General features: G+C 48.4%; 2 protein-coding genes and 1 long non-coding RNA gene across 3 annotated transcripts; all 3 read left to right on the top strand.

Annotated features, from left to right (window-relative positions):
• The first annotated feature begins 4,278 nt into the window (after positions 1-4,278).
• LOC141201528 (uncharacterized) lies at positions 4,279-10,985 on the top strand. Its single transcript, XM_073663530.1, has 3 exons — positions 4,279-4,380; positions 4,503-4,620; positions 9,301-10,985. The coding sequence occupies exons 1-3, from the start codon at positions 4,291-4,293 to the stop codon at positions 10,842-10,844; spliced, it is 1,752 nt and encodes a 583-aa protein (XP_073519631.1). The 5' UTR covers positions 4,279-4,290; the 3' UTR covers positions 10,845-10,985.
• A 13,346-nt stretch (positions 10,986-24,331) lies between these two features.
• Positions 24,332-27,824, top strand: LOC141201494 (gastrula zinc finger protein XlCGF66.1-like). Its single transcript, XM_073663502.1, has 4 exons — positions 24,332-24,414; positions 26,160-26,299; positions 26,619-26,798; positions 27,693-27,824. The coding sequence occupies exons 2-4, from the start codon at positions 26,228-26,230 to the stop codon at positions 27,822-27,824; spliced, it is 384 nt and encodes a 127-aa protein (XP_073519603.1). The 5' UTR covers positions 24,332-24,414; positions 26,160-26,227.
• A 6,145-nt stretch (positions 27,825-33,969) lies between these two features.
• On the top strand, positions 33,970-56,734 carry LOC141201491 (uncharacterized). The gene is made up of 3 exons (XR_012272944.1): positions 33,970-34,058; positions 34,232-34,684; positions 56,599-56,734. It is a non-coding gene; the product is annotated as an uncharacterized lncRNA (long non-coding RNA).
• Positions 56,735-72,089: the final 15,355 nt, after the last annotated feature.

Here is a 72,089-nt window from a genome sequence, read left to right as displayed (position 1 = left end):
CCACCTTTTGCTTTGATGACTGCTTTGCACACTCTTGGCATTCTCTTAATGAGCTTCAAGAGGTAGTCACCGGAAATGGTTTTTACTTCACAGGTGTGCTCTGTCAGGGATAATAAGTGGGATTTCTTTCCTTATAAATGGGGTTGGGACCATCAGTTGTGTTGTGCAGAAGTCTGGTGGATACAAAGCTGATAGTCGTACTGAATAAACTGTTAGCTGCTTTTTTCTTGCCATAATACAATTTCTAAGTAAAGAAAAACGAGTGGCCATCATTACTTTAAGAAATGAAGGTCAGTCAGTCCGAAAAATTGGGCTAACTTTGAAATTGTCCCCAAGTGCAGTTGCAAAAACCATCAAGCGCTACAAAGAAACTGGCTCACATGAGGACCGCCCCAGGAAAGGAAGACCAAGAGTCACCTCTGCTTCTGAGGATAAGTTTATCTGAGTCACCAGCCTCAGAAATCACAGGTTAACAGCAGCTCAGATTAGAGACCAGGTCAATGCCACACAGAGTTCTAGCAGCAGACACATCTCTTCAACAACTGTTAAGAGGAGACTTTGTGCAGCAGGCCTTCATGGTAAAATTGCTTCTAGGAAACCACTGCTGAGGACAGGCAACAAGCAGAAGAGACTTGTTTGGACTAAAGAACACAAGGAATGGACATTAGACCAGTGGAAATCTGTGCTTTGGTCTGATGAGTCCAAATTTGAGATCTTTGGTTCCAACCACCGTGTCTTTGTGCGATGCAGAAAAGGTGAACGGATGGACTCTACATGCCTGGTTCCCACCGTGAAGCATGGAGGAGGAGGTGTGATGGTGTGGGGGTGCTTTGCTGCTGACACTGTTGGGGATTTATTCAAAATTGAAGGCATACTGAACCAGCATGGCTACCACAGCATCTTGCAGCGGCATGCTATTCCATCCGATTTGCGTTTAGTTGGACCTTCATTTATTTTTCAACAGGACAATGACCCCAAACACACCTCCAGGCTGTGTAAGGGCTATTTGACCAAGAAGGAGAGTGATGGGGTGCTACGCCAGATGACCTGGCCTCCACAGTCACCAGACCTGAACCCAATCGAGATGGTTTGGGGTGAGCTGGACCGCAGAGTGAAGGCAAAAGGGCCAACAAGTGCTAAGCATCTCTGGGAATTCCTTCAAGATTGTTGGAAGACCATTTCCGGTGACTACCTCTTGAAGCTCATCAAGAGAATGCCAAGAGTGTGCAGAGCAGTCATCAAAGCAAAAGGTGGCTACTGTGAAGAACCTAGAATATAAGACATATTTTCCGTTGTTTCACACTTTTTTGTTAAGTATATAATGCCACATGTGTTAATTCATAGTTTTGATGCCTTCAGTGTGAATGTACAATTTTCATAGTCATGAAAATACAGAAAAAAATTAAAATGAGAAGGTGTGTCCAAACTTTTGGTCTGTACTGTATGTGTGTGTGTGTATATATATATATATATATATATATATATATATATATATATTTAATATAATTTTTTTATTTATTTTTTTATACAAAAACATTTGTTCTCATTTTGGGAGACAAAGCAAAAATAATGGGGACTTCAATCTGAGATCCTGGTCTGGTGGTAATAAGTGTAAGTCTCCCTTACAGGGATGTTTGTTCAGAAGAATATGTATTATGGAGCTTTTCTGTGGAGTCTGACCAGACAATCTCTCCTTGGCTCCCCGTGTTCATCAGTAAGCGCCCATGACCCCGGTGCCGGCTCTCTAGTTGTCCTTTCTACACATTGATGGGTACTAACCGCTGCGTACCGGGTGCTCCCCACAACACCGTCCTTCCGGGCGCTGTGACTTCATCCGTCAGTCGTACATGTGCCCTTTTTTCCTCCTTCAGAGACAAACGCAGAACTTGCTGCCTATTTTAGTGTTTATACCGAGGCGGATGTGGAGATTTATCTCTATTTAAAGAAGAAGAAAAACACGGTAACTCGTCTTTTAATAGATCAGGTTCTCTCCTCTTAGTGATCCCAGAGGATCCTGTCCAGGAGGGAGGCCGTGTCCTCATGGTGACATCATGAGCTATCAAAAAAACAATCACTGGTAAATGGTCACCGTCCTTCCCCCAATCTCCATACAGCGAATTAGGAGAGGAAACCAATGGATAGAAATGTGGAGCTTTCTCCAGCTCCTCTGTGGTTCCATCCCTGGAGACGAAACTTGGAGAAGTTGTGTTTTTAGTACGGTTCCTTCATCTGACTGACGAGGGTCTTCTCTGTCCCTCTCCTCAGGGTCCTCATCCTCCGAGTGCAGAGCATTAGGCTTTGGCCTCGCTGATTATCACTTCATACTTGAGGCCACAATGTGCTGGGTCCTTGGTACCGGTGGTGAGGACCACAACAATGTAATTTATTCCCTGATACATAAACATAGAATTACTGGTTCTGAGAGACGAGTCTCATATATAGACAGATACACGGCAGGTCATGTATTCACTCTCTGTGTCTCCACAGATGAATCCAGGAGGAGAAATCCACCAGAGAGATGTCCCCGTCCTCTGTATCCCCAGGACTGTCCAGAGGAGAATCACAACATCCCGGAGGATCATCAGGTAGATGACACTGAAGTCCCCACAACATCTGACCATGAAGTGATGGACCTGAGCTCATCTTACATTGTTCTTTTTAGGGTGAAGATCTGATTGATATTAAGGTTGAGGTTATACATGGAGTAAAAGAGGCGACCGCAATATGGGCCGATCAGCAGGGTGAGGAGGGGAGACTGTCATGTCGGTTCTGTGGTCATCTACTACTACTCCCATCATTGCATGACACAATCTACAGTGGCATGTAAAAGTTTGGGCACCCCTGGTCAAAATTACTGTTATTGTGACCAGTTAAGCAAGTTGAAGATGAAATGATCTCTAAAAGACCTAAAGTTAAAGACGACACATTTCCTTTGTATTACCCTTGGACATTTGTGTGCTCAGATAACTTTGACCAATGATTCAGACCTTACTTAGCCTGTTAGGGTAAGGGTTCGTTCACAATCATCGTTAGGAAAGGCCAGCGTTATAAAAACCCAGCCTACTCTAACAATGTGCCAAATAAACAGCAGCCATGGCTTCTTCTAATCCGCTGTCTAGCACTCTGAAAATGGTGGAGGCCCACAAAGCAGGAGAAGGCTATGAGCAAAGCGTTTTCAAGTTGCCCTTTCCTCGGTTTAAAATGTAATAAAGAAATGTTAGTTAATAGAAACAGTGGAGGTCAAGATAAGGTCTGGAAGACCAAGCAAATTTTCGGTAGGATTGCTAGAGAGGCAAATCAGAACCCCCGCCTGACTGCAAAAGACCTTCAGAAAGATTTAGCAGACTCTGGAGTTGTGGTACACTGTTGTACTCTTCAGAGACAACTGCACAAATATGGCCTTCATGGAAACCTCTCCTGCGACCTCACCATAAAATTCAGCGTCAGAAGTATGCAAAAGTACATCTAAGAAGGTCTGATGCATTTTGGAAACAAGTCTTGTGGACCGATGAGGTTAAAATAGAGCAATGATCAAAGTTGTGTGGAGAAAAAAAGGCACAGAATTTTAGGAAAAGAACATCTCGCCAACCATTAAGCATGGTGGTGGATCAATCATGCTTTGGGGTTGTGTTGCAGCCAATGGCACAGGGAACGGGTAGAGGGAAGAATGGATTCCATGAAATTTCAGCAAATCCTTGATGCAAACATAACACCATCTGCAAAAAATCTGGAGGTGAAAAGAGGATGGCAAATGATAATGATACTAAACACACGTCAAAAGGCGCAAGCTGAAGGTTTTACAATGGCCCTCATAGTCCCCTGATTTGAACATCATTGAAAATCTGTGGCTAGACCTCAAAATAGCAGACGATGTAAGACAACCCAAGAATCTCACAGAACTGGAAGAATTCTCCAAAGAAGAATGAATGAAAATCCCTCAAACAAGAATTGAAAGACTATTGTCCGGCTACAAAAAGCATTTACACGCTGTGATACTTTCAGAAGGGGGGCGCTACTAGGTACTAACCTTACCGGGTGCCAAAACTTTTGCATTTGCCCATTTTCCCTTATTGAAATTTTTTTTTAAATGTAAAAGATGAAAATATATATAATTTATTATTTATTGTTTTGCCTAAAATACAAAGGAAATGTCATCTGTAACTTTAGGCCGTTTAGAGATTATTTCATCTTCAACTCAACTGTTCACAATAACAGTAATTTTGACCATTGGTGCCCAAACTTTTACATGTCACTGTATTCTGTCACTATGTGTTTCCTACAGATGGACTCATGGAAAGAAATCCACCAGAGAGATGTCCCCGTCCTCTGTATCCCCAGGACTGTCCAGAGGAGAATCACAACATCCCGGAGAGTCATCAGGTAGACGGTGCTGAGCCCTGTACCGGATCTGTATATGGGGGGACATTTCTGATCGAGGTCATAGATGTCACAGATTTTGGTGGTTTCCTGTATTGTGCTGATTGTTACATCTGATATATCAGGAGGAAGATCCGACTAAGAATAAAGTGAAGAACGAGACAGAAGAAGAAGCGATGACGAGGGGGGATCAGCCGTGTGTGAGTGACGGGAAGGAGGAGATTCCTGTAGATGTTTCCACAGGTGTGTAATAATGACCGGCGTGTGATGATGATGATGATGACCGGCGTGTGATGATGATGATTGGCGTATGACGATGATGATTGGCATGTGACTATGAATAGCGGCGTGTGATGATGATGACTGGCGTATGACGATGATGATTGGCATGTGACTATGATTAGCGGCGTGTGATGATGATGACTGGCGTATGACGATGATGATTGGCATGTGACTATGATTAGCGGCGTGTGATGATGATGATTGGCATGTGACTATGATTAGCGGCGTGTGACGATGATGATTGGCATGTGACTATGATTAGTGACGTGTGATGATGATGATTGGCATGTGACTATGATTAGCGGCGTGTGATGATGATGATTGGCATGTGACTATGATTAGCGGCGTGTGATGATGATGATTGGCATGTGACTATGATTAGTGACGTGTGATGATGATGATGATGACCGGCGTGTGATGATGATGACTGGCGTATGACGATGATGATTGGCATGTAACTATGATTAGTGGCGTGTGATGATGATGACTGGCGTATGACGATGATTGGCATGTGACTATGATTAGCGGCGCCTGACGATGATGACTGGCGTATGGCGATGATGATTGGCATGTGACTATGATTAGCGGCGTGTGATGATGATGACTGGCGTATGACGATGATGATTGGCATGTGACTATGATTAGCGGCGTGTGATGATGATGACTGGCGTATGACGATGATGATTGGCATGTGACTATGATTAGCTGCGTGTGATGATGATGACTGGCGTATGACGATGATGATTGGCATGTGACTATGATTAGCTGCGTGTGATGATGATGACTGGCGTATGACGATGATGATTGGCATGTGACTATGATTAGCGGCGTGTGATGATGATGACTGGCGTATGACGATGATGATTGGCATGTGACTATGATTAGCTGCGTGTGATGATGATGACTGGCGTATGACGATGATGATTGGCATGTGACTATGATTAGCTGCGTGTGATGGTGATGACTGGCGTATGATGATGATGATTGGCATGTGACTATGATTAGTGGCGCCTGACGATGACCGGTGTGTGATATCGTGTGGAGTCTCCGGTGCAGTGAAGCTTTATCCGCCGTCCACATCACAGCAGAAGCGTCCGGTGATGGCTCGGCTGCTCTTGTACAGAGTCCGGTTGCGCACCGATGAATAACTGGGCCGCATTCACACCTCTTCTTAATGATTTATTAAGCACATTTTTAATTTTCCTAATTGTGTTTTTTAATATTACTTCCATCTTTTACTTCCATATTATTCTTACACAAGTCTCATGCTGCCATATAAATGACTGAGCTTGCGATTCGGACAGAACCCCGGGGGAAGATTCCGTATAATGAGGCGCTGTGGACGCCGTCTGGCCTATGATCCAGTGATGTCCATCTTTTTCAGCGTGCATAAAAGCGCAGTCGACCAGAGGCTAGACAGAGTCCGGTGTAACTCTGCTGCCTCATTATTCTGAATGGATCCCTCGGGGGTGTCATCTGAATCATGTATTTTGTAGATTTAGATGGAAACCCCGATGTACAGTGGGTGCGGAAAGTATTCAGACCCCTTTAATTTTTTCACTCTTTGTTTCATTGCAGCTATTCGGTAAGTTCTAAAAAGTTCATTTTTTTTCTCATTATAGTACACTCTGCACCCCATCTTGACTGAAAAAAAAAACAGAAATGTAGAAATTTTTGCAAATTTATTAAAAAAGAAAAATTGAAATATCACATGGTCATAATTATTCAGACCCTTTGCTCAGTGTTGAGTAGAAGCCCCTTTTGAGCTAGTACAGCCATGAGTCTTCTTGGGAATGATGCAACAAGTTTTTCACACCTGGATTTGGGGGTCCTCTGCCATTCTTCCTTGCAGATCCTCTCCAGTTCCATCAGGTTGGATGGTGAACGTTGGTGGACAGACATTTTCAGGTCTCTCCAGAGATGCTCAATTGGGTTTAGGTCAGGGCTCTGGCTGGGCCAGTCAAGAATGGTCACAGAGTTGTTCTGAAGCCACTCCTTTGTCATTTTAGCTGTGTGCTTAGGGTCACTGTCTTGTTGGAAGATGAACCTTCAGCCAAGTCTGAGGCCCAGAGCACTCTCGAAGAGGTTTTCATCCAGGATTACTCTGTACTTGGCTGCATTCATGTTTCCTTCAATTGTAACCAGCCATCCTGTGCCTGCAGCTGAAAAATACCCCCATAGCATGATGCTGCCTCCACCATGTTTCACTGTAGGGATTGTATTGGGCAGGTCATGAGCGGTGCCAGGTTTTCTCCACACATACCGCTTTGAATTATCACCAAAAAGTTCTATCTTCGTCTCATCAGACCAGAGAATCTTATTTCTCATAGTCTGTGACTCCTTCATGTGTTTTTGAGCAAACTATGCAGGCTTTCATATGTCTTGCACTGAGGAGAGGCTTCCATCTGGCCACTCTGCCATAAAGGCCCGACTGGTGGAGGGATGCAGTGATCATTGACTTTGTGGAGCTTTCTCCCATCTCCCTACTGCATCTCTGGAGCTCATCCACAGTGATCTTGGGGTTTTTCTTTACCTCTCTCACCAAGGCTCTTCTCCCACGATTGCTCAGTTTGGCTGGACGGCCAGGTCTAGGAAGACTTCTGGTGGTCCCAAACTTCTTCCATTTAAGGATTATGAAGGCCACTGTGCTCTTAGGAACCTTGAGTAATGCAGAAATTCTTTTGTAACCTTGCCCAGATCTGTGCCTTGCTACAATTCTGTCTCTGAGCTCCTTGGGCAGTTCCTTTGAGCTCCTGATTCTTATTTGGTCTGAAATCCACTGTGAGCTGTGAGGTCTTATATAGACAGGTGTGTGTCTTTCCAAATCAAGTCCTGTCAGTTTAATTAAACACAGCTGGACTCCAATGAAGGAGTAGAACCATCTCAAGGAGGATCACAAGGAAATGGACAGCATGTGACTTAAATATGAGTGTCTGAGCGAAGGATTTGAATACTTATTACCATGTGATATTTCAGTTTTTCTTTTTTAATAAATTTGCAAAATTGTCTGCATTTCTGCTTTTTTTCAGTCAAGATGGGGTGCAGAGTGGACTTTAATGAGAAAAATAAATGAACTTTTTAGAATTTACCAAATGGCTGCAATGAAACAAAGAGTGAAAAATGTAAAGGGGTCTGAATACTTCCCGTACCCACTGTAAGTGTTCAGCGTACAGCACAGGATAAATATGCTCCAAAATGTTCTGTACCCCAAAATGCCACCATTAAGAGCTTCTACTCAACCCACAAAAAACAAGTCCCCACTCAGGTTCATCATCTGTAAACAGTAATATAGGGGGTGTCCATATCACTGGTAGCACAAAGGCTCTGGAAAAGTGACTTGGCTCCCACTTAAAGAAATCCAGTGACATCTGCGCTCCCAAATCCAAATGCCCCCTCCTCCTGGGCCCCACAGTGTGCAGTTAGCATCCACATGTTTGGCATTACTGTAGCGGGGAGAGCCAATTTATTTCTCCAGAAAGCACTAGCTGGGAATCATGTACTGGGCGCTACAACGTAAGGGCACCACAATGTACCGGACACTACAATGTACTGGCCACTATAAGGGAATATTTGCATTTTCACTTCACAACATCCATTACTGCTCGTTTCTGGAAAGCACCCATGCAGTCAAATTCATCACTACACCTGTAGATACATTTCCATAGGGGTGTAATTTCCAAACTGGTGTCACTTGAGGGGAGATTCTGCTCTTCTGCCACTTAGGGGCTTTGTATATGGAGTCTGCCAACTGTTCTACTAAAGTTTGTTCTCCAAGAGTCAAATAGCGCTCCTTCCCTCCCGAGTCTCGCCATGTGGCTAAGCAGTACTGTACAGCCACATATGGGGTATTGCCCCGTTCAGCAGAAATTGTATAAAATTATGTGGTCATTTTTACCCATTTTCCCTTGTGAAAATGTAAAATCTGGGGATAAAATAACATTATAGTGGTAAAAATATAATTTTTTTTTTCTTCACCGTTCAATTGTATAACATTTTGTGAATCACAATTACCTTGTATTCATTGGGAAAGTGCGCGGTGGATGTTGGGTGTGACGCGCGGGGAAACCCCACCCACAGCCCGGCGTCCACCGCGGGGATCACATCACCGAGTCACGCCTCACTTGACGCGACATCAGGGGAAGCAAGAGCCGGCTGAGGCCGGGGGTCGCGTGATGCCGGTGAGTGACCAGCGATAGCGCCGCTCACAGGCAATAAACACAAAGCAAGGTAATTAAAGGAAATCTTCTCTCAACGGGTTAATTACATTGGGGGCATTTTTAATAGTAGTTGACAACTTCTTTAATTGTGTGGACACTTTTCTATACTAAGGGCAAGATATGAAGCTTGAGAGAGTGAAATGGCACTGGAGGTCCATTAAGGGAACCTGTCATCAGTAATTACCACTTAAAGAACTATTTGCTGTCTAATCTCTGCCACCCCTGACTTGTGCCAATGTCACCAGATTATAAGTGTCATTCACTTTACCTGTCATTGTGTTAATGTTATGGCATGTAGTTGTCCTCCTTATTACCGGTACTTTCACTGACGAGGGTCTTCATTGTGAGATCCAGAAAATACATTCAGAAATCTATTTTGTGTTGAAGAAAAAACTCGCATCTAATCTATCTTTCATCCTAATAGGAAATCCTTGTGAGAATAACGGTTCATCACTAAATTGTAAAAAAGAAGCTATCATGGAGCACTCTAATGGAGAAAACCTCATCACCCTTCCTGCACCTCCTGGACTTCACAGCACTTCACCTTCTTATAATCCTCCTAATCATGAGGAATCATCTCCTGAGCAAACTCACATTATTACCAAAAGTCCAGGGGGCAAAGTGGATTCAAGATTTCAGTGTGACAAGCAATTTACAAAAAGCTCAGATTTTTTAACACACAGAAAACACAAAGGTAAAAAGTCATACTCCTGTTCAGAATGTGGGAAATGCTTTACATATAAATCACAATTTGTTATACATGAGAGAATTCACACAGGAGAGAAGCCATTTTCATGTTTACAATGTAGAAGGTGCTTTCCAGATAAATCACATCTTCTTACACATCAGAGAATTCACACAGGAGAAAAGCCGTATTCATGTTCAGAATGTGGAAAGTCGTTCACGGATAACTGGAGTCTTATTACACATCAGAGAATTCATACAGGAGAGAAGCCATTTTCATGTTCGGAATGTGGGAAATGTTTTAGTAGTAAATCAAACCTTGTTAAACATCTAAGAATTCATACAGGGGAAAAACCTTTTTCATGTTTACAATGTAGAAGATGCTTTACAGATAAATCACAACTTGTTAAACATCAGAGAATTCACACAGGAGAAAAGCCGTATTCATGTTCAGAATGTGGAAAGTCGTTCACAAATAACTTTAGTCTTATTAACCATCAGAAAATTCACACAGGAGAGAAGCCATATTCATGTTCGGAATGTGGGAAATGTTTTGGAAGTAAATCATACCTTGTTAAACATCAAAGAATTCACACAGGAAAAAAGCCATTTTCATGTTCGGAATGTGGGAAATGTTTTGGAAGTAAATCATACCTTGTTAAACATCACAGAATTCACACAGGAGAGAAGCCATTTTCATGTTCGGAATGTGGGAAATGTTTTGGAAGTAAATCAGTCCTTGTTCAACATCAAAGAATTCACACAGGGGAAAAGCCGTATTCATGTCCAGAATGTGGGAAATGTTTTACAGAGAAATCAAAACTTGTGATACATGAGAAAATTCACACAGGAGAGCAGCCGTATTCATGTTCAGAATGTGGGAAATGTTTTATGCGTAAATCAAATCTTTCTGCTCATAAGAGAATTCATACAGGAGAGAAGCCATTTTCTTGTTCAGAATGTGGGAAATGTTTTATATATAAATCAGATCTTGTTAAACATCACAAAATTCACACAGGAGAAAAGCCGTATTCATGTTCAGAATGTGGGAAGTCTTTTATACATAAATATCAACTTGCTGCACATAAGATAATTCATACAGGAGAAAACAAATTTTCATGTTCAGAATGTGGGAAATCTTTTATACATAAATCAAATCTTTCTGCTCATAAGAGAATTCACACAGGAGAGAAGCCGTATTCATGTTCAGAATGTGGGAAATCTTTTATACAAAAATCACACCTTGTAAAACATGAGAGAAGTCATACGGGAAAGAAAGTGTAATTATGTTCACTGTGTTATATAAAGTTTAATAAACATTGTTCAGCATAAATGAGTACACCCCCTTTGATGAGTAAGATTTTATTTAATAGCTCACTGAACACAAGATCTATTTCTACAATTTTGCCAACACTAAGTTTCATAGAACATTTTTTTGTAATCAAAACATGAAAGTAAGGGTAATAATATAACTCTCATTACAAAATCTTCAGTTTTACTCAAATTAGTTGATGCAAAAATGAGTACACCCCACATCAAAAGCTACTACATCTATTATTTTGTATGGCCTCCATAATTTTAAAGGATGGCCCCAAGTTTTCTAGGCCTGGAATGAACAAGTTAGTGACAATACTATATCTATCTTTTATCTCTTTTTTGATAACGAGCTCTTAGAGCCTGGATGCTGGATGGAGCGATGACAACTTGTCTCTTCAGAATTCCCCATAGGTGTTTGGTTGGGTTCAGATCAGGAGACACTTGGCCACTGAATCACTGTCACCCTGTTCTTCAGAAATGTAACAGTGGCCTACCAAGGGAACAGAGTGATGGCAGGATCTTTTCTGTCACTATAGAGCAGAACATCTGTGAATTCATGATGTCATCAATGACCTGTAGCTCCTCATGCAGCCGCACATAAGGACACGGCCACCACCAGGTCTCACTGTAGACCCCATGCATTCTCATTGTATTCCTCACCTCTTCAATGTTATACAGTTTTGAAGCCATCAGTTCCAAAAACATTTACTTTGGTCTCATCACTCCAGAGTATAAAGTCCCAGGAGGCTTCATATGTTTCCGCATGTGTCCTGGCAGATTGTAGGGCGGCTTTTTTGTGTATGGGATTTAGGAGAGGCTTTCTATGTGGACAACACCCATGTCTGCCATTCCTCTATAGAAAACATTGTCTGCTTTCAGCTCATCTCTCAATGCTTGGATGAAAAATCACAGTTGGGAAGGAATGGACGGGACAAAGAAAGTTACTGATAATCCGGCACTTGTTTTCCAGTGTGAATAAAACCAAAAACTTTTATTGAAAAATCCAAATTAAAATCATAGAAACATTAAAAAACAGATAGGAGCAAAACATCTCTGCGTTTCTACCTGGTATTTGTGTTCAGTTCTTCTTCATGACATAATAAATCACCAGTAACCGGCTTCTTCTACACATCATAGTGTCTAATGCACAGCGGAGACCCCCAGCCCCAAATGGACATGTGCAAGTATGTCTACATTACCCCTATGGATGATGATATGTCCACAACAAAAAGCATCCGTGCAATAGAAGAATGAAGCGTCTGCATCTATAATGTGTATATTATGTATAATTACTATAAAAGAGGAAAAAACACAATTCAGTAAATGGATACAAGGTCTGAACGAAGCTTCATATCACTGGGGAATCTGGAGGCCAATTCCAGAATCCACAAGGCTTCTCTGGGGTGTACTTTTTATACCAATCTCCCCCTTAGCTGGTCTGGTGACATATTCAATACCCACAACTGTAAAGTGATTAATCCCTATTGTGTTGTATGAGATGTTGTGATGCAGCAGATGTATTACGTGTTGTGGGGCCAAGAACGTCCCTAACGTGTCCCCCAATGCGGTGACGTAAGGGTCTGACCGTGCCCCCCACATATTGCAGCAGACAAGCTTCACAGTGTATGGTGTCAATGACGTGTGGAGCTACAACTAATGAGATGTCGGATATTATAGGGTTTATTATGGTTAGTAGATGCAGACATTTTTGCTTTGTGCACAGACTTGCACAAACCACACTTATTTCTCCCACATTCAATGAAACCTTTGGTGTTTGTCCTCCACGTGTCAGTTGTCTTTCTTGTTGCTGGATCCTTGTCAGTGTATAACATAGGTAAATGTTTTCTGGTAATATTCACTATATTATAGGAATCTTCTCTGCAGCCAGTATTGAATGTATCTCTAGACTGATGGATGTTTCCTTCTTTGTGGGTTTTCGGTAATGTATGAAATATTGGACATTGTGGGTGATTTTCCTTTAATCATTCTATTTGTTTGGCATTAAGTACAGCCGATACCAAACCCTCCTCCAAAAGACAATGTAAGGGGGTATTGTATGAATTAGTAGGATCTCCATCTAGAGTGCGGCATATATTAGTGTCGTCATCCATGTTCATAACCTCCGGCTCATACAACCCACTATCCAGAGCTGTAATCGAGCCCCCTTTATCTGCAGCTCTAATGACTTTATTAGGGCTGTGCTCAGGGCCGTATCTGGCATTCATGCTGCCCTAGGCACTTTAAGTGGTCACGCCCCCTACTGGTAATTCATACTAAAAGTGCTCATACCCTTTAGGCCCCCTTCACACGTACCGGAGACACACACGTACACCCATTATAATCTATAGGCTGCGCACATGGTCACACGGACCGGACATGTCCGTTTTTTGCCGGCAGCTCGGACGTCAGTACGTCCTGCACACAGATGACATAAAGTGTGACATCCACACACACGTCTGTGTGACACGTGCCGGAAGAGAGTGCAGAATAGAAATGACAGATATTTAGGTGTTAGATGTGCAAAGATCGAGATAGATGATAGATATCCGTGAGATATATAATTACTGCCCTGTGTGTGGAGTTTACTGTACTTGTGTTTAGCTAATAAATTAAAAAGAGATGTGGAGTCCTCCCTATTTTTGATAACCAGTAAAGGTAAAGCAGACAGCTGTGAGCGGATATTATCAGGGTGGGAAGGTCCTCGGTTACTGGGCCTTTCCCAGCCTAAAAATACCAGCCCGCAGCCACCTCAGAAATGGCGCACCAATTCAGGTGCTTTGCACGGCTGTTCACGATTGCCCTGGTGCGGTGGCAATCGGGGTAATGGTGGTTATAGTTGATGACAGCTGTGATTTGTTAAAAAACACAGCTGTCTTCAAGGCCTCAGGTTAGTAATGGAGGGGGAAAGGAAAGAGATCCCGGCACTCACCTGTAGTCAATCATTTATTCCACATCCACAGATCTGCAAAACGTTTCAGCTCCTCCAGAGCTTTTGTCAATTGTGGGCAATCACATAGAAATACAACATTTATATAGAAAAAAAAGAAGGAAATGACATCACAATGAAATAAAAAATGAAGAAAACCACAAACATTCATATAATCATATTAGTCTCATTATATAAAATATACACTGCTCAAAAAAATAAAGAGAACACTTAACAGAATATAACTCCAAGTGAATCAAACTTCTGTGAAATCAAACTGTCAACTTAGGAAGCAACACTGATTGACAATCAATTTCACAGGCTGTTGTGCAAATGGAATAGACAATAGATGGAAATTATTGGCAATTATCAAGACCCCCTCAATAAAGGAGTGGTTCTGCAGGTGGGGACCACAGACCACATCTTAGTACCAATGCTTTCTGGCTGTTTTGGTCACTTTTGAATGTTGGTTGGGCTTTCACACTCACGGTAGCATGAGACGGACTCTACAACCCACAGAAGGTGCTCAGGTAGTGCAGCTCATCCAGGATGGCACATCAATGTGAGCTGTGGCAAGAAGGTTTGCTGTGTCTGTCAGCGTAGTGGCCAGAGGCTGGAGGCGCGACCAGGAGACAGGCCAGTACACCAGGAGATGTGGGGGGCCATAGGAGGGCAACAACCCAGCAGCAGGACCGCTACCTCCGCCTTTGTGCAAGGAGGAACAGGAGGAGCACTGCCAGTGGCCTGAAAAATGACCTTCAGCAGGCCACAAATGTACATGTGTCTGCACAAACGGTTAAAATCTGACTCCATGAGGGTGGTATGAGGGCCCGACGTCCACAGATGGGAGTTGTGCTCACAGCCCAGCACCGTGCAGGACGCTTGGCATTTGCCACAGAACACCAGGATTGGCAAAGTCGACACTGGCGCCCTGTGCTCTTCACAGATGAAAGCAGGTTCACACTGCGCACATGTGACAGACGTGACAGAGTCTGGAGACGCTGTGGAGAGCGATCTGCTGCCTGCAACATCCTTCAGCATGACCGGTTTGGCAGTGGGTCAGTAATGGTGTGGGGTGGCATTTCTTTGGAGGGCCGCACAGCCCTGCATGTGCTCGCCAGAGGTAGCCTGACTGCCATTAGGTACCGAGATGAGATCCTCAGACCCCTTGTGAGACCATATGCTGGTGCGGTTGGCCCTGGGTTCCTCCTAATGCAGGACAATGCAAGACCTCATGTGGCTGGAGTGTGTCAGCAGTTCCTGCAAGATGAAGGCATTGAAGCTATGGACTGGCCCGCCTATTCCCCAGACCTGAATCCGATTGAGCACATCTGGCACATCATGTCTCGCTCCATCCATCAACGTCACGCTGCACCACAGACTGTCCAGGAGTTGGCGGATGGTTTAGTCCAGGTCTGGGAGGAGATCCCACAGGAGACCATCCGCAACCTCATCAGGAGCATGCCCAGGCATTGTAGGGAGGTCATACAGGCACGTGGAGGCCACACACAATACTCAGCCTCATCAGGAGCATGCCCAGGCGTTGTAGGGAGGTCATACAGGCACGTGGAGGCCACACACAATACTCAGCCTCATCAGGAGCATGCCCAGGCGTTGTAGGGAGGTCATACAGGCACGTGGAGGCCACACACAATACTGAACCTCATTTTGACTTGTTTTAAGGACATTACATCAAAGTTGGATCAGCCTGTAGTGTGTTTTTCCACTTTAATTTTGGGGGTGACTCCAAATCCAGGCCTCCATAGGTTAATAAATGTGATTTCCATTGATGATTTTTGTGTGATTTTGTTGTCAGCACATTCAACTTTGAACAGAACAAAGTATTCAATGAGAATATTTCATTCATTCAGATCTAGGATGGGTTATTTCAGTGTTCCCTTTATTTTTTGAGCAGTGTATATACACAAAAATGAAAAAACGTCCATAACAAAGTATATTAACTATCAAATAAAATATTTAATTTTACACCAATACACATTGCCACAAATATATATATAGGCGTATATAGGAAATGCAAAAAACCCCCATATTGTTTTATTTATATAGCGCCAACATATTCCGCAGCACTTTACAATTAAGCGGGGACATGTACAGGTAATAAATTCAATACAAGGTAAGACAGTTTAAACAGTTACATTAGGAGCGAGGGTCCGGCCGCCCGCACGCTTACAATCTACAAGGGAATGGGGGGACACAGTAGGTGTAAAGTGCTTGTTATTTCAGGTCTGACAATTATAATAAATAGGGACTTTCACATAAAGCTGCATGATCCGGTCATCAGCCCGTATGTATAAGTGCAATACTCAAGTATCGAGTGCAGTTATCTTGTGCATGGAGGGTGTGGGGACAGATGAATAGTAGGGAACAGATTCTGAATAATATTTAGAAGGAGGGAACAGGGGAAAGTTAATTTACTGAGTAGTTGAGGTGGTCGGCTTGTTTAAAGAGATGGGTTTTTAAAGCGCGCTTGAAGACATGGGGGCTAGGCATCAGTCAGATCGTCTGGGGTAAAGCATTCCAGAGAACTGGTGCAGCACGAGAGAAGTTTTGGAGACGGAGGTGCGAGGTTTGGATTATGAGGGATGTTAGTCTTAGGTCATTTGTAGAACGGAGGGCACGTGTAGGGCGATAGAGAAGAGAGAGGAGATATAAGGCGGCGCAGAACTGTGGAGAGCTTTGTGGGTGAGTGCGATGAGTTTATATTGGACCCTGAGGCAGACCGGCAACCAGTGTAAAGACTGGCACAAGATGGAGGCATCGGTGAAGCGGCTGGACAGAAATACGACCCTGGCTGCAGCATTCAGGACGGATTGGAGAGGAGAAAGTTTGGTAAGAGGGAGACCGATCAGAAGAGAGTTGCAGTATTCCAGACGAGAGTGAATAAGAGCGACAGTCAGAGTTTTAGCAGTTTCAAAGGTGAGAAAAGGTCGGATTCTGGAGATGTTTTTAAGATGCAGATGACAAGAGCGGGTGAGTGATCGGATATAGGGAGTAAAGGAAAGGTTAGTGTCGAATATGACCCCAAGGCAGCGGCCGTGCTGCTGGGAGTTATGGTTGAACCATCCAAAGTAATTTCGATGTTAGGTAGAGTTGGGTTAGTAGAGGGGAGAAACACAAGAAGTTCAGTTTTGGAGAGATTCAGTTTAAGATACAGGGAGGACATGATGTTAAGGCCCCGTCACACTAAGCGATGCAGCAGCGATCCCGACAACGATACGACCTGTCAGGGATCGTTGCTGCATCGCTAATACATCGCTGATGAGCTGTCAAACAGGCAGGCTCACCAGCTATCAGGGGAGCAGCGATATCGTGGAAAGAATCGTTCCACGATGTCCTGCTCCCGTTACCAGCCTGCTGCTTAAGCAGGAGCAGGCTGGTAACTATGGTAAATATCGGGTTACTAAGTGCGCGTGTGCCCCTAGTAACCCGCTGTTTACCATGGATACCACTCTGCTTCGGTGCGCGGGAGGTTACCGTTCACCTTAGCAGAGTCGTATCCATGATAAACATCGGGTTACTAGGGGCATACGCGCACTTAGTAACCCGATGTTTGTCATGGATACGACTCTGCTAAGGTGAACGGTAGCCTCCGCGCACCGTAGCAGAGTGGTATCCATGGTAAACAGCGGGTTACTAAGTGCGCGCGTGCCCCTAGTAACCCGATGTTTACCATGGTTACCAGCCAGATCGTTGGTCCCGCTGGTCACACACAGCGATATGTGCTGGCCAGCGGGAGGCCAACGACCAAAAAATGGTCCAGGACACTTTGCAGCGATCAGCGACCTCACAGCAGGGGCCTGATTGTTGCAAAGTGTCACACATAGCGACATCGCTGGTGAGGTCGCTGGTGAGTCACCAAAACCGTGACTCAGCAGTGATCTCGCTAGCGATATCGCTATGTGAGACGGGGGCTTTAGAGACAGTGGACAGACAATCCTTGGTATTTTCTATTAGGTTAGGGGTGATGTCAGGTGAAGAGGTGTATAGTTGGGTGTTGTCAGCATAGAGATGATACTGAAACCCAAATCTGCTGATTGTCCAATAGGGGCCGTGTATAGAGAGAAGAGGAGGGGGCCTAGGACTGAGCCCTGCGGAACCCCGATAGTAAGGGACGAGGCGAGGAAGAGGAGCCGGCAAAAGATACAGTGAAGGAGCGGTCAGAGAGGTAGGAGAACCAGGAGAGAACGGTTTCCTTGAACCTGATAGAGCGGAGCATAGTGAGGAGGAGCTGGTGATCCACAGTGTCAAATGCAGCAGAGAGATCCAGGAGAATCAGCAGGGAGCAGTGACCTTTGGATTTAGCTGTTAGTAGATCATTAGAGACTTTAGTGAGGGCAGTTTCAGTGGAGTGTAAGGAGCGGAAACCAGATTGTAGAGGGTCAAGAAGAGAATTATCTGAGAGATAGCGGATTAGACAGGAGTAGACCAGGCGTTCCAGGAATTTAGAGATGAAAGGAAGGTTAGAGACAGGTCTGTTCTGGTCGAGGGATGGCTTTTTAAGTAAAAGGGTTATGATGGCATGTTTAAATGAGGAAGGAGAGGGAGGAGATGAGGGCTAAAGATGTGTGGAGATTGTCCATAAACTGCTGGGTATTAATGGTACCTGTATTCCTATAAGTGAGGTAAGTGGGGGTGTCCCGGGTGAGGAGACAGTTCTTGACAGAGAAGGAAAGAAGGTTGTGGTCCGAGAGCGTGAGAGGGGAGTTAGTAAAGTCATGCAGCGAGCATAGACGGGAGAAAACCAGGTCCAGAGTATTCCCGTCTTCATGCGTAGGAGAATTAGTAACCTGTGAGAGGCCGAATGAGGGGGTTAGAGAAAGTAGATGAGAGGCAGATTGGGAGAGGAGATCATTGATGGGGATGTTAAAGTCTCCCATGATTAGGGTAGGGATGAAAGTGAGGAAGCCAGGTGGCAAAGTGATCCAGGAACTGACTGGAGGAGCCTGGAGGGCAATACACAACCGCCACTCACAGGGAGAAGGGTTTGAAGAGTCTGACAGTGTGGACTTCAAAGGAAGTACACATAAGTGAGGGAACTGGGGGGATGACCTGGAAAGCACAACACCTCCACCTTGTCTGTTCTCAGGTCTGGCGGTATGCAAAAATTTCAGCCCACTAAACGAGAGAGCAGCAGCTGCGGTGGTGTCTGAATGCTGTAATAGCCAGAAAGTTAAGGGAATTAGAGAGGAAAAAATCGTGAATGTAAGATAGTTTGTTACACACAGACCGTGCGTTCCAGAGAGCATAGTGGAAGGCAATAGGAGAGGGCATGCACTGAATGTTAATAAGACTAGCAGGGTTTCTATATGCAGCTGGAGGAGAGTGGGGTATGCTATTGGAGGGAGGCCCAGGGTTGGGGGAGATGTTGCCAGGGACTAGGAGAAGGAGAAAACAGAGCAGGTGGTGCAATGATTTGTATGAACATTTTGAGTGCTGTATGGAGGTAGTGGATGGTTTCGAGTGGGTGAGAAATATCAGTAGAGCCTCAGAGTTATACATGAGAGACGCGTGAAGGGAGGGGTGGATATGGAGAGAGTGCACAGAATGTGTTAAAGGGCAGGCGAGATGTGAGAAAGCAGAAGTTAAAACAAGTAAGATAATAATCATCGTACCATTTAACAGTAATCAGGTCATAGAAGGGTTATGGATTTATAATTGCTTTCATTTGTCATTGGATGACCAAATTATGAGCAATAGAAAATGTAAATAAAAAATTTTAAAATTAAAAAAAGAAAAAAAAAAAAATTAAAAATTCGCCAGACCCTCATCACAAAATGGTGCCGAGAACTCTACACAACAACATGGAGAGGAGGAGATGGCGCGGGAGGATGCTGAGGGTGAGTCGCACCCGGAAGAACCTGAGCATACGTAAAGACAGGTATCTGTACAACTCCGCTCTGCTATACAAGACACAAAAATATCTCTTAGGCCGGGGTCCCACTAGCGTACGGTATGCGATGCGAGAGCACCCGATGCGATATGCTAATGACACTCGGCGGCTGCTCTGCTGTGAGAGGGAGCTGAATGTCAGTGCTCCATGCTCTGATACTCTCACATGTGATGCGTCCCCTGGGCCGTGGGGTACTCGGCAGCCGGGCCTCTGGTTGCTTGGGGGATATCACGGTAGCTGGCCCGGTCCGTGACCCTGGGCGGTCAGTAAAAAGGGGGATAGATTTATAGGGGATTTGGAAAGTTCATGACGCCACCTGTGAAATGCGGCTAAGGGGAGCCGCCGCTGCGGAGCAGTCTTCTGGAGCTGGTGATAGAGCAGCAGGGATGGTGTGGCTCTCCACAGGCAGAGCTAGCTCCAGGGCAGCGTGGGGTGTAATGGATGGTGGTGCAGGGGAGAGACGGCAGGACGGTCCTGGAGGAAAGACGGACACTAACACGGGGGTAAGCTTCAGTACCTTTACTGGTGATGTTGCAGGCACGATCCAGGGTACTCCGGACGAAGGGCGCACTTTTGGACTCTCCCCAGTGAGCGGGTATAGGGCCTCCTGATCCGTGGCTTCACTCTCTAAGCTTCTGGCCTGCCTGGAACTAGGCCTAGCTTGGTTACTTTCTCTCCTTGAACCTGCTGACCTGGTGGTAGGGCCTTCTCTTTGGAGATCACTCTCCCTGGACGCTGGGGCCTCCGTGACTCCTAGCCCTGGTACTGCAATCAGCATTTGGTGAACCTGGGACCTGTAGTCCTCCAGGGGTTCCTACTGGGTATTAAGGGTCCCTGTAGGCGCAGACCAGGTGTACGGTATATATCTCGGGGTGAGCCTGGTATGCTCCTCTGCCCCCTCACTACTTCTTCCTTCTCCTCTCACCTTCGGCCACACTCAGGGCCCTCACTAGGCCTTCACACGTGCTGTAGGCCTTGGCTCGCCTAAGCACAGCAGCCAGTTTGCTGCCTCTTCGCTGCTCTCTGAGCGTCAGCACGCTCTCAGACTCTCTCAGTCTGACTGATCTCTAAACAACTCTGAACTAACTGAGCTGCCTGGCTCCATCCTCCCTATATATATGTCCCTAACGGGCTCCCTCTGCTTGTCTAAGGTGGTAGCGTGGAGGTGTGTGAATGTGTGAGGGCCTCTTGTGGAGAAGTCCATCCATGCACCCTTCTGGGTTCTGTGGCACCAATGCGCAGCAGGGCGCCACATCCCCCCCTAGTAAAACTGAGTACTCCTGGACTGAAGCATTTTTGCAAAAACAGGTTAAACAATAACATTTCTTCCCTTTATGGGAGGCACTTTTCTTGAACATTACAGGTAACATTATAATACAATAATAACATTAATATATTTTCTTATATACAGCACACTCTTCTTAAAGCCTCAGTGAGATCCATTAACTGGTGTCCATCTCACTGGTGAAGATGAGCAGCATGAGGGACCCGCCTGAAAACCTTCAACGTAGGCCCTGGGCGTGGCTACAGGGCATAAGTGATCCAGGGTCAGACTATGTCTTCTGCCATGCCAAACGGGTTTTTGTTCAGTGGTCACTTAAGGGGCACTCCAGGGAGTGCAACTATGTACATGTACAGTTTTTGGGCAGCTCACAGTCATCAGCCGAGTCCTGTGTGTATATATATATATATATATATATATATATATATATATATATATACCCTTACGGGTAACTATTTATACTGCAGGTGTTTTTCTATTTACTCCTTATACCTGACAGGGGGTTGGCCTTTTGTGTTACTCGATGACCTACGTAGTACGGGGATGCATGTAGTGTGGATGCTTGTACTATTTTCCGCTCTATGTGTTGGTGGACTACAAGACTGTCTTAACCTCTCTAGGGGACTGGCAAGTACACTGGTTACTGGGCCTACTGGCTCTGCTTCTGCCTGTGATCCTTCTTCCGGGGATTCTTCCTGAGCAGGCTCTTCTGGGGCACTTACAGGTCTTACTTGCAGTGGAGAGTCTTATGGCTGTTGGTAGAAGTGTAGCACAGTTATTATTACCGCTCCATACAGTTGGGGCCAATCTGCCGGGAAATCTCCTAAGTCAGTATGGAGTACTCCTTCTTTAGGCTCCTCCGATACGGTGAGAGGCACTTCCTCCTGGGGCTTCAGCGGACTTGGACACAACTTCAGATGGTCTCTTGATACTGTTGCAGTTGTTCTTCCTCCATCTTTGCTAATTAGACAGGTTTGCCTATTGTCAAATCTGGAGTTCAACACAGTGTAAGGTTCCCTTTCCCACTTGTCGTCAAGCTTGTCGCTTCTTCTCTTGCGTTTCAGCATAACTTCTCCAGGTGTCAAGGGTTCGGCTGGTGCACTATTGTTGTACTGTGCTTCCTGCTTATCTCTCACCCTATTTAGACTGTCTTTGACACAGGCCTGTACTCTCTTGTACTGCTCCTGTCGGGTCGTATCCCAGTCTTCAGTGGACATATCTGCTTCTGGCTCTAGCACTCCAAGCTCCAGGTCCATGGGCAACTTTCCGGGTCTTGCTCTCATGAGGTACGCTGGAGTACAATTGGTGGAACTCACAGGTATGTGATTGTACAGATCTACCAGGTCTCGTAGTTTGTCTGGCCAATGGTTTCTTTCTTCTAGAGGTAAGGTCTTCAACAGGTCGATGACTATGTTATTCATCTTTTCACATAACCCATTGGTTTGAGAGTGGTACGGTGTAGTCCGGATCTTCTTACATCCATACAGATGGCAAAACTCTTTGAACAGCTCGGCTTCAATGGCAGGGCCTTGATCCGTCAGCACCTTTTCCGGGTATCCATGGGGCCTGCAGAAGTATTCTTGAAACGTCCTTGCTGCAGTTTCTGCCATCAGATCCTTGACGGGGGCAACCACCAGGAACCGGGAGTAGTGATCCACCATGGTCAGGGCATACGAGTAGCCTGACCTGCTAGGTGACAGCTTGACATGGTCCAGAGCAACGATCTCCAGGGGCTGGGTTGTCTTGATGGACGGCAGGGGTGCTTTCTGGCTGCTGTAGTCTTTTCTTCTGAGGCTACAGGGTCCACAATCCCGGCACCACCTCTCTATGGAGCTCCGCATTCCAACCCAGTAAAGCCGACTCTTCAGGAGGGTTTCCAGCTTCTTCCAACCAAAGTGCCCTGCTTGATCGTGGTAGGCCTAAAATACCATCTGGATGTCTGTCCTGGGCACTACGATCTGCCATACCATCTCATGGGTCCTAGGGTTAACATACCTTCGGCACAGCTTCTCTCTATAGATGAACAGCCGGCTTCTCTCATTCCACAGTTGCTTGGCTTGTGGAGAAGCGTCCTTCTCCAGGGAGGAACCTTCCTGGGTTATCAGTTCTTTTATACGGCTGACAACTGGGTCGCTGTCCTGGGTCTCCTTCCAACTGTGATGAGGTAAAGGGTTTAGTGTCTTACCATGATGTGGAAAGCAGGTAGCTCAATCTCCTCCAGGTCATCCACTTCTTCTTCAGTGTCCAACTGGTGAGGCATTCTGGATAGGGCATCGGCGTTGGCGTTCTTGTGGCCTGCCCGGTACTTGATGGTGAACTGATAGTTTGACAGCCGGGCCATCCAACGTTGCTCCATGGCTCCCAACTTGGCTGTCTCTAGATGTGTCAGGGGGTTGTTGTCAGTGTAAGCCGTGAACTTACTGGAGGCTAGGTAGTGCTTGACTCGTTCAGTGATGGCCCAGACCAAGGCCAGGAGCTCCAACTTGAAGGAGCTATAGTTCTCTGGGTTCCTCTCGGTCGGGCGGAGCTTCCTGCTGGCATAGACGATCACCTTCTCCCGGCCATTCTGCTTCTGACTCAACACAGCTCCTAATCCCTCGTTGCTGGCTTCAGTGTACAGAGGAACGGTTGGCTGTAGTCAGGGTAGGCCAGGATCTCTTCACCAGCCAGGATCTCTTCACCAGTCAGGATCTCCTTCTTCACCTCAAAGGATTCAGCTTGCTCCTTACCCCACTGGAACGGGGGGTTCCTGCCTCTGCGATGGTAGATTATATGGGTGCGTGCGATCCGATCGGAGCTGGGAAACAAAACGCCGCTGAGCAGAGAATCCGAGGATTACTGGGTACGGACGCAGTCTGGGGTTTTATCAGACTGAAGTGAGAGCGAGCCCTGACTGGGGAAACAGGTGAACTTACTATAGATGTGGACCTGATGAGACTACTGGACTTACAGAACCTCCGGGAGCAGAGAAATCCTCATCACTGGAGAAAGCGGCCACTATGTGACGTCAGAGGGAGGAGGAGCCGGAGGAGCGACTGCGCCGGGATCATCTGCAGATCTGGGCGGGGCAATGACCCCTGAGGGGGAGGAGCTGCGGTGACGTCATCACTGTCACATGACCGCAGCCTCATCACAGCTCCTTCACCATTATAATAACTTTATAGTTTATAGAATCATTACAGTCTGTGAGGAAACACTGCGGAGCCAATCACCACCCGAAGCCCCGCCCCCTGACCACATGGCGGTGACGTCACCACAGGTCCTTCACCACTTCTCTCCTGAGCCCCGCTCCCTGATCACATGGCGGTGACGTCACCACAGGTCCTCCCGCTCTCAGTGCAGCAGCTCCGTCCTGGTTGTGCGCAGCTCTTGCTCTCTGGTATCAGCCAGCAGCAGGTTTCCGCTTCCCGCCATTCCGGTGAGATTACAGGGAGGGTTTGTGGTGAATCTGTGAGAGGAGAGTGTGGGGTGAGATCAGAGCTGTTCCTGTGGAGGCTCCTGCTCCATGTGACTGCGGCTCCTCAGTGTTGTATGGGGGATGTGCAGCGGCTCCTCCTCACCTCACCGCCCCGGCTGGAGGTGGAGTTACCACGGTGACCGTCCCCCGCTGGAGGTGGAGTTACCACGGTGACCGTCCTCTGCTGGAGGTGGAGTTACCACGGTGACCGTCCCCCGCTGGAGGTGGAGTTACCACGGTGACCGTCCTCCGCTGGAGGTGTAGTTACCACAGTGACCGTCCTCCGCTGGAGGTGGAGTTACCACGGTGACCATTCCCCGCTGGAGGTATAGTTACCACAGTGACCGTCCCCCGCTGGAGGTGGAGTTACCACGGTGACCGTCCTCTGCTGGAGGTGGAGTTACCACGGTGACTGTCCCCCGCTGGAGGTGGAGTTACCATGGTGACCGTCCTCCGCTGGAGGTGTAGTTACCACAGTGACCGTCCTCCGCTGGAGGTGGAGTTACCACGGTGACCGTTCCCCGCTGGAGGTGTAGTTACCACAGTGACCGTCCTCTGCTGGAGGTGGAGTTACCACGGTGACCGTCCTCCGCTGGAGGTGTAGTTACCACAATGACCGTCCTCCGCTGGAGGTGGAGTTACCACGATGATGGTCCTCCGCTGGCGGTGTAGTTACCATGGTGACCGTCCCCCGCTGGCGGTGTAGTTACCACGGTGACCGTCCTCCACTGGCACTGTAGTTACCACGGTGACCGTCCTCCGCTGGAGGTGTAGTTACCACGGTGACCGTCCTCCGCTGGCGGTGTAGTTACCACGGTGACCGTCCCCCGCTGGAGGTGTAGTTACCACAATGATCGTCCTCCGCTGGCGGTGTAGTTATCATGGTGACCGTCCCCCGCTGGCGGTGTAGTTACCACGGTGACCGTCCTCCACTGGCACTGTAGTTACCACGGTGACCGTTCCCCGCTGGAGGTGGAGTTACCACGGTGACCGTCCCCCGCTGGTGGTGGAGTTACCACGGTGACCGTCCTCTGCTGGAGGTGGAGTTACCACGGTGACCGTCCTCCGCTGGAGGTGTAGTTACCACAGTGACCATCCTCCGCTGGAGGTGGAGTTACCACGGTGACCGTCCCCCGCTGGAGGTGTAGTTACCACAGTGACCGTCCTCTGCTGGAGGTGGAGTTACCACGGTGACCGTCCTCCGCTGGAGGTATAGTTACCACAGTGACCGTCCTCCGCTGGAGGTGGAGTTACCACGATGATTGTCCTCCGCTGGCGGTGTAGTTACCACGGTGACCGTCCCCCGCTGGCGGTGTAGTTACCACGATGATCGTCCTCCGCTGGCGGTGTAGTTACCATGGTGACCGTCCCCCGCTGGCGGTGTAGTTACCACGGTGACCGTCCTCCACTGGCACTGTAGTTACCACGGTGACCGTCCTCCGCTAGCGCTGTAGTTGCCACGGTAACCATCCTCTGCTGGCGCTGTAGTTACCACGGCGACCGTCCTCCACTAGAGGTGTAGTTACCACGGTGACCGTCCTCCTACGAGGCTGATAATGAGCGGTCAGGTCGGCGGAGGAGGCCGCGGTGGAGTTTGTGGCTTTTCCTCCAGATTCTTCCTGATAAATGTCGGATATTTGGGGCAGAATTCAGTGATTGTCGTTATATCGTCCCCTGTGATCTCCATCTTCTCCTTTATCATGAAGACGCCGGCAGGACGAGATCCCTCCAGCTGATCCAGTGTTCATCCCTCCTCCTGAATGACCCCCCGAGGATGGACGAGGACGAGACCACCAGAAGATTATTACACTTCACCCTGGAGATCATCTCCCTGCTGAGCGGAGAGGTAACTCCTCTACATTTCTATCAGCTTTATTGTGTTATGTAACAAGTCCGACATCGGGAAGAGGAAATCCTGAAGAGGAAGAGAAGGATTCTTTACTGTAAGAGCAGTGATTGTGTGCAGCTCTCTGCCAGGAGGAGTTGTCATAGGGATTCCCTATAAGAGCTGTAGAGGGGCCTGGATGTCTGTCCTGAGTGTAATAATATTCCAGGTTATGGCCCCAGATTACTGGAGACGGTTATTGATCCCGGGATTTCTACTGATTGTCAGATCTGGAGTCGGGAAGGAATTCTTCTCCCTAAGTGTCTCTCTCCATACACAGGATTACACAATAGTGAGGAAGACACCGGGGGAGGGTGTGACTCCCATCATCCATCTCCAGGAGCCAGGAGGGCGGAGCCCGGACCCCATCACAGAGCCTCCCCCGCACCCCCCGATACATGAGAGGAAGAAGAAGATCCTAGAGCTCAGCAACAAGATGATTGAGCTGCTGAGCGGAGAGGTGACTGCTGGGACATTATACAGGACAGCACTGGAGGATTCTGGGTGATGACCGGAGAGGTGACTGCTGGGACATTATACAGGACAGCACTGGAGGATTCTGGGTGATGACCGGAGAGTTGACTGCTGGGACATTATACAGGACAGCACTGGAGGATTCTGGGTGATGACCCGAGAGGTGACTGCAAGGACATTATACAGGACAGCACTGGAGGATTCTGGGTGATGACTGGAGAGGTGACTGCTGGGACATTATACAGGACGGCACTGGAGGATTCTGGGTGATGACCGGAGAGGTGACTGCTGGGACATTATACAGGATGGCACTGGAGGATTCTTGGTGATGAGCGGAGAGGTGACTGCTGGGACATTATACAGGACGGCACTGGAGGTTTCTGGGTGATGACCGGAGAGGTGACTGCTGGGACATTATACAGGACAGCACTGGAGGATTCTGGGTGATGAGCGGAGAGGTGACTGCTGGGACATTATACAGGACAGCACTGGAGGATTCTGGGTGATGACCGGAGAGGTGACTGCTGGGACATTATACAGGACAGCACTGGAGGATTCTGGGTGATGACCAGAGAGGTGACTGCTGGGACATTATACAGGACAGCACTGGAGGATTCTGGGCGATGACCAGAGAGGTGACTGCTGGGACATTATACAGGACAGCACTGGAGGATTCTGGGTGATGACCAGAGAGGTGACTGCTGGGACATTATACAGGACAGCACTGGAGGATTCTGGGTGATGAGCCTAGAGGTGACTGCTGGGACATTATACAGGACAGCACTGGAGGATTCTGAGTGAGGACGGAGAGGTGACTGCTGGGACATTATACAGGACAGCACTGGAGGATTCTGGGTGATGACGGTGTCGTTGTTGTCAGGTTCCTATAAGGTGTCAGGACGTCGCTGTCTATCTCTCCATGGAGGAGTGGGAGTATCTAGAAGGACACCAGGATCGGTACCAGGAGGTGATGATGGAGGAGCTCCGGCCTCTTACACCAGATTCGCTGTAGATGACGTGTAATGATGAATCTCCCATTTTCGGCTTTTCTCCTCTTTTTTTGCCTTGTACATGTGACTCTTGTGCTGTTGTTCTCGCTCCCTCCCTGTCTCTTCTTCTCCACTCCCCTCCCCCATCGCTCACACAGGAGAGTGATTGTCAGCAGCGGTTGATTTTAGATTCTGTGGATAAATCAGCAGATTTCCGATTGTGTTTGGAGGACAATGAAGCCTCATAAGGCGACAGCAGAAGAAATATTAGGAAGATTCATCGCTTCATGACATAATGGCCGATCAGTAATGAGGGTTATGAAGGGTCGTTCCTCCTGAGCTTTTTGGGGTCTCAGGACTTGTTCTGGTGACTGATGGGGTCCTCTGTCCCCTTATCCGACGTCCCACACTGGGCGGTTACTCTGGTAACGTCCCTCCCCCGGTATCAGTATGGTACAATATAAGGGAGGGCCCTGCTCAGTCTACATATTGGGGGGGAATAGAAGGAGTTTCGTATCGGACACGACCAGAATAAGATGTTACACGTCTCTGAGGTCTCAGATTTGTAGTGATTTACATTTATTGTGCATTGTTCCTTACAGGGAACCTGTCTTGTTGGATATCGCCAGTAACATGCACATATGGGGTTAATCTGCTGGTTAATAGCATTAGGGAGGTGCCCGGCCGCTGTACTGAGTGTGCGGCACCCGGAAGCCGCCGGCTTTCAGTCATGCAGGCGCCAACGCAGCTACTGTCACCGTACGCAGCACTGAGCGGCGTCTGTACCTGCGCCCGGGACTGAGACTGACAGCCGGCTCAGCAGTGCATCAGTACAGAGCGACCGTCACTCAGTGTCGGGGCGCAGTTACAGCTGTCGCTCACAGTGCTGCCAGTGGTGACTGTAGCTACACCTTCTTGATTCCTTGGGATTACATCAGGCCTATGCATTTTTTGTGAGGGTGGTAATAGTGGCGAGGGACTGTTGTGTTCCTACACCCTGGCTCCCTGACAAAGACAAATGTCCCCATTCTCCTGTGCTGTGCGTGTGGTGCAGAACACTCACGTTTTGGTCGCAGATCTCTGCCGTCTTCGGTTTTTCCTCTTCAGTAACCGCCGCACACACGATAGGGGACTTCCACTCCATTTTATAAAAAATAACTTTACTTAACAGTCCAACTTCACCATGAGGGAACACGCAGTATTGGGCGCATCCTTTTCCAGGTGCACAGTTCATTGCACAGCATATGTTAATATTCACCGTCTGTTTCTCCTGAGATGTCCCTTCCATAGTCGACCTCTTTGGCCTCTGAGACCCTCGCAGTTTTTAAAGTCCCCTTCCATTTCCTCTGTACTATTCCCCGTCCGACTTCCCCTTCTGGGAAGATTTTGAGACAAGTTACTCTGCTGACTCCTGTGGACCGTAGGCCCCGAACATTAAGGGAAAGTCGTTTTAGAGTTCCTGACTAACGTTCCTCTGCTGCTGGTCGGACCGGGTTTCTGTGCCCCCTGGACCTCCAGCTACTGCTCTGTCACATCCCTCCCTCAGAACTAACTGACAGGAAAAAACGTTACTCCGCCCTGGCCTAATCTCCTCCCCTTTTGACTGGGCCAATCACCAATCCTCCTTCGGTTGCTGGGCAGACTTCCCCGTTACTCCCCTGCTGCAGTCACTAAACCTCCTGGTAACTACCTCGGCTCCTCCTGCTCTGCAGCTATTGCTGAACACATTAACGGTTTCTATCCTAAACTATTGCGTTCACCACTACACTGTACCCAATTCCTAATAATAATTTTTATTTATATAGCGCCAACATATTCCGCAGCACTTTACAATTAAGCGGGGACATGTACAGATAATAAATTCAATACAAGGTAAGACAGTTTAAACAGTTACATTAGGAGCGAGGGTCCGGCCGCTCACACACTTACATTCTACAAGGGAATGGGGGGACACAATAGGTGAAAAGTGCTTGTTATTTCAGGTCTGACAATTATAATAAATAGGGATTTTCACATAAAGCTGCATGATCCGGTCATCAGCCCGTATGTATAAGTGCAATAATCAAGTATCGCGTGCAGTTATCTTGTGCATGGAGGGTGTGGAGACAGATGAATAGTAGGGAACAGATTCTGAATAATATTTAGAAGGAGGGAACAGGGGAAAGTTGGTTTACTGAGTAGTTGAGGTGGTCGGCTTGTTTAAAGAGATGGGTTTTTAAAGCGCGCTTGAAGACATGGGGGCTAGGCATCAGTCGGATCGTCTGGGGTAGAGCATTCCAGAGAACTGGCGCAGCACGAGAGAAGTCTTGGAGACGGAGGTGCGAGGTTCAGATTATGAGAGATGTTAGTCTTAGGTTATTTGTAGAATGGAGGGCACGTGTAGGGCGATAGGCAGAGATGAGAGAAGAGATGTAAGGCGGTACAGAACTGTGGAGAACTTTGTGGATGAGAGCGATGAGTTTATATTGGACCCTGTAGCGAATAGGCAACCAGTGTAATGACTGGCACAAGATGGAAACATCGGTGAAGCGACTGGACAGAAATACGACCCTGGCTGCCGCATTCAGGACGGATTGGAGAGGAGAAAGTTTGGTAAGAGTGAGACCGATCAGAAGAGAGTTGCAGTAGTCCAGACGAGAGTAAATAAGAGCGACAGTAAGAGTTTTAGCAGTTTCAAAGGTGAGAAAAGGTCGGATTCTGGAGATGTTTTTAAGATGCAGGTGACAAGAGCGGGTGAGTGATCGGATATAGGGAGTAAAGGAAAGGTTAGTGTCGAATATGACCCCCATGCAGCGGCCGTGCTGCTTGGGGGTTATGGTTCAACCATCCAAGGTAATTTCAATGTCAGGTAGAGTTAGGTTAGTAGAGGGGAGAAACACAAGAAGTTCAGTTTTGGAGAGATTCAGTTTAGGATAGAGGGAGGACATGATGTTAGAGACAGCGGACAGACAGTCCTTGGTATTTTGTATTAGGTTAGGGGTGATGTCAGGTGAAGAAGTGTATAGTTGGGTGTCGTCAGCATAGAGATGATACTGGAACCCAAATCTGCTGATTGTTTGTCCAATAGGGGCAGTGTATAGAGAGAAGAGGAGGGGGCTTAGTACTGAGCCCTGCGGGACCCCGATAGCAAGGGGACGAGTAGAGGAAGAGGAGTCGGCAAAAGATACAGTGAAGGAGCGGTCAGAGAGGTAGGAGGAGAACCAGGAGAGAACGGTTTCCTTGAGGCCCATAGAGCGGAGCATAGTGAGGAGGAGCTGGTGATCCACAGTGTCAAATGTGGCAGAGAGATCCAGGAGAATCAGCAGGGAACAGTGACCTTTGGATTTAGCTGTTAGTAGATCATTAGAGACTTTAGAGAGGGCAGTTTCAGTGGAGTGTAAGGAGCGGAAACCTGATTGTAGAGGGTCGAGGAGAGAGTTATCTGAGAGATAGCTGATTAGACGGGAGTAGACCAGGCGTTCCAGGAGTTTAGAGATGAAAGGAAGGTTAGAGACAGGTCTGTAGTTAGCAGTGCAGTTCTGGTCCAGGGATGGCTTTTTAAGTAAAAGGGTTATGATGGCATGTTTAAATGAGGAAGGAGAGGGAGGAGATGAGGGCTAAAGATGTGTGGAGATTGTCCATAAACTGCTGGGTATTAATGGTACGTGTATTCCTATAATTGAGGTAAGTGGGGGTGTCCCGGGTGAGGAGACAGTTCTTGACAGAGAAGGAAAGAAGGTTGTGGTCCGAGAGCGTGAGAGGGGAGTTAGTAAAGTCATGCAGCGAGCATAGACGGGAGAAAACCAGGTCCAGAGTATTCCCGTCTTCATGCGTAGGAGAATTAGTAACCTGTGAGAGGAGAGGGTCGAGTAGAGAGTTATCTGAGAGATAGCGGATTAGACGGGAGTGGACCAAGCGTTCCAGGAGTTTAGGGATGTAAGGAAGGTTAGAGACAGGTCTGTAGTTAGCAGTGCAGTTCTGGTCCAGGGATGGCTTTTTAAGTAAAGGGGTTATGATGGCATGTTTAAATGAGGAGGGAAAGATACCTGAAGAAAGAGAGAGGTTAAATATTTTAGTCAGGTGAGTGGTGACCACCGGTGAGAGAGACTGCAGGAGAGGTGAAGGAATGGGGTCACTGTTGCAGGTTATAGGTCGAGAATAAATGAGAAGCTGAGTAACTTCTTCTTCTGTAACAGGCTCAAAGATGGCTAGTGAGCTTGAAGTGCGTCAGGGAAGGGGATCCAGGCACTGAGGAGATTGGGCTGAGATGTCCTGATGGATGTGGTTGATTTTTTTCTAGGAAATAAGTGGCCAGATCCTCCCCTCTGAGGTTGGTGGTGGGGGCCTGTGCATTAGGTTTCAGGAGGGAGTTTAAGGTTTCAAAAAGTCATTTTGGATTGTTGGACAGTGAAGTGATGAGGGTGGTGAAGTAGGATTGTTTGGCCAGATGAAGGGCAGAGTTATAGGTTTTGAGCATGAATTTATAGTGGATGAAGTCCTCTGCTAAAAGAGATTTTCTCCACTGACGCTCAGCACACCTTGAGCAACGCTGAAGAAAGCGTGTTTGCATTGTGTGCCAGGGCTGCCGTTGTCTGTGTCGGGTCTTTCTGCGTGTAGAAGGTGCTGCTTCATCTAGGGCGCTCTTCAGTGTATTATTGTAGTGTGACAATGCCAAGTCTGGACAGGAGAAGGAGGAGATGGGGGCTAAAGATTTGTGGAGATTGTCCATAAGCTGCTGGGTATTAATGGTACATGTATTCCTATAAGTGTAAGTGGGGGTGTCCCGGGTGAGGAGACAATTCTTAACAGAGAAGGAAAGAAGGTTGTGGTCCGAGAGCGGGAGAGGGGAGTTAGTAAAGTTATGCAGCGAGCAGAGACTGGAGAAAACCAGGTCCAGAGTATTCGCGTCTTCATGTGTAGGAGAGTTAGTAACCTGTGAGAGGCCGAATGAGGAGGTTAGTGAAAGTAGATGAGAGGCAGATTGGGAGAGGGGATCATTGATGGGGATGTTAAAGTCTCCCATGATGATGGTGGGGATGTCACAGGATAGAAAGTGCGGAAGCCAGTTGGCAAAGTGATCCAGGAACTGGTGGCAGGAGCCTGGAGGGCGATACACAACTGCCACTCACAGGGAGAAGGGTTTGAAGAGTCTGACAGTGTGGACTTCAAAGGAAGGAAATATAAGTGAGGGAACCGGGGTGGGGGTGACCTGGAAAGCACATTGTGGTGAAAGGAGCAAACCAACACCTCCACCCTGTCTATTCTCAGGTCTGGCCATATGTGAAAATTTCAGCCCACCAAATGAGAGAGCAGCAGCTGCGGTGGTGTCTGAATGCTGGATCAAGGTTTCTGTAATAGCCAGAAGGTTAAGGGAATTAGAGAGGAAAAAATCGTGAGTGTAAGTTAGTTTGTTACACACAGACCGTGCGTTCCAGAGAGCACAATGGAGAGCAATAGGAGAGAGCATGCACTGGATGTTAATAAGATTAGCAGGATTTCTATATGCAGCTGGAGGAGAGTGATATATGCTAGTGCAGGGAGGCCCAGGATTGGGGGAGATGTCACCAGGAACTAGGAGAAGGAGAAAAAAAGGAGAAAGAGCAGGTGGTGCAATGATTTGTATGAACGTTTTGAGTGCTGTATGGAGGTAGTGGATGGTTTGGAGTGGGTGAGAAATATCAGTAGAGCCTCAGAGTTATACATGAGAGAGGGGAGAAGGGAGGGGTGGATATGGAGAGAGTGCATAGAATGTGTTAAAGGGCGGGCGAGATGTGAGAAAGCAGAAGTTAAAACAAGTAAGATAATAATCATCGTACCATTTAACTATACGCACCAAAGTCTAAAAAACATACATCATAATTCACCCACAACACATTCTAATTCTCCTCTGTATATCATAAATGGGAAGGAAAAATTATTGACCTAATTTATATATTATTTATTTTACATTTTTCGCAATCTCCACTTTTAAATCTGTATCTGCTGCCTGCAGTCTATCAGCAGTCAACAAGATTAAATCCAGGGAACAGTTATTAATCTGCTCGAATTGATCGCAGAAAGTCCCATCCTCTGAAAACAGAGTGGGGCGCAGATGGACTCGCAGTCCTCGCGATAGGCGTTTTTCTCCACAGTATTCCATTAAAGTTGCAGCATGAAGTTCATAGGAGTTTCACCTTTTGGATTCTTTTCCCAGTCACGTCTCCTGAATTCACTTGTGGATATTTTGAGAAAGTCCGAAGATATCGTTGTCTGAGACAAAATACCAGGTGATAGAACAAGTGAGTGCTCCTAGGAGAGGAGGCGGTATTAAGAGAAGGTTATTAAGGAGGGAAGCCTTCTGGATATTGACTTTAAACAGTCTGTCTCCTAAAGGCCTGAATCTAGAGTATAATGTGAGTCCGTCAGTAGAGCTGGGGGACAAATGTGCCCTTTCTTTTCTTTCTTCTTGCAGACATTGTGCACTAACACATCTATGGTTATAGAAATGATCGGGGTCAGGAATGAAGTTGAGATTGGATGAAGGTTTTTATGGATAGAGCAACATTGGATTCCGGGGAAGAAGCTTTCACATTACTATTTGTGGCTTCGGCTCTTATGTTGTGATAATGTTGGTATACTCATTGTTTTTTTCAGTATGTAGACAGTGATCAGGTCATAGAAGGGTTATGGGTTTAGAATTGCTTTCATTTGTCATTGGGTGAATATTTTAATATCTGAACGGACGACTAAATTATCAGCATTAGAACATTTTAATAAAAAAAATAATAAATATTAAAAATTCGCCAGACCCTCATCACAAGATGGCGCTGAGAACTCTGCACAACAACATGGAGAGGAGGAGATGGCGCGGGAGGATGCTGAGGCTGAGTCGCACCCGGAAGAACCTGAGCCTACTTAAAGACAGGTATCTGTACAACTCCGCTCTGCTATACAAGACACAGACGTATCTCTTAGGCCGGGGTCCCACTAGTGTACGGTATGCGATGCGAGACCACCCGATAAGATATGCTAATGACACTCGCTGCTGCTCTGCTGCGAGCGGGAGCCGAATGTCAGTGCTCCATGCTCTGATCCTCTCGCACGGCTGCGGAGGGGACGGGGAAATCAATTTCTCCATCTCCTCTGTTGCTGGCATTGGCGGGAATTGCACTGCACTCGGGTGGTATGTGAGTGCAGTGCGATGTTTCACACGCACCCGTAGATTATATAGATGCGTGCGATCCGAATCCACCATTCTGCAATTTTTTTCCAGCCTGATCGCAATCCGATCGGAGCTGGAAAAAAAAACAGCACTGAGCACAGAAACATAGGACTAAATGGGAACAATGGAGTCTGATGTTTTATCTGATTGCATTCATCCGATTTAATCACAAGTGAGAGCGAGCCCTGACTGGGGAAACAGATGAACTTACTATAGATGTGGACCTGATGAGACTACTGGACTTACAGAACCTCCGGGAGCAGAGAAATCCTCATCACTGGAGAAAGCGGCCACTATGTGACGTCAGAGGGAGGAGGAGCCGGAGGAGCGACTGCGCCGGGATCATCTGCAGATCTGGGCGGGGCAATGACCCCTGAGGGGGAGGAGCAGCGGTGACGTCATCACTGTCACATGACCGCAGCCTCATCACAGCTCCTTCACCATTATAATAACTTTATAGTTTATGGTTGCGTCTAGTTTGGAGGTGATTTTTTGAGGCCTCATTTTATCAGCTCCTCTCTAGGCGGCTCACCACTGAAGTGGCTGGATTGGGGGGATACTTTGTGGTCCTCATTCCAGCATCTCCCCTCTAGACGGTTCACTGGTGAGGAGACTGGATTGGAGTTGAGTTTTTGAGGCCTCACTGTAGTCACATGTTTTTGAGGACCTCATTTTAGCGTCTCCCTCTCGCTGATCACTGGGGAGGTGACTGGATCGGAGTGGATCTCTTGATGATCTCTCTGCAGCTTCTCCATTCTAGACAGTTCTGTTTCTACAGTGATGTTCCTCAAAAAATCATCTCCAATGTCCAGAATGGAGCAGATTCCCGGATCCTCATAGACTGCAATGTAGTGGAATTGAAATGTACACACATTGTATATACAGTACAGACCAAAAGTTTGGACACACCTTCTCATTTAAAGATTTTTCTGTATTTTCATGACTATGAAAATTGTACATTCACACTGAAGGCATCAAAACTATGAATTACCACATGTGGAATTATATACTTAACAAAAAAGTGTGAAACAACTGAAAATATGTCTTATATTCTAGGTTCTTCAAAGGAGCCACCTTTTGCTTTGATGACTGCTTTGCACACTCTTGGCATTCTCTTGATGAGCTTCAAGACATGTTAATTCATAGTTTTGATGCATTCAGTGTGAATGTACAATTTTCGTAGTCAAGAAAATACAGAAAAATCTTTAAATGAGAAGGTGTGTCCAAACATTTGGTCTGTACTGTAGCGGTTCTCTGCACCATCATTCCTTCTACTCATTCTCTATAAGTCAACCAGGGCTGCTTCTGTCATGAGGTGAGATGAGCATCTTGCCCCAGGCGCTTGTTGGAGCTGTGTGAAAGGGGTGGCAGAATGCTGCTGCTGCCCCCTCAGAGACACTAGACACAGGCCTGTATGCGGCTGCTGCCCCCTCAGAGACACTAGACACAGGCCTGTAGGCGGCTGCTGCCCCCTCAGAGACACTAGACACAGGCCTGTAGGCGGCTGCTGCCCCCTCAGAGACACTAGACACAGGCCTGTAGGCGGCTGCTGCCCCCTCAGAGACACTAGACACAGGCCTGTAGGCGGCTGCTGCCCCCTCAGAGACACTAGACACAGGCCTGTAGGCTGCTGCTGCCCCCTCAGAGACACTAGACACAGGCCTGTAGGCAGCTGCTGCCCCCTCAGAGACACTAGACACAGGCCTGTAGGCGGCTGCTGCCCCCTCAGAGACACTAGACACAGGCCTGTAGACTGCTGCTGCCCCCTCAGAGACACCAGACACAGGCCTGTAGGCGGTTGCTGCCCCCTCAGAGACACTAGACACAGGCCTGTAGGCGGCTGCTGCCCCCTCAGAGACACTAGACACAGGCCTGTAGGCGGCTGCTGCCCCCTCAGAGACACTAGACACAGGCCTGTAGGCTGCTGCTGCCCCCTCAGAGACACTAGACACAGGCCTGTAGGCGGCTGCTGCCCCCTCAGAGACACTAGACACAGGCCTGTAGGCGGCTGCTGCCCCCTCAGAGACACTAGACACAGGCCTGTAGGCGGCTGCTGCCCCCTCAGAGACACTAGACACAGGCCTGTAGGCGGCTGCTGCCCCCTCAGAGACACTAGACACAGGCCTGTAGGCGGCTGCTGCCCCCTCAGAGACACTAGACACAGGCCTGTAGGCGGCTGCTGCCCCCTCAGAGACACTAGACACAGGCCTGTAGGCAGCTGCTGCCCCCTCAGAGACACTAGACACAGGCCTGTAGGCGGCTGCTGCCCCCTCAGAGACACCAGACACAGGCCTGTAGGCAGCTGCTGCCCCCTCAGAGACACTAGACACAGGCCTGTAGGCGGCTGCTGCCCCCTCAGAGACACTAGACACAGGCCTGTAGGCGGCTGCTGCCCCCTCAGAGACACTAGACACAGGCCTGTAGGCGGCTGCTGCCCCCTCAGAGACACTAGACACAGGCCTGTAGGCAGCTGCTGCCCCCTCAGAGACACTAGACACAGGCCTGTTGGCAGCTGCTGCCCCCTCAGAGACACTAGACACAGGCCTGTAGGCGGCTGCTGCCCCCCCCATCAGAGACACTAGACACAGGCCTGTAGGCGGCTGCTGCCCCCTCAGAGACACTAGACACAGGCCTGTAGGCGGCTGCTGCCCCCTCAGAGACACTAGACACAGGCCTGTAGGCGGCTGCTGCCCCCTCAGAGACACTAGACTCAGGCCTGTAGGCAGCTGCCAGTCACAGTGTATCAGACAGAGGGGCGAGATCGCAGAGCAGAGGGGGGCGCTCCAATGCTAGCTCCATACTCAGGTGCAGCGTCGTACTGCTGAGCCTTGGGCCCACCAGAGGAAATTATTCCTGGGGCCCAATATGTAACTACATAGAAACAATACAAGCCCACCAATTGTGAGATAAAATATGCTAGTATTGTGGTGTAACATAAAAACACAATGGTTCACATTTATCAAAAATGGCAGAATTTGAGCAAAATCTTTTGTACTCACTTCAACTCCATTATTCCACATTTATCACATTTCGTCACTAATGATACATTTGGTGCAAATTATTTAAGCAGAACATTTTAAGCATGGTAGCACACGTCTCAATGCTAAAAAAGCGCTGACATCCAGTGGGTCAAATGTTGCATAGTAATATAATTTTGTACAAATTGCAAATTTTTCTGCATGTAAAAATGGTTTTAATATGAATGCATTTGTTCCGTGCCTTTTTTAAGACAGCCGGTGCCAGGGTGCTCCTGTCCCCAGGCACATACATAAAATCAATTAGAAATATATTAATCCCTTGGCACAGATGAACATACAGTACCAGTACGTCCACAGCAGGGTCCACGTGTGTGGAGTTGGCTCAGGAGTGGAGACCACTTCACACGCAACATACAGCGGGCATGTGCCTGTATGGTGACCATTCAGCTGTGCACACGCAACATACAGCGGGCATGTGCCTGTATGGTGACCATTCAGCTGTGCGCACACAACATACAGCGGGCATGTGCCTGTATGGTGACCATTCAGCTGTGCACACGCAACATACAGCGGGCATGTGCCTGTATGGTGACCATTCAGCTGTGCACATGCAACATACAGCGGGCATGTGCCTGTATGGTGACCATTCAGCTGTGCACACGCAACATACAGCGGGCATGTGCCTGTATGGTGACCATTCAGCTGTGCGCACGCAACATACAGCGGGCATGTGCCTGTATGGTGACTATTCAGCTGTGCACACGCAACATACAGCGGGCATGTGCCTGTATGGTGACCATTCAGCTGTGCACACGCAACATACAGCGGGCATGTGCCTGTATGGTGACCATTCAGCTGTGCACACGCAACATACAGCGGGCATGTGACTCGCCCCCTGGGCCGTGGGGCACGCGGATCCGGGCGATAGGGGAACGATGGGGGTAGTAGTGGCGACCCGGTTCCGTGGCTCAGGGTGGTCAGGCCAGTGGTAGTCCATTATGTGTTATTGATTATGTCCAACTACGCCACCCGTGGATTTGCGGTCATTAGGAACCGCCGCTGCAGGGCAGACCGCTGGGGCTGATGATATATGCAGCTGGGATGGTGTGACTCCCCACGGGAAGAGTGCGGCCCCAGGGCAGTGTAGTGGATGGTGGGAGTGATGGTGATGAGAGTCCCAGTACCGGTAGTGCTGGAGGCGCGAAGGAGCACACAGACAATAGGTTGCAGTCTAGGGTCTTTACTGAAACAGGTAAACTGACCCATAAACAGTCCCAGCTAGGAGGGGACCTGGATGTCTGAGAGCAACGGGGAAATTGGCCCTGGTCAGGGTGAGGGTGTAGGCCTACCGTGCTTTCTGTGCTCCTTCTGGCTATCTCCTTCTTATAGGGTAACAGCCCACGTTTCCAAGCTTTCCGTGTAATTCTCGCCTGTATGGCCTGCGACGTGGGTTCCTTTCTGCTCCCAGCCTTGTACGGCTTTACTGGTCCCTTCTGTTGTGGCAGGGCCTCCAGGCTTCTTAGGCCAAGGAATATACAGTCCCTTGCGGACTGGTTCTCTGCTGGGGGATGTGGAATCCTTCCAGCCTCAGACACCAAAGTCTGGTAAGGTCAGTCTCTGATTTGCCAAGACAGGCTCTCTTCGCCTCTCGTCTCTGGCTGGTGGCTCTCCTACTGCCACACTTCCTCTTAGGTGCAATCAACTTTCTGTCCCTGCTCCACTCTGGGACACGTCTCAGTGCTGAGACAGGCCATCCAGTTCTCACTAACCCTGCCCCCAGCACCAGCTTTTATAGGGGCAGCCTGCTCCCCCTACTGGCCTGAGACAGGAGGCATTGCATGCTAATGTTCCCCTGACTAGAGAACCTCCCCCTTGCTCTCAGACACAGCTTTATTTACACTTGTGGCATCCAGGCCAGGGTGACACATTCCCCCCTAGTGAAATTTAGTACTCCGGGACTAAACAATAAACAAAGACAATATGCATAACAATAAAACATTAATAGACAGACGACGCACAAATTGAGTTCTTAAGGTCACAGTGTGGTCTGTGACCGGGTGTCCATATCACCAGAACAACGGGAGCCTTAACCAGGTGGGGGTCTGTCCTACCCCAAGTCTTTTACAGTCTTAGTTCATTTCTTGGTCAGGCTCCGAACGCAGTCCATACAAGGTCCCGGTTATAAAAAGTCCATAACCTGTGAGTCCTTACAGGCATGTAACTTGGCAAACAATTCAACACTTGGCAACAGGGTTATTTACAATTTTAGTACACTCTATATTCTCCAGCGAGCGGGTATCTGCCCCTTTGTGCTCCTGGTTGATCTCCTTAACCCACTGTCTGGTGGTGGACCAACCTGGCTTTCCCCACTAGCGTTAGGGGTACAGCTACCAGCTGGGTGTACAGGTAGGGCAGGCAGCTGTCTGCGGGTCCTTTGGCTTACCGCAGGCATGGCAGGCTCACTGTCAGCAGAGGGTTGACTCTCCTGGGCTGCTGATACAGGCTCTTCTGCCTCTGGAACCGCTTGCTCCTCTTCACCTTCCGGCTCTGGTGTTGGTTGTTGCTGTGCCGGTTGCAGGAAATGCAGGACAGGTACCACTATGGCATCATTTATGCGAGTCCAGGACTGAGGGAACTCTCCGAGAACGGTGCTGATCATTTCGTCCTTGTCCTCTGCGGGTTCAAGGTCACTCTGATCCTCTTCTGCACTACGGAGTTGCTCGGGGTATCTTTTGAGGTGGTCTCTGGAGACGACACTAGTGGTTTCTCCTCCGTCCTTGGTGATTATGCACACCTTTGGGTTGTCGTGGTCAGACTGCAGTACGGTGTAGGGTTCCCTTTCCCACTGGTCGTCCAACTTATGTAGCCTTCTTTTTTGCTTTAGGACTTGCTCACCAGGTTCTAGGGTACCAGCAGGGGCGTGTTGATTGAAGAGTTTTTCTTGCCTCTCTCTCACCTGGGCCAGGCTCTTCTCCACACTCTCCTGTACCTTCTTGTACTGCAGTTGCCTTTCCGTATCCCAGTCCGCATCCGGGGAGGTGTCCTCAGGTATTAGGACTCCCATCTCCAGGTCTACGGGCAGCTTACCTGGTCTAGCTCGCATCAGGTAAGCCGGGGTGCAGTTTGTAGCATTCACCGGGATATTGTTGTATAGGTCTATCAGGTCCGGCAGTTTTTCTGGCCACAGGCTGCGTTCCTCCAGGGGCAATGTCTTCAGGAGATCAATGACTATATTGTTCATCTTCTCACACATCCCGTTGGTTTGGGGGTGGTAAGGCGTCGTCCGAATCTTCTTACAGCCATAGAGGTTGCAGAACTCCTGGAAGATTTCAGCCTCGAACGCTGGACCCTGGTCAGTCAGGACCTGTTCCGGATACCCGTGTGGACGGCAGAAATATTGCTAGAAGGCTCTGGCCGCCTTTTGGGCTGTCAAGTCCTTTACCGGGACCACCACTAGAAAACGGGAATAGTGGTCCACGATTGTCAGGGCATAGATGTATCCAGACCGGCTTGGAGCCAATTTGACGTGGTCCAGAGCTACCAGCTCAAGAGGCTGCGTGGTGACGATGGGCCTCAAGGGTGTCTTCTGGCTGGTACGGTCCTTCCTCCTTAGGTGACAAGGGCCACAGTCTCTGCACCATTTTTCTACAGCTCCTCTCATGCCGACCCAAAAGAACCTTCCTCTTAGTAGGAACTCCAGTTTCTTCCAACCGAAGTGTCCCGCTCTGTCATGGTAAGCCCCCAGGACCATAGCTGCATCCCGCCTTGGGACCACGACTTGCCAGGTCAGCTCGTGCGTCCGGTGGTTGACAATCCTTCTGCACAACTTGCCTTCGTAGAGGAACAGCTTGCTCTTCTCCTTCCATAGCTGCTTGGCTTCCTCTGGGGCATCTGGATCTAGGAGGGCGTCTTCCCGGGTCAGCAGATCTTTCACCAGGCGGACTGCAGGGTCACTATCTTGGGTCTCGGCCCAGCTGTGGTGAGGTAGGGGATTCATCATCACAGTTGTTAGATCCTCCTCCTTCACGCGGTGAGAGTGTTGAGCGGCTCCATACCGGTGAAACGAGGGAAGTTCTACCTCCTCCAGCTCTTCTGGGTTTTCGTCACCTTCAGGTAAGTGAGGCATCCTTGATAGAGCGTCCGCGTTGGCGTTGGTTTTGCCTGCCTGGTACTTGATCACGAAGTCATAGTTGGATAGACGGGCCATCCACCGCTGTTCCAGGGCACCCAGTCTTGCATTGTCCAGGTGTGTCAACGGGTTGTTGTCCGTGTACACGGTGAACTTTGCAGAGGCCAGGTAATGCTTGAAGCGTTCCGTCACGGCCCACACCACCGCCAAGAATTCTAGCTTGAAGGAGCTGTAATTCTCCGGGTTCCTCTCGGTGGGCCTCAGCTTCCGGCTGGCGTACGCGATCATCCGTTCTCTGCCCTGTTGGTTTTGGGACAGTACGGCTCCCAGTCCCACATTACTGGCGTCCGTGTGGAGAATAAAAGGCTGGCCATAATCAGGGTAGGCCAGGATCTCATCCCCCGTGAGGGCCATCTTCAACTGGCGGAAGGACTCCTCTTCCGGTTTATCCCACTTGAAGGGTGGCTTTTGACTTCTGGACTTAGACTGTCCGATCAGGAGGTCCTGCATAGGAGCTGCCATCTTAGTGAACCCGGGGATGAACCTTCGGTAGTAGCCTACCAACCCGAGAAACTGTCTCACCTCTTTGATGTTCGAGGGGCTTGGCCAGCTCTTGATTGCCGTGACCTTGTCAGGGTCGGGGGCCACTCCTTCCGCGCTTACCACGTGCCCTAGGTACTGGACCTTTGGTTTCAGCAGGTGACACTTCGATGGTTTTACCTTCAGGCCATAGCCTGCCAGGGCTTCGAACACCTCGGCCAGGTGCTTTAGGTGGTCGTCGTAGGTCTTCGAATAGACGATCACGTCGTCCAGGTAAAGGAGGACCGTCTCGAAGTTTCGGTGCCCTAGACAGCATTCCATCAGCCTCTGGAAGGTCCCTGGTGCGTTGCAGAGCCCGAAGGGCATACAGTTGAACTCACTCAGTCCCATCGGGGTGGTGAAGGCGGTCTTCTCCTTGTCAGCCTCTGCCACAGGAACCTGCCAGTACCCGCTAGTAAGGTCCAAAGTAGAAAAGAAGTTAGCTGATTTTAGTGCGGCTAAAGACTCCTCTATTCTAGGCAGCGGATATGCGTCTTTGTGAGTGATACGGTTGATTTGTCTATAGTCCACGCACATTCTCATGGTGCTGTCTTTCTTTTTGACCAGAACCAAGGGGGCTGCCCAGGGGCTACAGCTGTCTCTAATGACCCCAGCTTCTTTCATCTCTCTTAGCATGCCCTTTGCGTTCTGATAATGTGCAGGGGGTACAGGTCTGTGTCTTTCTTTTATCGGTGGGTGGCTCCCTGTGGGGATGTGGTGTTCTATCCCCTTTACTCGGCCGAAGTCTAGCGGGTGCTTACTAAAGACTCTCTCGTACTCCTGTACCACCCGGTAGACTCCTTGTTTTTGGTGCAGGGGAGTGGAGTCAGCACCCACATGGAGTTTCTGGCACCAGTCCTCCTTTTGTTTCTGGGAGCCATTGCCCTCCGCCTGTGGAGATGGAGGCAAGGGTTCCACGGCCCTGATAGCTTTGTGTTCGACAACAAACAGTTTGGCGAGTGTAGAGTACCTGGGTAAGTGTACTTCCCTCTCCCCAATGTTGAGGATGCGGACGGGCACCCTGCCATGACGGACATCAACCACCCCCCGGGCTGTCAAAATGGTGGGCCTGCTGTCTGAGTACACGGGTTCTACCATGGCTTGGTAGTCTCTACCTCTCAACCCGATTGCAGTCCGACACCAGATCATCATTTCACTTTTGGGAGGCATGGAAATGGGGAATGGGTCACTCAGTCTTACGCTACCGATCTCACCACCAGACAGTTCTACCTGCTGCCGTCTCATCAGGGCTTTTATCTCCTTGTTGAGGACTCTCTGTTGGCTGGAACTAGCATTCACCGCCACCTGTTGTAGAATTACAATTACCTCTGAAAGACAATTTTCAATTACGTTAGTACCCACAGTTATTTTAGGGTGACTTTCACGACGGTCAATGTCCACAATAATCACTCCCTGTGCCGGCAGTTCAACTTTACCAATTTTAATGGTCATCTCCTTGAACCCCATCTGCGGCACGGGTAAGCCATTACTGGCGATGATGCTCAAGTTACTGTCTGGATACCATGTGATATCAGCATCAGTCCAATACTGCTTAAAAAGTACATAAGGGATAGTGGTTACTTGTGACCCAGTATCCAGCGAGGCGCTCATGGGGATACCGTCCAGCACCACGGGTAAAACCGGGCGCCCCCCAACGTACTTATCACGCCAATTATAAGGGCCTGGTGATCTTATGCCTGGGGGTTGGCCCTCTGCCCCAGGTTGGACCCGTTTAAATTACAGTACCTGGAAATGTGTCCGGGCTGGTTGCATCGACGGCAAATGGGCAGTCCATCCTCTGCGTAGCGGTCTGTGGGCCTCCCTTGGAACGACGGGATCCTCCTCTGTCGACGCCACGGGACATCCTCCGGACTTGAAGCCAGCTCGATGGGTCTTGATGGGTCCACTTGTAACGCCTGGACGGTCCTGGTCAATGCCGCGACGCTCCTGGTCAGCTCCTGGACTTGGTGGTGCAGGTTTTTCGACGGGGCTTGGTTCAGGGCCTGTGCATCAGCCCCCACGGGGTCCATAGAGGAGGGCGCCGCCTCCTGGTGGTAGGTGAGAGCAGGGCGCCGGGGGTTTATAGCGCCACTGGTTGCAGATTCACGGAGCACCCTTATGGCCCTGTCCTTAAATTGGGCAAAGGTCAGGTCGGGGTTCTGAAAGAACATGAGGCGCAGTTGGGCCCTGTGGGCGCTGGACAGCAGACCTTCTATGAATTGTTCTGTTAGCAGCTTATCCGTTTCCTGCACACTGCCAGGGTCAGTTTGTTGAATAGCCCTCAAGGCTTCCTGCAGATTTAGGGCATAGTCTCTGATGCTGTCCTGTGCCCGCTGCTTACATCCATAGAACCTCATTTTAATCTCAGCGGAGGTACGTGTGTCAAAGGTACCCCGCAGCCGGGCCAGAATACCCTTCACAGTCCTTTTCTCCTCAGTGGGCCATGATTTTACCTCCCTTTGGGCTGCGCCAGTTAACTGCCCTGTCAATATGCTGACCTTCTGCTCCTCTGTCAGGGGGTAAACCTGGAACAAACTGTACAGCCTTTCTTTAAAGTCAGTTAGGGCATGGGGCTCCACTGAGTATTTGGGCAGCCAGGCCGCTCCAGGGATGTAGGGCAGGGAAAAGGGCATCACCGCTGCTGCAGCTGCGTTGGTGGTAGTGGGCGCCTCTGTGTCCGACATCTTCCTCCCCCCTAGTTAAGCGTGGCCTACCTTCCGACGATCCTCTTCTGTAGGCCGCGGCTCCGCTGCTGCTGCTATGGACGAGGACCTGGCGTCGCGTCCTGATGACGTCAGCGTCGCTCACTCTCCCTTCCAGGAACTTGCGCAGCGTCGGTGCGTGGGGCGGAGCTTCGGGTCTCGCGCGCTTTCGGCGTCCACGCCCCTCTTCTTCCCGCGCGGCGTCCTGAAGATGGCGTCCGATGGCGGGAAGCAGCTGCGGATAGCGGGAAGACAGCAGAAGACGGCGGGAAACGGTCCAAGATGGCGTCTGATGGCGGGAATCGGCTCCAGATGGCGGGAAACGACTCCGGACGGCGGGAAACTTCGCCACAGGTAAGTTACAAAAGTCTTTTTCAGGCACGCAGTCCCCGGTGGTTGCGGGCACAAAATCCTGCCGACTACGCCAAAGCTGACTCGCTCCCTGGGCCGTGGGGCACGCGGATCCGGGCGATAGGGGAACGATGGGGGTAGTAGTGGCGACCCGGTTCCGTGGCTCAGGGTGGTCAGGCCAGTGGTAGTCCGTTATGTGTTATTGATTATGTCCGACTATGCCACCCGTGGATTTGCGGTCATTAGGAACCGCCGCTGCAGGGCAGACCGCTGGGGCTGATGATATATGCAGCTGGGATGGTGTGACTCCCCACGGGAAGAGTGCGGCCCCAGGGCAGTGTAGTGGATGGTGGGAGTGATGGTGATGAGAGTCCCAGTACCGGTAGTGCTGGAGGCGCGAAGGAGCACACAGACAATAGGTTGCAGTCCAGGGTCTTTACTGAAACAGGTAAACTGACCCATAAACAGTCCCAGCTAGGAGGGGACCTGGATGTCTGAGAGCAACGGGGAAATTGGCCCTGGTTAGGGTGAGGGTGTAGGCCTACCGTGCTTTCTGTGCTCCTTCTGGCTATCTCCTTCTTATAGGGTAACAGCCCACGTTTCCAAGCTTTCCGTGTAATTCTCGCCTGTATGGCCTGCGACGTGGGTTCCTTTCTGCTCCCAGCCTTGTACGGCTTTACTGGTCCCTTCTGTTGTGGCAGGGCCTCCAGGCTTCTTAGGCCAAGGAATATACAGTCCCTTGCGGACTGGTTCTCTGCTGGGGGATGTGGAATCCTTCCAGCCTCAGACACCAAAGTCTGGTAAGGTCAGTCTCTGATTTGCCAAGACAGGCTCTCTTCGCCTCTCGTCTCTGGCTGGTGGCTCTCCTACTGCCACACTTCCTCTTAGGTGCAATCAACTTTCTGTCCCTGCTCCACTCTGGGACACGTCTCAGTGCTGAGACAGGCCATCCAGTTCTCACTAACCCTGCCCCCAGCACCAGCTTTTATAGGGGCAGCCTGCTCCCCCTACTGGCCTGAGACAGGAGGCATTGCATGCTAATGTTCCCCTGACTAGAGAACCTCCCCCTTGCTCTCAGACACAGCTTTATTTACACTTGTGGCATCCAGGCCAGGGTGACACACATGTGCCTGTATGGTGACCATTCAGCTGTGCACACGCAACATACAGCGGGCATGTGCCTGTATGGTGACCATTCAGCTGTGCGCACGCAACATACAGCGGGCATGTGCCTGTATGGTGACCATTCAGCTGTGCACACGCAACATACAGCGGGCATGTGCCTGTATGGTGACCATTCAGCTGTGCACACGCAACATACAGCGGGCATGTGCCTGTATGGTGACCATTCAGCTGTGCACACGCAACATACAGCGGGCATGTGCCTGTATGGTGACCATTCAGCTGTGCACACGCAACATACAGCGGGCATGTGCCTGTATGGTGACCATTCAGCTGTGCACACGCAACATACAGCGGGCATGTGCCTGTATGGTGACCATTCAGCTGTGCACACGCAACATACAGCGGGCATGTGCCGGTATGGTGACCATTCAGCTGTGCACACGCAACATACAGCGGGCATGTGCCTGTATGGTGACCATTCAGCTGTGCACACGCAACATACAGCGGGCATGTGCCTGTATGGTGACCATTCAGCTGTGCACACGCAACATACAGCGGGCATGTGCCTGTATGGTGACCATTCAGCTGTGCACACGCAACATACAGCGGGCATGTGCCTCTATGGTGACCATTCAGCTGTGCACACGCAACATACAGCGGGCATGTGCCGGTATGGTGACCATTCAGCTGTGCACACGCAACATACAGCGGGCATGTGCCTGTATGGTGACCATTCAGCTGTGCACACGCAACATACAGCGGGCATCTGCCTGTATGGTGACCATTCAGCTGTGCACACGCAACATACAGCGGGCATGTACCTGTATGGTGACCATTCAGCTGTGCACACGCAGCATACAGCGGGCATGTGCCTCTATGGTGACCATTCAGCTGTGCACACGCAGCATACAGCGGGCATGTACCTGTATGGTGACCATTCAGCTGTGCACACGCAGCATACAGCGGGCATGTGCCTGTATGGTGACCATTCAGCTGTGCGCACGCAACATACAGCGGGCATGTGCCTGTATGGTGACCATTCAGCTGTGCACACGCAACATACAGCGGGCATGTGCCTGTATGGTGACCATTCAGCTGTGCGCACGCAACATACAGCGGGCATGTGCCGGTATGGTGACCATTCAGCTGTGCACACGCAACATACAGCGGGCATGTGCCTGTATGGTGACCATTCAGCTGTGTGCACGCAACATACAGCGGGCATGTGCCTGTATGGTGACCATTCAGCTGTGCGCACGCAACATACAGCGGGCATGTGCCTGTATGGTGACCATTCAGCTGTGCGCACGCAACATACAGCGGGCATGTGCCTGTATGGTGACCATTCAGCTGTGCACACGCAACATACAGCAGGCAAGTGCCTGTATGGTGACCATTCAGCTGTGCACACACAACATACAGCAGGCATGTGCCTGTATGGTGACCATTCAGCTGTGCACACACAACATACAGCGGGCATGTGCCTGTATGGTGACCATTCAGCTGTGCACACACAACATACAGCGGGCATGTGCCTGTATGGTGACCATTCAGCTGAGCACACGCAACATACAGCAAGCATGTGCCTGTATGGTGACCATTCAGCTGTACACACGCAACATACAGCGGGCATGTGCCTGTATGGTGACCATTCAGCTGTGCGCACGCAACATACAGCGGGCATGTGCCTGTATGGTGACCATTTAGCTGTGCGCACCCAACATACAGCGGGCATGTGCCTGTATGGTGACCATTCAGCTGTGCGCACGCAACATACAGCGGGCATGTGCGGTATGGTGACCATTCAGCTGTGCACACAGAACATACAGCGGGCATGTGCCGGTATGGTGACCATTCAGCTGTGCACACACAACATACAGCGGGCATGTGCCTGTATGGTGACCATTCAGCTGTGCGCACGCAACATACAGCGGGCATGTGCCTGTATGGTGACCATTCAGCTGTGCACACACAACATACAGCGGGCATGTGCCTGTATGGTGACCATTCAGCTGTGCGCACGCAACATACAGCGGGCATGTGCCGGTATGGTGACCATTCAGCTGTGCACACAGAACATACAGCGGGCATGTGCCTGTATGGTGACCATTCAGCTGTGCACACACAATGTACAGCGGGCATGTGCCTGTATGGTGACCATTCAGCTGTGCACACGCAACATACAGCGGGCATGTGCCTGTATGGTGACCATTCAGCTGTGCGCACGCAACATACAGCGGGCATGTGCCTGTATGGTGACCATTCAGCTGTGCACACACAACATACAGCGGGCATGTGCCTGTATGGTGACCATTCAGCTGAGCACACGCAACATACAGCGGGCATGTGCCTGTATGGTGACCATTCAGCTGTACACACGCAACATACAGCGGGCATGTGCCTGTATGGTGACCATTCAGCTGTGCACACGCAACATACAGCGGGCATGTGCCTGTATAGTGACCATTCAGCTGTACATACGCAACATACAGCGAGCATGTGCCTGTATGGTGACCATTCAGCTGTACACACGCAACATACAGTGGGCATGTGCCTGTATGGTGACCATTTAGCTGTGCGCACGCAACATACAGCGGGCATGTGCCTGTACGGTGACCATTCAGCTGTGCACACACAACATACAGCGGGCATGTGCCTGTATGGTGACCATTCAGCTGTACACACGCAACATACAGTGGGCATGTGCCTGTATGGTGACCATTTAGCTGTGCGCACGCAACATACAGCGGGCATGTGCCTGTATGGTGACCATTCAGCTGTGCACACACAACATACAGCGGGCATGTGCCTGTACGGTGACCATTCAGCTGTGCACACGCAACATACAGCGGGCATGTGCCTGTATGGTGACCATTCAGCTGTGCGCACGCAACATACAGCGGGCATGTGCCTGTATGGTGACCATTCAGCTGTGCACACGCAACATACAGCGGGCATGTGCCTGTATGGTGACCATTCAGCTGTGCACACGCAACATACAGCGGGCATGTGCCTGTATGGTGACCATTCAGCTGTGCACACGCAACATACAGCGGGCATGTGCCTGTATGGTGACCATTCAGCTGTGCACACGCAACATACAGCGGGCATGTGCCTGTATGGTGACCATTCAGCTGTGCACACGCAACATACAGCGGGCATGTGCCTGTATGGTGACCATTCAGCTGTGCACACGCAACATACAGCGGGCATGTGCCGGTATGGTGACCATTCAGCTGTGCACACGCAACGTACAGCGGGCATGTGCCTGTATGGTGACCATTCAGCTGTGCACACGCAACATACAGCGGGCATCTGCCTGTATGGTGACCATTCAGCTGTGCACACGCAACATACAGCGGGCATGTACCTGTATGGTGACCATTCAGCTGTGCACACGCAGCATACAGCGGGCATGTGCCTCTATGGTGACCATTCAGCTGTGCACACGCAGCATACAGCGGGCATGTACCTGTATGGTGACCATTCAGCTGTGCACACGCAGCATACAGCGGGCATGTGCCTGTATGGTGACCATTCAGCTGTGCGCACGCAACATACAGCGGGCATGTGCCTGTATGGTGACCATTCAGCTGCACACGCAACATACAGCGGGCATGTGCCTGTATGGTGACCATTCAGCTGTGCGCACGCAACATACAGCGGGCATGTGCCGGTATGGTGACCATTCAGCTGTGCACACGCAACATACAGCGGGCATGTGCCTGTATGGTGACCATTCAGCTGTGTGCACGCAACATACAGCGGGCATGTGCCTGTATGGTGACCATTCAGCTGTGCGCACGCAACATACAGCGGGCATGTGCCTGTATGGTGACCATTCAGCTGTGCGCACGCAACATACAGCGGGCATGTGCCTGTATGGTGACCATTCAGCTGTGCACACGCAACATACAGCAGGCAAGTGCCTGTATGGTGACCATTCAGCTGTGCACACACAACATACAGCAGGCATGTGCCTGTATGGTGACCATTCAGCTGTGCACACACAACATACAGCGGGCATGTGCCTGTATGGTGACCATTCAGCTGTGCACACGCAACATACAGCAGGCAAGTGCCTGTATGGTGACCATTCAGCTGTGCACACACAACATACAGCGGGCATGTGCCTGTATGGTGACCATTCAGCTGAGCACACGCAACATACAGCAAGCATGTGCCTGTATGGTGACCATTCAGCTGTACACACGCAACATACAGCGGGCATGTGCCTGTATGGCGACCATTCAGCTGTGCGCACGCAACATACAGCGGGCATGTGCCTGTATGGTGACCATTTAGCTGTGCGCACCCAACATACAGCGGGCATGTGCCTGTATGGTGACCATTCAGCTGTACACACACAACATACAGCGGGCATGTGCCTGTATGGTGACCATTCAGCTGTGCGCACGCAACATACAGCGGGCATGTGCCTGTATGGTGACCATTCAGCTGTGCACACACAACATACAGCGGGCATGTGCCTGTATGGTGACCATTCAGCTGTGCGCACGCAACATACAGCGGGCATGTGCCGGTATGGTGACCATTCAGCTGTGCACACAGAACATACAGCGGGCATGTGCCTGTATGGTGACCATTCAGCTGTGCACACACAATGTACAGCGGGCATGTGCCTGTATGGTGACCATTCAGCTGTGCACACGCAACATACAGCGGGCATGTGCCTGTATGGTGACCATTCAGCTGTGCGCACGCAACATACAGCGGGCATGTGCCTGTATGGTGACCATTCAGCTGTGCACACACAACATACAGCGGGCATGTGCCTGTATGGTGACCATTCAGCTGAGCACACGCAACATACAGCGGGCATGTGCCTGTATGGTGACCATTCAGCTGTACACACGCAACATACAGCGGGCATGTGCCTGTATGGTGACCATTCAGCTGTGCACACGCAACATACAGCGGGCATGTGCCTGTATAGTGACCATTCAGCTGTACATACGCAACATACAGCGAGCATGTGCCTGTATGGTGACCATTCAGCTGTACACACGCAACATACAGTGGGCATGTGCCTGTATGGTGACCATTTAGCTGTGCGCACGCAACATACAGCGGGCATGTGCCTGTACGGTGACCATTCAGCTGTGCACACACAACATACAGCGGGCATGTGCCTGTATGGTGACCATTCAGCTGTACACACGCAACATACAGTGGGCATGTGCCTGTATGGTGACCATTTAGCTGTGCGCACGCAACATACAGCGGGCATGTGCCTGTATGGTGACCATTCAGCTGTGCACACACAACATACAGCGGGCATGTGCCTGTACGGTGACCATTCAGCTGTGCACACGCAACATACAGCGGGCATGTGCCTGTATGGTGACCATTCAGCTGTACACACGCAACATACAGTGGGCATGTGCCTGTATGGTGACCATTTAGCTGTGCGCACGCAACATACAGCGGGCATGTGCCTGTACGGTGACCATTCAGCTGTGCACACACAACATACAGCGGGCATGTGCCTGTATGGTGACCATTCAGCTGTGCGCACGCAACATACAGCGGGCATGTGCCTGTATGGTGACCATTCAGCTGTGCGCACGCAACATACAGCGGGCATGTGCCGGTATGGTGACCATTCAGCTGTGCACACACAACATACAGCGGGCATGTGCCTGTATGGTGACCATTCAGCTGTGTACACGCAACATACAGCGGGCATGTGCCTGTATGGTGACCATTCAGCTGTGCGCACGCAACATACAGCGGGCATGTGCCTGTATGGTGACCATTCAGCTGTGCGCACGCAACATACAGCGGGCATGTGCCTGTATGGTGACCATTCAGCTGTGCACACGCAACATACAGTGGGCATGTGCCTGTATGGTGACCATTCAGCTGTGTGCACACAACATACAGCGGGCATGTGCCTGTATGGTGACCATTCAGCTGTGCGCACGCAACATACAGCGGGCATGTGCCTGTATGGTGACCATTCAGCTGTGCACACGCAACATACAGCGGGCATGTGCCTGTATGGTGACCATTCAGCTGTGCACACGCAACATACAGCGGGCATGTGCCTGTATGGTGATTATTCAGCTGTGCTCACGCAACATACAGCGGGCATGTGCCGGTATGGTGACCATTCAGCTGTGCGCACGCAACATACAGCGGGCATGTGCCTGTATGGTGACCATTCAGCTGTGCACACGCAACATACAGCGGGCATGTGCCTGTATGGTGACCATTCAGCTGTGCACACGCAACATACAGCGGGCATGTGCCTGTATGGTGATCATTCAGCTGTGCACACGCAACATACAGCGGGCATGTGCCTGTATGGTGACCATTCAGCTGTGCGCACGCAACATACAGCGGGCATGTGCCTGTATGGTGACCATTCAGCTGTGCACACGCAACATACAGCGGGCATGTGCTTGTATGGTGACCATTCAGCTGTGCTCACACAACATACAGCGGGCATGTGCCTGTATGGTGACCATTCAGCTGTGCGCACACAACATACAGCGGGCATGTGCCTGTATGGTGACCATTCAGCTGTGCACACCCAACATACAGCGGGCATGTGCCTGTATGGTGACCATTCAGCTGTGCACACGCAACATACAGCGGGCATGTGCCTGTATGGTGACCATTCAGCTGTGCGCACCCATCTTGATACTCCTGTGATATCCAGCATTAGGCTGGATTCATATGGGATCATTATTTCCATTAAATACTGCAATACTGTTACTGTTATATTAAAACATACAAAACAAGCAGGGGCGTAATGATCGCGGTCATAGAGGGTACAACCGGGACCAGACCCATGCTTGTGCGCGGCCCGACGACACCAATTTCACCTGGATGTGCATTCTCTGACACACATTCTGCTGAAATGTATTGTGACGCAGAGACCCGCCGGCTCCCTGCACTTCAAGACATGCTGCCAGCCAATCAGAGGCAAGCAGCAGGTGTTGGCGGCCCGCAGAAGTCAGCTACCGGCTGGGGGAACATTATACCAGGATGGCGGACCTTATACCAGGATGGCGGACCTTATACCAGGATGGCAGACCTTATACCAGGATGGCGGACCTTATACCAGGATGGCGGACCTTATACCAGGATGGCGGACCTTATACCAGGATGGCGGACCTTATACCAGGATGGCGGACTTTATATCAGGATGGTGGACATTACACTGGGATGGCGGACACTATATCAGGATGGCAGACATTACATCCGGGTGACGGACATTATATCAGGATGGCGGACATTATATCAGGATGGGAGATAAGATACCAGGCTGGGAACATTATATTAAGATGGGGACAATATACCAGGATGAGTGACATTACACCAGAATGGCGGACATTATACCAGTCAGGGTTGATACAGGGGCATTCAGGGGTAATACAGGGGAGGCTCAGTCAGTCAGGGGTGAAACAAAACATTGAGGGAAATCCTCCCTTAGTGACTGAGCCCTCTCACCCTCTGTCACCAATGAGTACAGCCCCTCACTGTTGGTGTTGATGGGGGTCACTTAGTTATGTGATAATCCTGCTCAGCTACATATATCTGACCTTTGGTGAGTGATGTAGCAGGCAGCCATCCATCTCCCTGTGCTTCTCACTGTCAGCCTGTGACACAGTTAGGGGGGAGCGCTGTTACTCAGCACATCATGGCTCATTACCTCAGCTCTGCTGTTAGCACGGGGAAGAGGCCACAAACAAAACTAACACTGATTGGCTGCGATGCTGCCAATCACTATTAGACTTACCAGCAGCAGCACCGCTCTCCCTGGTTGCTCCAGGTGCGGTATCGCAGAGGCAGAGATTCAGCATTATTGATCAGCGATCAGTCAGTCCCTGAAGTGAGCTGCTGTCTGCACTGCAGCAGAACAGATCCAGTGACTCCCGTACTCTGCCGGGATGTCTAATGCTGGGAGGAGCGGTGAATAGTAATCAGTGACACGTGTGAGCTGCCGTGCTTGCAGCATGTCATGTGCTAGTGCGCTGAGTGCTGCTGACTGCTCCTCCCAGCATTAGACATCCCGGGAGAGCAGTGCACGGGTCACTGAATCTCTCCAGCTGCAGACAGCGGCTCACTCCTCATACTGACCAGAACACTGATCCATCCTGCTGGATCCTGAACACTGTGATATCGCACCTGGAGCTGAATCACTGGAATCAGTAAGTCATAAAAATGCCTGAAAACCTTCTCTCTCTCTCATTATTCTGGCATTTGGCAAATATTAAAAATGATGGTAAAATCCTAATTGACCTAAAACGGGAAAGGTTTATTCTGATTTCATGTCAGATATTGAGAAAAACCTGCGTCTTTTTATATAGTGGATGGAAACTTCTGGTTTCAGCTGTGTGTGTATGTGTCCCTATAGTTATAGTTTTGGATGATTACTATTGTCCCTTCATTGTCTGCGTCGTTGCATCCAAATAACCTGTTCACAAAATCAAAGTATGTCATTGGGTTGGAAGGGGTTAAACAGGCAGTTCTGATGACATCACAAAGCACATAAACATCATAGACATCCTATGACATCACAATTGGTATAGAATGTACAGAGTGTAACTCCTGAGCCATCTTGTGTCATTCGAGGCTGACTGCCGGAAGGTGACAAGTCCAGGTCGGGAACTCTTCACCTATGACCTCACTCATACATTGTATAGATGGGGGGCTAGTAGTGGGATTCAGAACTGCATCATTAACCTGAAAATCTCAGCAGATGGCGCTGGATCATGTGTCCCGTGCTGGGATTGTTATAATGAGTCTATGATTTACAAAAAAATGTTATTGAGCAGATTCCTTGGAAAATCATTTGGGGGCTTTAGTAAAGCAGTGTGAGCCCGGCCTAACAGGGGCGACCAATCTGGACAAACCCTTCCCTGAATGAGGACTTGCTGGCCATCAACTGATCATGTGTCACTGGTCTTGAAGACCCTCAGCAATCGGCTGGCTTTGCCCTCTATGACCCCCATGTGCTGTAATAAAAGCATATAGAAAGGGGAGCGCCGGCTGACACCCCCCCATTTGGCTCCATTTTTGGGCAGCTTTGCCATTAATGTTGTCAGAACCTAGCGTTTTCAGAACATCCATTTAATAGCAGACGGGTCCAGTTCTCCATTATCCGCTCTCATGGTCCTGCTGGATTAGGGGTGACCGGGAGCTGACGGTTTATGGTGATCAGGAGTTGCAGGATGGCGCCGGTGTTTCCCTTTAGGTCATAGAGCAGTAGGTGATGCGGATTAGAATAAAAGAGTGGAAATGTTTCGGTTATTATCTGCGTCATGACTCAATTAATAATGAGGCCGGTGGTTATTTGCAGCCGGTGATTTCTTTTTATTAATTCAACTCTTCCTTGATGTTGGAAACTCGATATATAACACAGCAGTGGCAGTTATTATGACATCACAGGGGACATGACATCACAGGGCACATGACATCATAGATATCACATGACATCACAGTTGGTACAGAATGTGTAAAGTTCTAATCCTGAACCATCTTGTGTCCCAGAGGCGGCATCTTGAAGAAGACAAGTCTATGTAGGTAGCTCTTCACTTAACACTAAGGCCCTGTTCACACATTGTGTAGCTGTGCGGAGTTTGTGGTGAAGTTTAGAACTTCATCATTTACCCCTAAAAAAATCTCAGCAAACATCTCTGAGCGACGTGTTCTCTCTTGTGCATCAGGATGATTCCTTAAATAGGACCTGTCATGTAATCCTCTGTTTTGTAATGATAGGTGTTATGTCTCATCTAGTTCAGATGAGCAGCAGTAATGAAGCACGGACAGATGACGGCAGCGCAGCAGGACGGCCGAGCAGAAACAACGGAGAACGCCGTGGCTTGATGGCAGCAGGAAGACCAGAACTGGAACCACAGGAAATCAGGAGCAGAATTGAAGCAGCGGCACCTGGTATAATAGAGGGACAGACTCTGATCAGACTTTCATCAGAGTGGTATCAGGTTTTCTCGGACATGGAGAGGAGAAAGAAAAGGTTTCTCACCTTCTCCCTTCTGCAAGTCGGTGAAAATCGCACCACACTCCGATGTCAAAGCGCGGTCCAATTTTTCCACAAGCGCATAGACTTGCATTGCCATTGCCATATTTTGCAGACTATAAGACGCACCCCAAATTTTGGGGTGGAAAATCATTTTTTTAAATAAAATGGTGGTGCCTCTTATAGTCCGTTTAACAGTAGGTTACCAGGGGGCGGCGGTGGTGGAGCGGGGTCACAGGAGGCAGGGCCACTGCTATAGACAGTCGGCGGCGACAGGAGTGGGGCGATGCTGCGGGCCCTGGGCTCTCATAAGATGTCGGCGCCGATGAGCAGAGTCCCCTTTCCTATAGATATCCCTGCAGTAGGCTTTGGGAAAATGGCTGCTGGAGGTGACGCATGTGCAGATTGAGATCTCGGGAGATGCATGCGCCGCCTCAAGCGTCCATTTTCCCAAAGCCCACTGCAGGGCAATAAATGGGAAAAGCTACTCTGCTCACCGGCGCCGACATCTTATGAGAGTCCAGGGCCCGCCGACACCGGCCTCCTGTGACCGCGCTCCACCGCAACCACCCCTCGGTAAGCTACACTCAGATATTGTATATTAGATTGTAAGCTCCTAGGACAGGGTGTACATTATTCTGCATGCCCTCAGGAGCAGTCTGTATATTGTATATTAGATTGTAAGCTCCTAGGACAGGATGTGCATTATTCTGCATGCCCTCAGGAGCAGTCTGTATACTGTATATTAGATTGTAAGCTCCTAGGGCAGGATGTACATTATTCTGCATGCCCTCAGGAGCAGCCTGTATATTGTATATTAGATTGTAAGCTCCTAGGACAGGGTGTGCAATATTCTGCATGCCCTCAGGAGCAGTCTGTATATTGTATATTAGATTGTAAGCTCCTAGGACAGGGTGTACATTATTCTGCATGCCCTCAGGAGCAGTCTGTATACTGTATATTAGATTGTAAGCTCCTAGGACAGGGTGTGCAATATTCTGCATGCCCTCAGGAGCAGCCTGTATATTGTATATTAGATTGTAAGCTCCTAGGAGAGGGTGTGCAATATTCTGCATGCCCTCAGGAGCAGCCTGTATATTGTATATTAGATTGTAAGCTCCTAGGACAGGGTGTGCATTATTCTGCATGCCCTCAGGAGCAGCCTATATATTGTATATTAGATTGTAAGCTCCTAGGACAGGGTGTACATTATTCTGCATGCCCTCAGGAGCAGCCTGTATACTGTATATTAGATTGTAAGCTCCTAGGACAGGGTGTGCAATATTCTGCATGCCCTCAGGAGCAGCCTGTATACTGTATATTAGATTGTAAGCTCCTAGGACAGGGTGTGCAATATTCTGCATGCCCTCAGGAGCAGCCTGTATATTGTATATTAGATTGTAAGCTCCTAGGACAGGGTGTACATTATTCTGCATGCCCTCAGGAGCAGTCTGTATACTGTATATTAGATTGTAAGCTCCTAGGACAGGGTGTACATTATTCTGCATGCCCTCAGGAGCAGTCTGTATACTGTATATTAGATTGTAAGCTGCTAGGACAGGGTGTACATTATTCTGCATGCCCTCAGGAGCAGTCTGTATACTGTATATTAGATTGTATGCTCCTAGGACAGGGTGTACATTATTCTGCATGCCCTCAGGAGCAGTCTGTATACTGTATATTAGATTGTATGCTCCTAGGACAGGGTGTACATTATTCAGCATGCCCTCAGGAGCAGTCTGTATGCTGTATATTAGATTGTATGCTCCTAGGACAGGGTGTACATTATTCAGCATGCCCTCAGGAGCAGTCTGTATGCTGTATATTAGATTGTATGCTCCTAGGACAGGGTGTACATTATTCAGCATGCCCTCAGGAGCAGCCTATATATTGTATATTAGATTGTAAGCTCCTAGGACAGGGTGTGCATTATTCTGCATGCCCTCAGGAGCAGTCTGTATGCTGTATATTAGATTGTATGCTCCTAGGACAGGGTGTACATTATTCAGCATGCCCTCAGGAGCAGCCTATATATTGTATATTAGATTGTAAGCTCCTAGGACAGGGTGTGCATTATTCTGCATGCCCCCAGGAGCAGCCTGTATACTGTATATTAGATTGTAAGCTCCTAGGACAGGGTGTACATTATTCTGCATACTCTCAGGAGCAGTCTGTATATTGTATATTAGATTGTAAGCTCCTAGGACAGGGTGTGCATTATTCTGCATGCCCTCAGGAGCAGTCTGTATATTGTATATTAGATTGTAAGCTCCTAGGACAGGGTGTACATTATTCTGCATGCCCTCAGGAGCAGTCTGTATACTGTATATTAGATTGTAAGCTCCTAGGACAGGGTGTACATTATTCTGCATGCCCTCAGGAGCAGTCTGTATACTGTATATTAGATTGTAAGCTCCTAGGACAGGGTGTGCATTATTCTGCATGCCCACAGGAGCAGTCTGTATATTGTATATTAGATTGTAAGCTCCTAGGACAGGGTGTACATTATTCTGCATGCCCTCAGGAGCAGTCTGTATACTGTATATTAGATTGTAAGCTGCTAGGACAGGGTGTACATTATTCTGCATGCCCTCAGGAGCAGTCTATATACTGTATATTAGATTGTAAGCTGCTAGGACAGGATGTACATTATTCTGCATGCCCTCAGGAGCAGTCTGTATATTGTATATTAGATTGTAAGCTCCTAGGACAGGGTGTACATTATTCTGCATGCCCTCAGGAGCAGCCTATATATTGTATATTAGATTGTAATGTCCTAGGACAGGGTATGCATTATTCTGCATGCCCTCAGGAGCAGTCTGTATATTGTATATTAGATTGTAAGCTCCTAGGACAGGGTGTACATTATTCTGCATGCCCTCAGGAGCAGCCTGTATACTGTATATTAGATTGTAAGCTTCTAGGACAGGGTGTACATTATTCTGCATGCCCTCAGGAGCAGCCTGTATACTGTATATTAGATTGTAAGCTTCTAGGACAGGGTGTACATTATTCTGCATGCCCTCAGGAGCAGCCTGTATACTGTATATTAGATTGTAAGCTCCTAGGACAGGGTGTGCATTATTCTGCATGCCCTCAGGAGCAGCCTGTATATTGTATATTAGATTGTAAGCTCCTAGGACAGGGTGTGCATTATTCTGCATGCCCTCAGGAGCAGCCTGTATACTGTATATTAGATTGTAAGCTCCTAGGACAGGGTGTGCATTATTCTGCATGCTCTCAGGAGCAGCCTGTATATTGTATATTAGATTGTAAGCTCCTAGGACAGGGTGTGCATTATTCTGCATGCCCTCAGGAGCAGTGTGTATACTGTATATTAGATTGTAAGCTCCTAGGACAGGGTGTGCATTATTCTGCATGCCCACAGGAGCAGTCTGTATATTGTATATTAGATTGTAAGCTCCTAGGATAGGGTGTACATTATTCTGCATGCCCTCAGGAACAGTCTGTATACTGTATATTAGATTGTAAGCTCCTAGGACAGGGTGTGCATTATTCTGCATGCCCACAGGAGCAGTCTGTATATTGTATATTAGATTGTAAGCTCCTAGGATAGGGTGTACATTATTCTGCATGCCCTCAGGAGCAGTCTGTATACTGTATATTAGATTGTAAGCTCCTAGGACAGGGTGTACATTATTCTGCATGCCCTCAGGAGCAGTCTGTATATTGTATATTAGATTGTAAGCTCCTAGGACAGGGTGTACATTATTCTGCATGCCCTCAGGAGCAGTCTGTATATTGTATATTATATTGTAAGCTCCTAGGACAGGGTGTACATTATTTTGCATGCCCTCAGGAGCACTCTGTATATTGTATATTAGATTGTAAGCTCCTAGGACAGGGTGTACATTATTCTGCATGCCCTCAGGAGCAGCCTATATATTGTATATTAGATTGTAAGCTCCTAGGACAGGGTGTGCATTATTCTGCATGCCCTCAGGAGCAGTCTGTATATTGTATATTAGATTGTAAGCTCCTAGGACAGGGTGTACATTATTCTGCATGCCCTCAGGAGCAGACTGTATATTGTATATTAGATTGTAAGCTCCTAGGACAGGGTGTACATTATTCTGCATGCCCTCAGGAGCAGTCTGTATATTGTATATTAGATTGTAAGCTCCTAGGACAGGGTGTACATTATTCTGCATGCCCTCAGGAGCAGTCTGTATACTGTATATTAGATTGTAAGCTCCTAGGACAGGGTGTGCATTATTCTGCATGCCCTCAGGAGCAGCCTGTATATTGTATATTAGATTGTAAGCTCCTAGGACAGGGTGTACATTATTCTGCATGCCCTCAGGAGCAGTCTGTATACTGTATATTAGATTGTAAGCTCCTAGGACAGAGTGTACATTATTCTGCATGCCCTCAGGAGCAGCCTGTATATTGTATATTAGATGTAAGCTCCTAGGACAGGGTGTGCATTATTCTGCATGCCCTCAGGAGCAGTCTGTATATTGTATATTAGATTGTAAGCTCCTAGGACAGGGTGTACATTATTCTGCATGCCCTCAGGAGCAGTCTGTATACTGTATATTAGATTGTAAGCTCCTAGGACAGGGTGTACATTATTCTGCATGCCCTCAGGAGCAGTCTGTATATTGTATATTAGATTGTAAGCTGCTAGGACAGGGTGTGCATTATTCTGCATGCCCTCAGTAGCAGTCTGTATACTGTATATTAGATTGTAAGCTCCTAGGACAGGGTGTGCATTATTCTGCATGCCCTCAGTAGCAGTCTGTATATTGTATATTAGATTGTAAGTTCCTAGGACAGGGTGTGCATTATTCTGCATGCCCTCAGGAGCAGCCTGTATATTGTATATTAGATTGTAAGCTCCTAGGACAGGGTGTGCATTATTCTGCATGCCCACAGGAGCAGTCTGTATATTGTATATTAGATTGTAAGCTCCTAGGACAGGATGTGCATTATTCTGCATGCCCACAGGAGCAGTCTGTATATTCTATATTAGATTGTAAGCTCCTAGGATAGGGTGTACATTATTCTGCATGCTCTCAGGAGCAGTCTGTATACTGTATATTAGATTGTAAGCTCCTAGGACAGGGTGTGCATTATTCTGCATGCCCTCAGGAGCAGTCTGTATATTGTATATTAGATTGTAAGCTCCTAGGATAGGGTGTACATTATTCTGCATGCCCTCAGGAGCAGTCTGTATATTGTATATTAGATTGTAAGCTCCTAGGACAGGGTGTGCATTATTCTGCATGCCCTCAGGAGCAGTCTGTATATTGTATATTAGATTGTAAGCTCCAAGGACAGGGTGTACATTATTCTGCATGCCCTCAGGAGCAGTCTGTATATTGTATATTAGATTGTAAGCTCCTAGGACAGGGTGTGCATTATTCTGCATGCCCTCAGGAGCAGTCTGTATATTGTATATTAGATTGTAAGCTCCTAGGACAGGGTGTGCATTATTCTGCATGCCCTCAGGAGCAGCCTCTATATTGTATATTAGATTGTAAGCTCCTAGGACAGGGTGTGCATTATTCTGCATGCCCACAGGAGCAGTCTGTATATTGTATATTAGATTGTAAGCTCCTAGGACAGGGTGTACATTATTCTGCATGCCCTCAGGAGCAGTCTGTATATTGTATATTAGATTGTAAGCTCCTAGGACAGGGTGTGCATTATTCTGCATGCCCTCAGTAGCAGCCTGTATACTGTATATTAGATTGTAAGCTGCTAGGACAGGATGTACATTATTCTGCATGCCCTCAGGAGCAGTCTGTATACTGTATATTAGATTGTAAGCTCCTAGGGCAGGGTGTACATTATTCTGCATGCCCTCAGGAGCAGTCTGTATGTTGTATATTAGATTGTAAGCTCCTAGGACAGTGTGTGCATTATTCTGCATGCCCTCAGGAGCAGTCTGTATACTATATATTAGATTGTAAGCTCCTAGGACAGGGTGTGCATTATTCTGCATGCCCTCAGGAGCAGTCTGTATATTGTATATTAGATTGTAAGCTCCTAGGACAGGGTGTACATTATTCTGCATGCCCTCAGGAGCAGCCTGTATACTGTATATTAGATTGTAAGCTCCTAGGACAGGGTGTGCATTATTCTGCATGCCCTCAGGAGCAGTCTGTATATTGTATATTAGATTGTAAGCTCCTAGGACAGGGTGTGCATTATTCTGCATGCCCTCAGGAGCAGCCTGTATATTGTATATTAGATTGTAAGCTCCTAGGACAGGGTGTGCATTATTCTGCATGCCCTCAGGAGCAGTCTGTATATTGTATGTTAGATTGTAAGCTCCTAGGACAGGGTGTACATTATTCTGCATGCCCTCAGGAGCAGCCTGTATACTGTATATTAGATTGTAAGCTCCTAGGACAGGGTGTGCATTATTCTGCATGCCCTCAGGAGCAGTCTGTATATTATATATTAGATTGTAAGCTCCTAGGACAGGGTGTGCATTATTCTGCATGCCCTCAGGAGCAGCCTGTATATTGTATATTAGATTGTAAGCTCCTAGGACAGGGTGTACATTATTCTGCATGCCCTCAGCAGCAGTCTGTATATTGTATATTAGATTGTAAGCTCCTAGGACAGGGTGTACATTATTCTGCATGCCCTCAGGAGCAGTCTGTATACTGTATATTAGATTGTAAGCTCCTAGGACAGGGTGTGCATTATTCTGCATGCCCTCAGGAGCAGTCTGTATATTGTATATTAGATTGTAAGCTCCTAGGACAGGGTGTACATTATTCTGCATGCCCTCAGGAGCAGTCTGTATATTGTATATTAGATTGTAAGCTGCTAGGACAGGGTGTGCATTATTCTGCATGCCCTCAGTAGCAGTCTGTATACTGTATATTAGATTGTAAGCTCCTAGGACAGGGTGTGCATTATTCTGCATGCCCTCAGTAGCAGTCTGTATATTGTATATTAGATTGTAAGTTCCTAGGACAGGGTGTGCATTATTCTGCATGCCCTCAGGAGCAGCCTGTATATTGTATATTAGATTGTAAGCTCCTAGGACAGGGTGTGCATTATTCTGCATGCCCACAGGAGCAGTCTGTATATTGTATATTAGATTGTAAGCTCCTAGGACAGGATGTGCATTATTCTGCATGCCCACAGGAGCAGTCTGTATATTGTATATTAGATTGTAAGCTCCTAGGATAGGGTGTACATTATTCTGCATGCTCTCAGGAGCAGTCTGTATACTGTATATTAGATTGTAAGCTCCTAGGACAGGGTGTGCATTATTCTGCATGCCCTCAGGAGCAGTCTGTATATTGTATATTAGATTGTAAGCTCCTAGGATAGGGTGTACATTATTCTGCATGCCCTCAGGAGCAGTCTGTATATTGTATATTAGATTGTAAGCTCCTAGGACAGGGTGTGCATTATTCTGCATGCCCTCAGGAGCAGTCTGTATATTGTATATTAGATTGTAAGCTCCAAGGACAGGGTGTACATTATTCTGCATGCCCTCAGGAGCAGTCTGTATATTGTATATTAGATTGTAAGCTCCTAGGACAGGGTGTGCATTATTCTGCATGCCCTCAGGAGCAGTCTGTATATTGTATATTAGATTGTAAGCTCCTAGGACAGGGTGTGCATTATTCTGCATGCCCTCAGGAGCAGCCTCTATATTGTATATTAGATTGTAAGCTCCTAGGACAGGGTGTGCATTATTCTGCATGCCCACAGGAGCAGTCTGTATATTGTATATTAGATTGTAAGCTCCTAGGACAGGGTGTACATTATTCTGCATGCCCTCAGGAGCAGTCTGTATATTGTATATTAGATTGTAAGCTCCTAGGACAGGGTGTGCATTATTCTGCATGCCCTCAGTAGCAGCCTGTATACTGTATATTAGATTGTAAGCTGCTAGGACAGGATGTACATTATTCTGCATGCCCTCAGGAGCAGTCTGTATACTGTATATTAGATTGTAAGCTCCTAGGGCAGGGTGTACATTATTCTGCATGCCCTCAGGAGCAGTCTGTATGTTGTATATTAGATTGTAAGCTCCTAGGACAGTGTGTGCATTATTCTGCATGCCCTCAGGAGCAGTCTGTATACTATATATTAGATTGTAAGCTCCTAGGACAGGGTGTGCATTATTCTGCATGCCCTCAGGAGCAGTCTGTATATTGTATATTAGATTGTAAGCTCCTAGGACAGGGTGTACATTATTCTGCATGCCCTCAGGAGCAGCCTGTATACTGTATATTAGATTGTAAGCTCCTAGGACAGGGTGTGCATTATTCTGCATGCCCTCAGGAGCAGTCTGTATATTGTATATTAGATTGTAAGCTCCTAGGACAGGGTGTGCATTATTCTGCATGCCCTCAGGAGCAGCCTGTATATTGTATATTAGATTGTAAGCTCCTAGGACAGGGTGTGCATTATTCTGCATGCCCTCAGGAGCAGTCTGTATATTGTATGTTAGATTGTAAGCTCCTAGGACAGGGTGTACATTATTCTGCATGCCCTCAGGAGCAGCCTGTATACTGTATATTAGATTGTAAGCTCCTAGGACAGGGTGTGCATTATTCTGCATGCCCTCAGGAGCAGTCTGTATATTATATATTAGATTGTAAGCTCCTAGGACAGGGTGTGCATTATTCTGCATGCCCTCAGGAGCAGCCTGTATATTGTATATTAGATTGTAAGCTCCTAGGACAGGGTGTACATTATTCTGCATGCCCTCAGGAGCAGTCTGTATATTGTATATTAGATTGTAAGCTCCTAGGACAGGGTGTACATTATTCTGCATGCCCTCAGGAGCAGTCTGTATACTGTATATTAGATTGTAAGCTCCTAGGACAGGGTGTGCATTATTCTGCATGCCCTCAGGAGCAGTCTGTATATTGTATATTAGATTGTAAGCTCCTAGGACAGGGTGTACATTATTCTGCATGCCCTCAGGAGCAGTCTGTATATTGTATATTAGATTGTAAGCTCCTAGGACAGGGTGTACATTATTCTGCATGCCTTCAGGAGCAGCCTATATATTGTATATTAGATTGTAAGCTCCTAGGACAGGGTGTGCATTATTCTGCATGCCCTCAGGAGCAGTCTGTATACTGTATATTAGATTGTAAGCTCCTAGGACAGGGTGTACATTATTCTGCATGCCCTCAGGAGCAGCCTGTATATTGTATATTAGATTGTAAGCTCCTAAGACAGGGTGTGCATTATTCTGCATGCCCTCAGGAGCAGTCTGTATACTGTATATTAGATTGTAAGCTCCTAGGACAGGGTGTACATTATTCTGCATGCCCTCAGGAGCAGTCTGTATACTGTATATTAGATTGTAAGCTCCTAGGACAGGGTGTGCATTATTCTGTATGCCCTCAGGAGCAGTCTGTATACTGTATATTAGATTGTAAGCTCCTAGGACAGGGTGTGCATTATTCTGCATACCCTCAGGAGCAGCCTGTATATTGTATATTAGATTGTAAGCTCCTAGGACAGGGTGTGCATTATTCTGCATACCCTCAGGAGCAGCCTGTATATTGTATATTAGATTGTAAGCTCCTAGGACAGGGTGTACATTATTCTGCATGCCCTCAGGAGCAGTCTGTATACTGTATATTAGATTGTAAGCTCCTAGGACAGGGTGTACATTATTCTGCATGCCCTCAGGAGCAGTCTGTATACTGTATATTAGATTGTAAGCTCCTAGGACAGGGTGTGCATTATTCTGCATGCCCTCAGGAGCAGTCTGTATACTGTATATTAGATTGTAAGCTCCTAGGACAGGGTGTGCATTATTCTGCATGCCCTCAGGAACAGTCTGTATACTGTATATTAGATTGTAAGCTCCTAGGACAGGGTGTACATTATTCTGTATGCCCTCAGGAGCAGCCTGTATATTGTATATTAGATTGTAAGCTCCTAGGACAGGGTGTACATTATTCTGTATGCCCTCAGGAGCAGTCTGTATATTGTATATTAGATTGTAAGCTCCTAGGACAGGGTGTGCATTATTCTGCATGCCCTCAGGAGCAGTCTGTATATTGTATATTAGATTGTAAGCTTCTAGGACAGGGTGTGCATTATTCTGCATGCCCTCAGGAGCAGTCTGTATATTGTATATTAGATTGTAAGCTCCTAGGACAGGTTGTGCATTATTCTGCATGCCCTCAGGAGCAGCCTGTATTTTGTATATTAGATTGTAATCTCCTAGGACAGGATGTACATTATTCTGCATGCCCTCAGGAGCAGCCTGTATATTGTATATTAGATTGTAAGCTCCTAGGACAGGGTGTACATTATTCTGCATACCCTCAGGAGCACCCTGTATATTGTATATTAGATTGTAAGCTCCTAGGACAGGGTGTGCATTATTCTGCATGCCCTCAGGAGCAGTCTGTATATTGCATATTAGATTGTAAGCCCCTAGGACAGGGTGTGCATTATTCTGCATGCCCTCAGGAGCAGTCTGTATACTGTATGTTAGATTGTAAGCTCCTAGGTCAGGGTGTGCATTATTCTGCATGCCCTCAGGAGCAGCCTGTATATTGTACATTAGATTGTAAGCTCCTACGACAGGGTGTACATTATTCTGTACGCCCTCAGGAGCAGTCTGTATATTGTATATTAGATTGTAAGCTCCTAGGACAGGGTGTGCATTATTCTGCATGCCCTCAGGAGCAGCCTATATATTATATATTAGATTGTAAGCTCCTAGGACAGGGTGTGCATTATTCTGCATGCCCTCAGGAGCAGCCTGTATAATATAATAATAATAATAATCTTTATCTATATGGCGCCAACATATTCCGCAGCTCTTAACAATTCACAGGTTCATAAACAACAGTCATAATTAACATAGCTAAAGATAATACAATAATTACAGCAAAAATAATGGCAACCCTGCTCGTAAGAGCTTACAATCTACAATGAGGTGGGGGTGACACAAAGTACAATGGCTTATTTACAAGGATGGTCCGGCCATCTTGAGGGGATGAGGGATAGATGAAGGCTGCATGAGCTCATCACCAGCCAGTATTTGTGGTGCTTTTTGGTTCGGTGGAGAGTTGTGTGGAGAAATAAGGGATGGGCTATAAGAAGATAAAAGGACTTCGATTAGGGACGGTGATAGGCCGCCCTAAACAAGTGTGTTTTTAGGGAGCGCCTTAAACTGTGTAAATTGTGGTTCATCCTTATTTCTTGGGGTAGAGCATTCCAAAGAATAGGTGCAGCTCAGGAGAAGTTTTGAAGCAGGGAGTGGGAGGTACGGATTAGTGTGGATGTTAGTCGAAAGTCGCTTGCGGAGCGTAGAGAACGGGTAGGCCGATAAACAGAAATGAGGGAAGAGATGTAGGGTGGTGCCGCACTGTGGAGAGCTTTGTGGGTGAGAACAAGCAATTTCAATTGGATCCTATAATTCATGGGCAGCCAGTGCAATGACTGGCACAGAGCGGAGGAGTCTGAGTAACGGTTAGCCAAATAGATGACCCTGGCAGCAGCATTAAAGATGGACTGGAGGGGGGAAAGTCGAGTGAGGGGGAGGCCAATTAATAGAGAGTTACAGTAGTCGAGGCGGGAGTGGATCAGGGTAACAGTGAGGGTTTTTGTTGTTTTCAAGGTGAGAAAGTGGCGGATTCTAGAGATGTTCTTCAGGTGCAAGCGACAAGAGTGGGCAAGAGATTGTATGTGGAAGGTGAAGGAAAGATTGGTGTCAAACACAACGCCCAGACAACGCGCCTGCTGGCTCGGCATTATTGTGGTGCCACACACGGAGAGAGAGATGTCAGATTTAGAGAGGTGAGCAGACGGCGGGAGTAGAAGAAGTTCAGTTTTGGAAAGGTTGAGTTTCAGGTAGAGAGCGGACATGATGTTAGAAACTGCGGCCAGACAGTCACTGGTGTTCTGTAGTACAGCGGAGGTAAGGTCAGGGGATGAGGTGTATAGTTGTGTGTCATCAGCATAAAGATGGTACTGAAAACCAAGTTTGCTGATGGTCTGTCCAACTGGGGCTGTGTAGAGAGAGAATAGAAGAGGGCCAAGGACTGAACCCTGAGGAACCCCAATAGTGAGAGGAAGAGGCGAAGAAGTGGAGCCAGCGAACGATACACTGAAAGAGCGGTCAGATAGGTAGGAGGAGAACCAGGAGAGAGCAGTGTCCTTAATGCCGATTGAGTGGAACGTAGAGAGTAGGAGGTGGTGGTCAACGGTGTCAAAGGCTGCAGAGAGGTCAAGAAGAATGAGGGTCACCATTACATTTTGCTGTCAGAAGGTCATTGGTTACTTTGATGAGTGCAGTTTCTGTAGAATATAGGGGATGGAAGCCGAACTGTGATGGGTCTAGAAGAGAGTGAGTGGAGAGGTAACTGGTAAGGCGGGAGTAGACCAGGCGCTCCAAGAGTTTAGAGATGAAGGGAAGATTGGAGACTGGTCTGTAGTTGTTTGTGCAGGAAAGGTCAAGAGAGGGCTTTTTTAATAATGGAGTAATGATGGAGTGTTTGAAGGAGGAGGGGAAGATACCAGAAGAGAGGGAGAGGTTGAAGATTTTAGTTAGGCGAGTAGTGACTACTGAAGAAAGAGACTGGAGTAGATGTGAGGGGATGGGGTCAGTGGTGCATGTAGTGGGATGGGAAGAAGAGAGGAGCCTGGAGACTTTGTCTTCTGTGACTGGGTCATATGTGGAGAGTGATGCAGAGGGGATGAGGGGAGGGATGGGAGTCACGGCTCTTGGTGGCTGGGAGCTGATTTCCTGATGGATGGTGTCTATTTTCTCTGTGAAGTAGGAGGCCAAGTACTTGGTACAAATGTCTGTGATGGTGGCCTGCGCTTTGAAGGGCAGCGTTATATGTTTTTAACATAAATTTGTAGTGGATAAAGTCTTCTAGTGTGCGAGTTTTCCTCCATAGGCGTTCGGCACTTCTAGAGCAACGCTGGAGAAATCGGCTTTGCGGTGTGAGCCAGGGCTGTTTTGCTCTGTGTTTAGAGGTTCTGAGGGTGATGGGCGCTACTTGGTCCAGCGTGCTTCTGAGGGTGTCATTGTAGTGGTTTACAGCCAGATCAGGACAGGACAAGAGGAGATTGGGGACAGTGATGAGTGAAGGGAGTCTGTAAGTGTATGAGGGTTAATGGCTTGTAGAATTCTGAATGTGTGATAGGTAGGAGTGTGCTGGGGCAGGCGAGGATTTGTGAGTGTGACGGAGAGAATGTTATGATCAGAGAGGGGAAGAGGGGAGTTATTTAGGTGGGGGATTGAACTAAGCCGGACAAAGACCAGATCAAGGGTGTTTCCATCTTTGTGTGTCTCAGAGGTTGACAGCTGTGAGAGGCCAAGAGAAGTGGTTAAAGATAGAAGCTGGGATGCGGATGAGGAGGTGGGGCTGTTTATGGGGATGTTGAAGTCTCCCAGGATAAGGGTTGGTAAATCTGAGGACATGAAGTGCGGCAGCCAGGCAGAAAAATGGTCAAGGAACTGGGTGGGTGAGCCTGGGGAACGGTATACGACCGCTACTCTGAGGGAGAGGGGATGGAAGAGCCTCATTGTGTGGACCTCAAAAGAAGGGAATGAGAGTGATGGTGCTGGGGGGATGACCTGGAAGGTGCAATGTGGGGACAGGAGTATGCCGACCCCACCACCAAGTCTGTTTGCAGGTCTCGGGGAATGGGAAAAATGCAGGCCGCCATGAGAAATAGCAGCAGGGGAGACAGTGTCAGAATCCTGGATCCAGGTTTCAGTGAGGGCCAGCAGATTGAAAGCGTTGGTCAGAAAGTAATTGTGCAGGAAAGGAAGCTTGTTGCATATAGAGCGTGGATTCCTCAGTGCGCAATTGAAGGAGGTAGATGAAGGAGTACAGCTGATGTTAATAAGGTTAGCAGGGTTTCGATGTGAGGTAAGGGAGAGGTTGAGGTTGGTGGAGGGTGGTCCGGGGCTAGAAGAGATATCCCCTGAAATGAGTAGTAGCAGTTAATAGAGAAAGAGCAGATAGTTTTTGGATTTGTGACATGATTTCCTGTGCAATACCTCTGGATAAGATAGAGTGAGATTTTTCAGGAAGTTCAAAAGAGCATGGGAGCTGTACATAGGAGAGGGAAGGAGAGAGGGGCAGATATGGATGAGTGGTGATGGAGGGGGGATAGGGCGGTCAATGTGGATGTAAAAAAGGACACAGGAATATGGATGCAGGAGTAAAGTACATAGTTAGAAGAGAGTATAAAGTGTCGGTTACCTGACTCCTGCTCTGAATGACTGCCATTGAAATGACTGTCAAACACTTGTTGAACAGGACACTTTGCTGAAGAGGACACGTGCGTGCACCCCTTATGATGCATCTAGATTTATAGGAAGGACTATAGCATCAGGTGAGAGGGATTGTGGGAGCTGCTTGTGACTAAATTGGCAGCTGCTCAGCTCACCAGGGAGTGGATAGCTGATCAAAGACACAGACCTAACACACTATGCCTGACACAGTATAACACTTTTCACCATCAGATAAAGTCTACAATGATGGAAGGACAGACAGTGACTATTGAATACATTGCATCAAATAACAAAGCACAGATACAGCAAGCAGACACATTATACCATAGAAATGGTTTCAAGATGAGAGGTCAGCAGATGACATAGATCCAGCAAGCAGAGATGTTATACCATAAAAATGGTTTCAAGATGAGAGTTCAGCAGATGACATAGATCCAGCAAGCAGAGATGTTATACCATAGAAATGGTTTCAAGATGAGAGTTCAGCAGATGACATAGATCCAACAAGCAGACACATTATACCATAGAAATGGTTTCAAGATGAGAGGTCAGCAGATGACATAGATTCAGGAAGTAGAGATGTTATACCATAGAAATGGTTTCAAGATGAGAGTTCAGCAGATGACATATATACAGCAAGCAGAGATGTTATACCTGTGTGAAGATAGAAGAGATGGATGGACGTTAGTCGGTTGCCATTGAAATGACTGTCAGACACTTGTCGAACAGGACACTTTGCTGAAGAGGACACGTGCGTGCACCCCACAGTGCGTGCACCCCTTATGATGCATCTAGATTTATAGGAAGGACTATAGCATCAGGTGAGAGGGATTGTGGGAGCTGCTTGTGACTAAATTGGCAGCTGCTCAGCTCACCAGGGAGTGGATAGCTGATCAAAGACACAGACCTAACACACTATGCCTGACACAGTATAACACCTTTCACCATCAGATAAAGTCTACAATGATGGAAGGACAGACAGTGACTATTGAATACAAT

The sequence above is a fragment of the Phyllobates terribilis genome, unplaced genomic scaffold, assembly GCF_046119375.1.
Source record: "Phyllobates terribilis strain yellow unplaced genomic scaffold, ASM4611937v1 Scaffold_117__1_contigs__length_5270597, whole genome shotgun sequence".
NCBI classification, from domain to species: Eukaryota; Metazoa; Chordata; class Amphibia; order Anura; family Dendrobatidae; genus Phyllobates; species Phyllobates terribilis.
The sequence above is the reverse complement of the archived record's forward strand: the minus strand, read 5'-3'. Positions and strand labels throughout refer to the sequence as shown.

Bases quoted from the DNA above. Each gene is read 5' to 3' on its own strand.
- LOC141201494 (XM_073663502.1), top strand. From the start codon at position 26,228: ATGGACGAGGACGAGACCACCAGAAGATTATTACACTTCACCCTGGAG. The intron at 26,300-26,618 runs GTAACTCCTCTA...CTCCATACACAG, and splicing joins TCTCCCTGCTGAGCGGAGAG to GATTACACAATAGTGAGGAA. The intron at 26,799-27,692 runs GTGACTGCTGGG...CGTTGTTGTCAG, and splicing joins TTGAGCTGCTGAGCGGAGAG to GTTCCTATAAGGTGTCAGGA.
- LOC141201528 (XM_073663530.1), top strand. From the start codon at position 4,291: ATGGAAAGAAATCCACCAGAGAGATGTCCCCGTCCTCTGTATCCCCAG. The intron at 4,381-4,502 runs GTAGACGGTGCT...CTGATATATCAG, and splicing joins ACATCCCGGAGAGTCATCAG to GAGGAAGATCCGACTAAGAA. The intron at 4,621-9,300 runs GTGTGTAATAAT...TCATCCTAATAG, and splicing joins TCCTGTAGATGTTTCCACAG to GAAATCCTTGTGAGAATAAC.